The sequence below is a fragment of the Lissotriton vulgaris genome, chromosome 2_1, assembly GCF_964263255.1.
Source record: "Lissotriton vulgaris chromosome 2_1, aLisVul1.2, whole genome shotgun sequence".
Lineage (NCBI taxonomy): Eukaryota > Metazoa > Chordata > Amphibia > Caudata > Salamandridae > Lissotriton > Lissotriton vulgaris.
In genome coordinates, this window is record NC_141687.1 from 19,190,654 (window position 1) to 19,262,742 (window position 72,089).

At 51.2% G+C, this 72,089-nt stretch overlaps 1 protein-coding gene across 1 annotated transcript; it reads left to right on the plus strand.

Annotated features, from left to right (window-relative positions):
• Nucleotides 1-786: 786 nt before the first annotated feature.
• On the plus strand, nucleotides 787-38,447 carry LOC147729477 (gap junction gamma-1 protein-like). The gene is made up of 3 exons (XM_086954341.1): nucleotides 787-905; nucleotides 22,849-24,000; nucleotides 35,677-38,447. Exons 2-3 carry the CDS (start codon nucleotides 22,872-22,874, stop codon nucleotides 35,682-35,684), a joined length of 1,137 nt encoding a protein of 378 aa, XP_086810467.1. The 5' UTR covers nucleotides 787-905; nucleotides 22,849-22,871; the 3' UTR covers nucleotides 35,685-38,447.
• The last annotated feature ends 33,642 nt before the right edge of the window (nucleotides 38,448-72,089 follow it).

The window sequence follows — 72,089 nt, forward strand, 5'->3', positions numbered from 1 at the left end:
GTAGCAAACGGTGCATTGCAGGAGGAAAAAGTGACGTGTGCCGGTTACAAAAGCGTACAAAGTACAAGTAGAGGTAAAATACTGCAAGAAATGGCGAACACTCCAGCACAAGAACAAATGTTACGTGGGCAATGGTGGCACGGGTGCAAGTATCGAAAGCAAACAAAATATAAGAGGTAGCAAACAGTGTGTTACAAGAGAACAGTGACGGGTGCATGTTACAAAAGAGAACCAAACACAGGTAAAGTTGGAGCAGCAGAGGCCGGGTGTCGGGTATTGTATGTCTTGGGTGTCTGTCTGTCTGTCTTGGGGTCCACCTCTCTCTGTTATTGTACCCGTCTCTCTCTGCCTCCCTGAACCCTGAGATGAGCTGTGTTTTATTAGTTTCCAAACTCCGAGAGTTGGAGAAAGTTGGAGCAGCGGACGCCGGGTGTCTGATATTGCATCTTTGGGTGTCTGTCTGTCTTGGGGTCCACCTCTCTCTGTTATTGTACCCGTCTTTCTCTGCCTCCCTGAACCCTGAGATGAGCTGTATTTTATTAGTTTCCAAACTCCGAGAGTTGGAGAAAGTTGGAGCAGCAGGCGCCGAGACCGGGGTGTCTGATTTCAGGGAGCTCCGTCCGTCCGGGGAGGGGCTAGGAGGCAGGGTGGGGGAGGGACACGCGGCAGCAGAGGAGGGAAATTTCGGATGTTCCGCTGGCTTCCCATTGGCTGTCAGCCTTGCCCCAGCTGGGGCTGGTCACGTGGGCGCCCCTCGCCCTCCCCCAGCCCTCACATGCTGGCACGGGTCTTTGTTTGCGCCAGACAGCCCGAACTCTCAGAGGACACAGAGCGCCGCACGCACAGCACCCGCCGGACTATCGTGAAGAGGAGCGACCATCAGTTAGCAGAGGAGCCGGGCTCTGGTGAGTACAGCAGCGCCGGGACTGCGGGCCTCACATCTCTGTGGATCCCGGGGCCCCTCATCCGTCCGGGTCTGCGGGCCCGCGGGCCCCTCATCTACCCGGATCTACGAGCCCCACATCTCTGTGGATCCCCGGGCCCCTCATCTACCCAGGTCTGCGGGCCCCTCATCTGTCCGGGTCTGTGGGCCCCACATCTCTGTGGATCCCCGGGCCCCTCATCCGTCCGGGTCTGTGGGCCCCACATCTCTGTGGATCCACGGGCCCCTCATCCGTCCGGGTCTGTGGGCCCCACATCTCTGTGGATCCCCGGGCTCCTCATCTACCCAGGTCTGCGGGCCCCTCATCCGTCCGGGTCTGTGGGCCCCACATCTCTGTGGATCCCCGGGCCCCTCATCTGTCCGGGCCCCTCATCTGTCATCGGGCCTCTCATAAGTCTCTGGGCTCTTCACATCTTCCTTGCGGGCCCCTCGCACTTCTTGTGTCTCTGGCCCCAGCCGTGAGTGTGTGCTGGGCTGCCCCGACGGACCAGGGGCCTCTCGAGGGCCTGAAGGGCCTACAGTCTCTTCGAGGGGCTGTGGTTTGGTATTGTGGGTTGTCCCGGAATGAGGCTTTTTAGGTGGGTCTCGGGTGGTGGTACTTCTGGCGGGGGCGCCTTTTGGGTGGGCCGGGGTCTCTTTGGGCCCCCTCTCGGCAGGACAGGCCTCCTGTGGTGGTCGCTGAAGGCTCTCTGGCAGTACAGGCCTCTTGTGGAGGTCGGTGATGGCTCTTGGGGTGGTCGGTGAGGGCTCTTGGGGCGGTCGGTGAGGGCTCCCTTGGCAGGACTCTGCCCTCCGGTTTGGGCGCCACGTTGGCTGCTGAAGCGCTCCCTGGAGGTTCAGCAGCGAAGAACAGGCCTCACTTCACAGGTTCAAGTGTGGCCCCACCCCCCAGGGAGGGGAGGGGGCACAGACCACCCCCCCACCCCAGGTAAGGGTGGGGGCACAGACCTTTTGTTTGGGGAGGTGGAAGTGAGGCGTATGAGCTGCGTTGAGTTTAGGTGTCTGTAGGGTTGGCATGTTTGGGTCATTCGAGGAATGTCCTGCCTGTGATGGATTCTGGTGCCTGTGGCTGGACCGGGAGTGTTGCCTGTGATGGATTCTGGTGCCTGTGGCTGGGCGGTGTTGCCTGTGATGGATTCTGGTGCCTGTGGCTGGACCGGGAGTGTTGCCTGTGATGGATTCTGGTGCCTGTGGCTGGACCGGGAGTGTTGCCTGTGATAGATTCTGGTGCCTGTGGCTGGACCGGGAGTGTTGCCTGTGATGGATTCTGGTGCCTGTGGCTGGACCGGGAGTGTTGCCTGTGATGGATTCTGGTGCCTGTGACTGGACCGGGAGTGCTGCCTGTGATGGATTCTGGTGCCTGTGGCTGGACCGGGAGTGCTGCCTGTGATGGATTCTGGTGCCTGTGGCTGGACCGGGAGTGTTGCCTGTGATGGATTCTGGTGCCTGTGGCTGGACCGGGAGTGTTGCCTGTGATGGATTCTGGTGTCTGTGGCTGGACCGGGAGTGTTGCCTGTGATGGATTCTGGTGCCTGTGGCTGGACCGGGAGTGTTGCCTGTGATGGATTCTGGTGCCTGTGGCTGGACCGGGAGTGTTGCCTGTGATGGATTCTGGTGCCTGTGGCTGGACCGGGAGTGTTGCCTGTGATGGATTCTGGTGCCTGTGGCTGGACCGGGAGTGTTGCCTGTGATGGATTCTGGTGCCTGTGGCTGGGCGGTGTTGCCTGTGATGGATTCTGGTGCCTGTGGCTGGACCGGGAGTGTTGCCTGTGATGGATTCTGGTGCCTGTGGCTGGACCGGGAGTGTTGCCTGTGATAGATTCTGGTGCCTGTGGCTGGACCGGGAGTGTTGCCTGTGATGGATTCTGGTGCCTGTGGCTGGACCGGGAGTGTTGCCTGTGATGGATTCTGGTGCCTGTGACTGGACCGGGAGTGCTGCCTGTGATGGATTCTGGTGCCTGTGGCTGGACCGGGAGTGCTGCCTGTGATGGATTCTGGTGCCTGTGGCTGGACCGGGAGTGTTGCCTGTGATGGATTCTGGTGCCTGTGGCTGGACCGGGAGTGTTGCCTGTGATGGATTCTGGTGTCTGTGGCTGGACCGGGAGTGTTGCCTGTGATGGATTCTGGTGCCTGTGGCTGGACCGGGAGTGTTGCCTGTGATGGATTCTGGTGCCTGTGGCTGGACCGGGAGTGTTGCCTGTGATGGATTCTGGTGCCTGTGGCTGGACCGGGAGTGTTGCCTGTGATGGATTCTGGTGCCTGTGGCTGGACCGGGAGTGTTGCCTGTGATGGATTCTGGTGCCTGTGGCTGGACCGGGAGTGTTGCCTGTGATGGATTCTGGTGCCTGTGGCTGGACCGGGAGTGTTGCCTGTGATGGATTCTGGTGCCTGTGGCTGGACCGGGAGTGTTGCCTGTGATGGATTCTGGTGCCTGTGGCTGGACCGGGAGTGTTGCCTGTGATGGATTCTGGTGCCTGTGGCTGGGCCGGGAGTGTTGCCTGTGATGGATTTTGGTACCTGTGGCTGGGCCGGGAGTGTTGCCTGTGATGGATTCTGGTACCTGTGGCTGGGCCGGGAGTGTCGCCTGTGTGGTGACTGGACAGGGGGGTGTTGCATCAGGGTTTTGTAAGCGCACTCCTCACCCATGTCGGTCGTTGAGGTTTTGGTGTTGCGGGGGGTTTTGTAGGCGCGTGCGACCAGCTTGAAGGTGGTTCTTTCTGTTGAGACGGAGGTGCTGGGGATGTGGTCGTGTCACAGGTCATAGAGGGTGAGCCTGGCTGCTGCGTTCTGGCGCTCTGGGCCTTGTTGATTCCATTGGCCCATCGATTGGTGATGCGTGTGTGGAACTTTTCCTGGAGTTGGGGGGGATTCACTTGAATGTCTTGTCATGTATGTGGAGGGCGTCGAAGCATGCAGAGGAGTCGGCATTATATGGTGAGTGACGTCACGTTTGATTAGGGTGACCTGGGTTATTCTGGAGATAGAACTCTCGTTTTGCGTCAAGCGCTGGGCGCACAGAATGACAGCGCTCCTCAGAAGAGAATTACAAAACGGGCAGTGAGAGCATGCGATGCAATCACAGCCAGGAGCTGGCCTGTGAATTCAATTGCTTTCTTTGAACAACTGCTAACTATCCCCGCTGTGTAAAACATAACCTTCCCCCCCCCCCCCCCCCTGTTTTAGTTCACCCTCTCCAAAAACGGGGACATGAGCGAAATGTCTCAATCTGCCCGGACAGCGGGTGAAAAACTGGGTCCTCCTGGCCAATCCAGACGGACCCTATGATGCTGAAGTTGCATGCATGGTCCGGTGGAGTGGGTGGGATTCCAAAGGGGGGGGGGGCACCAGGTGTCTTCCCATGGAGCTGACGGGACTTGAGTTCTGAGTTGAGCGGCTGCTCCTCCGGTCCCGGGGCTTTCATGCCTTCTTGCCTTCTTGGGGGTTGTGCCTGCTGATGCCGGGTTCCTTGGCGATTCAGAAAAGGGGGTGGTGATGAACAGAGTGTCTGAATTAAACAGACCACTCTTACCCTGTCCAAAGATCAGGGCTAGATCCATCACCGTTATTTATCTCACTGCCCCATCCCAGCTCAGAACCTGGGTTCCTTGGCGAGGGAGAGGGTGAGCGAAGTGTCTCGGACGTAGGATATGACGTTGAGCCCGTAGTGTCTGAGGATGGTTGTGAGGGGCGATGAAGAGTGTGGGGGGTCTGGTGGCTTCTGCTCAACTGATCTCTGTCCGTCCTGAGGGGCGGGAGTCTTGTGTTGTGACTGCTTGGTGCCTGTGGCTGGACCGGGAGTGTTGACTGCTCGGTGGGTCTGTTGGTGTATATGGTTTCTTGTGATGTTGGGGTAGCGCATGGCTTGCTCAGCTCTGCCTGCCTTTGGTCCCTCCGTGGTGCGCTGTATGTTGTGTTGCGGCCTGTCTCTGTGCTCCGTGGGTGCGCACTGGCCTGTCTCTGTCTCTGTGCTCCGCGGGTGCGCACTGGCCTCTCTGCGCTCCGGCCTGTCTCTGCTCCAGCCTGTCTCTGTGCTCCGTGGGTGCGCACTGGCCTCTGCGCTGCATGTTGTGGGTTTCGCTTCCTGTTGGGGGGGGGTTCTGTTGTGATTGGAGATGGGATATATGTTTTTGGCTCTTTTGCGTCTAGTGGGTGTCACTGGGCGCTCCGAGTGGGGCCTTTTATGATGCTCTGGTGCGAGCGTTGCTGTGCTGGTGGTAGGGGGGTGTCTGGGGTGTTTGGCGGGTGTCTGGGGGTGCTGGTGACGGAGTTTACCACCCTCATGTTGGGGGCGCCGTCCTTTGTCTCGATGTCTACATTTTGGCGGGAGCGGTGGCACCGAGGGTGGTTTGAAGTCCGTGACGAGGCCTCCGCAGGGTTGTGGGTCGCCCACCTGCTGCCCGCCCGGGGCGGATGCCTCGTGACCCCCTCCCCGCACTTGTGCTCTGTTTTATTGCTCCAATAAGCTTCTGTGGAGATAAACCTTATCTCAAGAGCCCCTCCCTGTGTGTGGGGGGCACACACGGGCGCGAGGGGCCGCTGCCTTTGTTTACCAGATCAGTAGCGGCCACGCTCCCGGTGATAGGCGCCCCTCGCAGCGCTTGATGGCTTTATGGCGACTCCACGCTGGAGACGAAGTGAAATAACCCAGCGAGGTGGACAGGGGTGGAAGTCTTCTGTGCACCGTGTGTGTGCGTGCTGTTCACGAGGGCCTGTGCCAGGTGTGTCTGTGTGTGTGTGTCTGTGTGCGTGCCGTTCACGAGGCCATGTGCGTGCTTTTTACGAGGCCCTGTGCCACTTGTGTGTGCGTGCCGTTCACGAGGCCCTGTGCCCGGTGCGTGCTGTTCACGAGGGCCTGTGCCTGGTGCGTGCTGTTCACGAGGCCCTGTGCCTGGTGCGTGCTGTTCACGAGGCCCTGTGCCTGGTGCGTGCTGTTCACGAGGCCCTGTGCCTGGTGCGTGCCGTTCACGAGGCCCTGTGCCTGGTGCGTGCTGTTCACGAGGGTCCTGTACTGTAAACAGCCGCCGAGTCCAGCTCCTGGGTTCGTTTATCTAATACAGCCCTATGGATATCCTCCTTGTGCTCCGATTGTTTGGAATGGTTTTAATTAACTGCACAATAAACTTTACCTTCCCTCGTGCTCTAAGAATACACCTGGTTTTGCTGGTGAACCTGCAGATGGTGTTGGAGATTATGGGAAGTGAGACCGTGGCTTGCACCCATGACATTTTGTACGCCCGCCCGTGCACCTACGCCTCTGCGCTCCTACGCACAGCCCTGCGCTCCTTGGTGCGTGCACGCACAGCCCTGCGCTCCTACGCACAGCCCTGCGCTCCTTGGTGCGTGCACGCACAGCCCTGCGCTCCTACGCACAGCCCTGCGCTCCTTGATGCGTGCACGCCTCTGCCTCCCTGGTGCGTGCACGCACAGACTGGGCTCAGGGGTTGTGCAGTGGGTGGGATCCGTGGCGCCGGGTGAAGGGTCATCGGGTCTATGTCGCTCTTGGGGGTCCTGTCCTTCAGGGTTGGGGTGAAAGGGGTGCTCCCTTCAAACAGATCTATTTCCCCTCACAGGTGTGAGCCACGTGGGACTGCGAAGGTGGGGGCCTGACCAGCAGACCGCGCCTCTGTGCCAGGGCTTAGAAAGGGTCTGTGTACAGGACTGCTGAGTCCCTGGGGCGGGTGCCCAGTGCCAGGGGGTTAGGAGCAGTGGCCTGATCAGGACACCGTGCCTCTTCAGGCTGTGCCAGGGGTTGGTACCCACCACCCGTAGCGGTGCTTCCCTTGGTTACACTGAGGCCCGGGCTGTTGTCTATGGTGTGATTAGATCATATAAATCCCTGGTTGCAGCAGCATCAGGCGGGGCTCTGGCTTGGACCTGGTTGCAGCAGCATCAGGTGGGGGTCTGGCTTGGACCTGGTTGCATCAGGCGGGGCTCTGGCTTGGTTTCAGCAGCATCAGGCGGGGCTCTGGCTTGGACCTGGTTGCAGCAGCATCAGGCGGGGCTCTGGCTTGGACCTGGTTGCAGCAGCATCAGGCGGGGCTCTGGCTTGGACCTGGTTGCAGCAGCATCAGGCGGGGGTCTGGCTTGGACCTGGTTGCAGCAGCATCGGGCGGGGGTCTGGCTTGGTTGCAGCAGCATCAGGCGGGGCTCTGGCTTGGACCTGGTTGCATCAGGCGGGGCTCTGGCTTGGACCTGGTTGCATCAGGCGGGGCTCTGGCTTGGACCTGGTTGCATCAGGCGGGGCTCTGGCTTGGTTGCATCAGGCGGGGCTCTGGCTTGGTTGCAGCAGCATCAGGCGGGGCTCTGGCTTGGTTGCAGCTGCATCAGGCGGGGCTCTGGCTTGGTTGCAGCAGCATCAGGCGGGGCTCTGTCTTGGTTGCAGCAGCATCAGGCGGGGCTCTGGCTTGGTTGCAGCAGCATCAGGCGGGGCTCTGGCTTGGACCTGGTTGCATCAGGCGGGGCTCTGGCTTGGACCTGGTTGCATCAGGCGGGGCTCTGGCTTGGACCTGGTTGCATCAGGCGGGGCTCTGGCTTGGTTGCATCAGGCGGGGCTCTGGCTTGGTTGCAGCTGCATCAGGCGGGGCTCTGGCTTGGTTGCAGCAGCATCAGGCGGGGCTCTGGCTTGGTTGCAGCAGCATCAGGCGGGGCTCTGGCTTGGTTGCAGCAGCATCAGGCGGGGCTCTGGCTTGGTTGCAGCAGCATCAGGCGGGGCTCTGGCTTGGTTGCAGCTGCATCAGGCGGGGCTCTGGCTTGGTTGCAGCTGCATCAGGCGGGGCTCTGGCTTGGTTGCAGCTGCATCAGGCGGGGCTCTGGCTTGGTTGCAGCTGCATCAGGCGGGGCTCTGGCTTGATTGCAGCTGCATCAGGCGGGACTCTGGCTTGGTTGCAGCAGCATCAGGCGGGGCTCTGGCTTGGTTGCAGCAGCATCAGGCGAAGCTCCAGAAGCGCCGTGAGGCCCTGGACTCGTGGCGGGGGCGCTCGAGAGCAGGACCGAGGCAAGTGTCCAGGCTTCCAGCCAAGGCGTGTTGAATATTTCACTGACAGGACTACATGTTTCACAAGAAAAATGTCTTTGACCCACTCAGGGTGCAACAGATTGCAACACTCGCCCCTCGCTGCCAGGCACCGAAGTGCCAGGCTGCTAATCCCACCCTCGGCGCTTGGCACGCTGCCACCCCCTCTAGGCACCCTGCTCCCTTAAACACCTCGGCCAGCCTCCTCGGAGGAGCAGCACCCTGTTTTACTCTGTACCCCTTGTGAAAAGGTGGCCTGGCATATGCTGTCCACTAATGAAAGCGGGCACCTGGCACCAGTCCAAACGACCCTTATTGATGACTAGGTCAAAGACAAACTTTATAGAAAGCTATCCTAGTGGGTATCTGTGGAGAGCAGCCTTCAGGCTAAGTCTTGAAGGAGTGTAAAGCAGCTTGTTTTACCAGATCAGAACCTCCTGATTCACTAAATGAACGGAGAGCCACACAAGTGTTATAAATATGGTATTTATTACTAAACACTCTACAAACTTCTTTGAGATTAGAGAACAACGCACACAATATGAAATCACTAGAAGAGTAAATAGCGCAAACCACAGCGGGCTCTGGGGGGCGACCGAACCGTATACTAAGAGTGGTATAACAATCACGACTTGACGAGACACAGTACCTAGTGCATGTAGATTCGCTGGGACCCCAAGGTAGTGACACGGGACCCACAGGGATGCTTGGAGTGTGAGAACACAGGCGCAAACTCCCTACAACTCTATGCGAACGTAACGTTGGAATTTTAAAGATCAAGGACACTTAGGAGAGGACTTTAAGCAAACCCTTTCAAACGGAGAAGGTTCTAAGTGCAGCACCCGTGTGAGCACCGGAGTACTCGTATTACCTAACCCAGAGAAACCAGGTACATAGCTGTCAAATGGTGTCAGGAATCTTTGTCGTTTCCAATTGGGAGATGCTGCAAAGTGCTGCTGCCATGAAGAAGAAAAGTGTCCGCTGCGATCCAAGCCTGGATGGAAGCTGAGGAGAACCTGAATACAGAGGGCACAGTCTGGGTCACTTGCCAGTGACCAGGAGCTTGGTAGACGAATGTCCACAGATGGCGGGTGCTTCAGGTAAGAAGAGGTGAAGCTTGACTCTGCAGCCACGGGGACCAGGAGACGTCAAGGACTACTAAAGTCCGCAGGCAAGATGTGGCAACTGCAACCCACGCGGTCAGAGGAAAGATGCTTCTGTGTGGACCACCAAGGTCCTGGTGACTCCCCAAGCGATGGAGAGTTAGGACATGTCTGGAGCAACCAGTAAAGTACTTTGGAAATTAAAGTTGCCGTCACAGGGATCCACGGGTCGACAGACCAGGTATCGCGAAGGGACCTCGAGGGGAATCACAAATTACTAGCCCATGCAACACTTGTGGAGTGTAGGCCGGTGATCTTCGGTGGAATCACTGCTCGGGGTCTGGACTACAAGTAGCCCAAAGCACAGCTTATGGGGTCGCCGGAAAGCATATGCTGCTGCAAAAGTACACGGTGCCTGGGGGTATGGGTTGCACGGTCCCCAGGAGAGATACAGGTCTTGGGATTGCTGAGAGCACTATTCAACCTCAGGGACACTTGGAAACCCACCTCCTGTGTTGCGGTCAGATGCGTCTTTGGTGCCTGCTTAGCAGAGGAGTAACTCAAGGGAGATTCTTCAGTCATCTAGCGATGTGTAGATCGTCAACGTACTTGGTTTCTGTTGCAGAGTTTTGTCCAGATAGATCTAAAGTCCTGTAGTCGGGGGGGGGGGGGGGGGGTCCTACTTTATACCCAAGGAAGGGGTGGGACAAACTCTGGGGACCCATGCATGGGAGGTTCAGGACGGAGGGGTGGCTACACCCATGTCCTTTGTCCAGTTTTGCGCCAGAGCAGGAGAAATTGGCTCCTGCAACCGGTTTGAGCTGGACTAGCGCAGGATCAAACGTGCCCCCAGTGCAGACATCAAAGCACTCTGAGTGTACCCACCGAGCCCCAACACACTAAACCCTGTCTGGGAGGTGATTACACCTCCCTGTGACAGGAAGCCTATTGTCAAGCCTCCGTCTGCTCGAGCTTGGCTCAGCAGCAGGAGGGCAGAAGCACGAGTCTAGCTGGTAGCGTCCATTTTGTGATGCCAGGTTCTGTTAAGCTGGGATCGGGTGTACCGGTGTAGTCATATTTCTCCCTCTAGGAGGGTGGAATCATACCTCCCACACCAGTTACTGGTGTGGAGGTATGATTTCAAGGTGTTTGACATCAAACACGATATGTTTCTGTGCATCCGTTTTAAAGTTGGCATTTACCGCAATGTTATAATGCACTTCAGCGTATACGGTCGGCTGCATCACTGAACAACCCCGGAGAATAGATTCCGAAGTCTGCAGAGGGGCTCTGCTCATGCAGGGGCACCCTCTCACATAAAACCCAGCACCCTGCCTTCAGGATTGATAAGGCCTGCCATAGGGGTGAATGTATGCAGCACCTTACACAGGTTGCAGTAGCAGACCTGTCAGACTTGTGGTGTCAATCTGAGTGGTCTCTCAGGGGGTCGTACAATACACGCTGCAGCCCCTAGGAGGCCTCTTGTACACCATATACTAGGGATTTATAAGGGTACCCCAGAATCCAATCTGCAGTGTGCCTACAGTACATGCAAATAATTTAGGGAGAAAGCAGATAGTCTGACTGGGATCCTGCTAATCCGGACCCCAGTCAAAGTCGAAAACCAGCAAAACAGCAGGAAAAAAGTGGGGTAACGTGCTGTCAGTTTCCACCTTCCTACACCCCTAACTTGTTTCAATGCCCGGCACCAGTCTCCCCTTTGCCGGGCCAGCCTCTTGCCATGGTCTAGATACTAGCCCCCTCCTCCCGATGTTTCTTGTACCCTCCAGCCAGAAGGCACCCCCAGCTGATGGGGGTATTTGGAAGGATGGATGTGGCGAGTGTTGTCAATGCGTTGTTTAATCAGCCACCCTGGCATTAGCCCTAGAGCGCCAGCCCGGAGAGGGTGTACGGCCGGGCCTTCAAGGGCTTGCTGTTACCCCCACCGGGTCCAGTTTGTGGTCATTCCTTACCGGCACCTCGTGTTTCTTGGAGTCACCACCTCCGTGCTTCAACACCCCTCTCCCCCTTTCTATGCAGGGTCTCTGCTGGAAGACGTTGCTGGTCAGCGAATGTGCCGTGGGCAGAATCTGCGTGACCTGCAGTAAGAACATAGCGCCTTCTGACTGATTTCACGTTTACCCGCTATGGCACGGTTAATAGGTGGCGCTTCTGGGCAGCTTCCTAGGCCGAGGTATGTCCTAGGGCACTGGGTAATCATGGGTGTCAGCCCCTTGGGTGGTAGTCATTGGAGGGGAGAGGGTGGTCCACCCGACAGGAGTCTTTGGGGTGGTAACCATGGGTGTCTTGCCTTGAGGTGGTGGTCCCTGGAAGTGAGGACTAGATGATGTAGAGGGGGGCCCTGGCTACCGCCTGTGACGTGTTGCATGGTGATCATGAATATGTGATGGTTGGTGGTTGGTGGTTGGAGGGGAAGAGCTGATATGAAGTCTGACGTCACATGGTAACCATGTGTGTCTGATCTTCAGGTGGTGGTCGCTGGAGGGGAGGGGCTGACCACACAGACAGTTGTCCACCCTTCAGGATCTTTGGGGTGGTAACCATGGGTTGTGGTCCCTGGAGTGAAGGGCTGGTCTGAAGTATGTGCTGTCACACGGTAACCATGTGTGTCTGATCTTCATGTGGTGGTCACTGGAGGGGAGGGGCTGACCACACAGACAGTTGTCCACCCTTCAGGATCTTTGGGGTGGTAACCATGTGTGTCTGATCTTCAGGTGGTGGTCGCTGGAGGGGAGGGGCTGATGACAGAGTGGTCCACCCGTCAGGATCTTTGGGGTGGTAACCATGGGTGGTGGTCCCTGGAGTGAAGGGCTGGTCTGAAGTATGTGCTGTCACATGGTGACGCATGTGTGTCTGATCTTCACGTGGTGGTCGGTGGAGGGGAGGGGCTGACCACACAGACAGTGGTCCACCCTTCAGGATCTTTGGGGTGGTAACCATGGGTGGTGGTCCCTGGAGTGAAGGGCTGGTCTGAAGTATGTGCTGTCACATGGTAACCATGGGTGTTTGACCTTCAGGTGGTGGTCGTTGGAAGTGAGGTGTTGGTGAGGCAGTGGTCCTGGCTGTGGTATGTCTGGTTGAATGGTTTGGTTGCTTGGCCCAGTTGCTGGAGGCGTTGCCGTTCCCTGTGGCGGTGTCCTGTATCGTCCTTCGAGGCACTGTGCGCCTCTGGGCTAAGTTTGCACTTTATAAAGCTTTTATTCATTGATGAGGGCGCCCGGCTTCGAGGCGCTATGCCTTCAGAGCCCCCGTACCGTGAGGGTGTCACAGGCCCTGCATAGTGCCTCCCAGGGAGATGCTGTGCCCTCAGGTCACCTCTCGGTGACCCCTAGTTCCAGGAGTGCCTGTAGGTGAGTTGAGCCTGTTGGGAACTGGTCTTGGATCACAGGTGGTGTGTCTTAGAGCGCCGCACGGGCCTGTAACCTTTGCAGCCTTCCAGCATTTGTTGTGAAGCTATTTTTACAACAGTTGGGAGCTGCTAATATCCTGTCGGTGCAGGATTCAGATGTGTATTAAATGAGGTCTGAGCGCGCATGTAATAAGCAAGTCATGCCACCAGTCACCTGGTAACACCATATTACAAGCGTATGAATAGTTATGTTGTCGCGGGAAGGCGTGCACTCTGGGTAAGCCATGGCTGTCCTCCGACCCGGTCTCGTCCGTTGCTGCTGGGGGTTGCTAGTCCCTACCTGGGGTCATGTCTTGTCCGTTGCTGCTGGGGGTTGCTAGTCCCTACCTGGGGTCATGTCTTGTCCGTTGCTGCTGGGGGTTGCTAGTCCCTACCTGGGGTCATGTCTTGTCCGTTGCTGCTGAGTTGCTAGTCTCTACCTGGGGCCATGTCTTGTCCGTTGCTGCTGGGGGTTGCTAGTCCCTACCTGGGGTCATGTCTTGTCCGTTGCTGCTGGGGGTCGCTAGTCTCTACCTGGGGCCATGTCTTGTCCGTTGCTGCCGGGGGTTGCTGGTCCCTGCGTGGGGCCATGTCTTGTCCGTTGCTGCTGAGTTGCTAGTCTCTACCTGGGGCCATGTCTTGTCCGTTGCTGCTGGGGTTTGCTAGTCCCTGCGTGGGGCCAGGTCTTGTCTGTTGCGGCTGAGGGCTGATAGTCCCTGAAAAACATACAGGAGCCAAGGGGGAATAGAAAGGTACCACTGGGATCGCCCTCCACTCAATCGAATTAAATATCAAAAGATCCCTGTACCTTGGACAATGGTTAGCATACGTCTAATAGACATGAGTACACGATTTGTCTGGAAACTACACTATTTAATTCCAGACACACCCACTACCTATTTAGGTTAGGGTGTTTAAACTCTAATGCCTTTCTGTCCACAACAAACCACTGTTTGTCACTTAAAAAGGGGAGATTCCGGGCAAGGTTCAACTCGACGCGTCCAATGATGTCCGCCCACTGAGCCATGTCTTGTCAGTTGCTGCCGGGGGTTGCTAGTCCCTGCGTGGCGCCGTGTCTTGTCCGTTGCTGCTGAGGGTTGCTAGTCCCTGCGCGGGGCCGTGTCTTGTCCGTTGCTGCTGGAAGTTGCTGGTCCCTGTGTGGGGCCCTGTCTCGTCCATTGCTGCTGGGGCTTGCTAGTCTCTTCTTAGGACCATGTCCCATTCGTTGCTGCTGGGGTTTGCTAGTCTCTGTGTGAGGTCATGTCTTGTCCATAGCTGCCGGGGGTTGCTGGTCCCTGCATGGGGCCATGTCTTGTCCGCTGCGGCTGAGGGTTGCTAGTCCCTGCGCGGGGCCATGTCTTGTCCGTTGCTGCTGGAAGTTGCTGGTCCCTGTGTGGGGCCCTGTCTCGTTTGTTGCTGCTGGGGGTTGCTAGTCCCTTCTTAGGACCATGTCTCATTCGTTGCTGCTGGGGTTTGCTAGTCTCTGCGAGGGGCCATGTCTTGTCCATTGCTGCCGGGGGTTGCTGGTCCCTGCGCGGGGTCATGTCTTGTCCATTGCTGCCGGGGGTTGCTAGTCCCTGCGTGGCGCCGTGTCTTGTCCGTTGCTGCTGAGGGTTGCTAGTCCCTGCGCAGGGCCGTGTCTTGTCCGTTGCTGCTGGAAGTTGCTGGTCCCTGTGTGGGGCCCTGTCTCGTCCATTGCTGCTGGGGCTTGCTAGTCTCTTCTTAGGACCATGTCCCATTCGTTGCTGCTGGGGTTTGCTAGTCTCTGTGTGAGGTCATGTCTTGTCCATAGCTGCCGGGGGTTGCTGGTCCCTGCATGGGGCCATGTCTTGTCCGCTGCGGCTGAGGGTTGCTAGTCCCTGCGCGGGGCCATGTCTTGTCCGTTGCTGCTGGAAGTTGCTGGTCCCTGTGTGGGGCCCTGTCTCGTTTGTTGCTGCTGGGGGTTGCTAGTCCCTTCTTAGGACCATGTCTCATTCGTTGCTGCTGGGGTTTGCTAGTCTCTGCGAGGGGCCATGTCTTGTCCATTGCTGCCGGGGGTTGCTGGTCCCTGCGCGGGGTCATGTCTTGTCCATTGCTGCCGGGGGTTGCTAGTCCCTGCGTGGGCCATTGCTGCCGGGTGTTGCTAGTCCCTGCTTGGGACCATGTCTCGTACGTTGCTGCTGGTGATGCAAGTCCCTGCATGGGGCCATGTGTCGTCTGTTGCTCCTGGGGCCGCTAGTCCCTCTGTGAGACCCTGTGCACTGGGCCCTATGGTCTCAGGCGGGCCTCGTGCCTTTGGGTGGGATGCGTGGTGCCTTTGGGTGGGGATGCGCAGTGTCCTGCGGGTGGGATGCGCGTCCTTTGTGTGGGATGTGCGGTGTCCTGCGGGTGGGATGCGCGTCCTTTGTGTGGGATGCGCGGTGTCCTGCGGGTGGGATGCACGTCCCTTGTGTGGGATGCGCGGTGGCCTGCTAGTGAGATGAGCGGTGCCCCACCTTTGGGTTAGATGTGCTAACCCTGCGCACGGGCTGCCCTGTGCAGAGGGAGCCTGGATAGGCCATGGCTAGGGTTGTGGTTTGGTGATACCCCGGCTTCTCTTCCCCCCCCCCCCCCCCCCCACCCTGCGGGGGCGGCTCGCCCCACACTGCGGGGAGCTCCTGCATGCAGAACAAAAGGCCCCTGTGCGCTCCGGACAAAGAGGTGACATTGGATCCCACAGGAAGGGCCCCCGGGGGCTGGAGGGGGTGCGGATGAAGACTGCCTGGATGAGTTGTAAGCTGTGCTTTGGGTGGGGGCTGTGATGCTGTCCTGGGGGTGGAGGGGGGCTCTGAGCTCAGATGGAGAGCTCTGCAGTGGGGGCCCTTTGTAAGGTGTGCGCAGAGTTCAGCTGATCCAGCCAAAGCCTCGTGACTTTGTGGGAAGATTCACTGACAGGGCCTTCTCCGTTTTACCCACTCGAAGTTTGTATTCACTTCACCCACCGTTGAAGGATGAAGGGCAAACGCGACCCTAATGGGATGAGCAAGTTCGAGACCCGCCAAGTGTAAATCACCCTTTCATCCTTCCCGTGCAGCTTTCCTGTGCTCCCCAGACATAGTCCTGCCCGGTGGGTGTCCTGTGGTGCCCGCCCTCACTCTGGTGATGCCCTGCGCCTGTGGTGCCCGCTCTCACTCTGGTGATGCCCTGCCTGTGGTGGCCGCTCTCACTCTGGTGATGCCCTGTGGTGCCCGCCCTCACTCTGGTGATGCCCTGTGGTGCCCGCCCTCACTCTGGTGATGCCCTGCGCTGTGCCTGTGGTGCCCGCCCTCACTCTGGTGATGCCCTGCGCTGCGCCTGTGGTGCCCGCCCTCACTCTGGTGATGCCCTGCGCTGCGCCTGTGGTGCCCGCCCTCACGTTGGTGATGCCCTGCGTTGCGCCTGTGGTGCCCGCCTTCACTCTGGTGATGCGCTGCGACTGTGGTGCCCGCCCTCACACTGGTCAGCTGGCCCCCACCCTGGTTCTCTGCCCGATGTTAATCCTGATGCCCCGTCCTCCGTGCAGTCCACTCTCCTCACTTGGCAGCCTCCCTGCATCCTGTAAGTGCAGCTCCAGCCCTCGCCACATCCTGGAACACACACCCCGGTGCCAGGAATCTCTGCTACTGATGTCACTTCGACTCTGCTTGGCAGCGCCTCGCCTGCTGGGTGTGCCTCAAGCCGCACCTCACAGGCCCTGCCAGGCTGGTTTCTGAGCCGCTGACGTGGGGGTGCTCTGGTACTGGGTGCTGTGAAACGGGGGGTGTCGGACATGAGAGCTGACATGGGATACAGGGTGGGCTGGGATTTTATATATTTATTTTAAAAGTTTTATATAGCGCTAGCTCGATCCGTAGGTATCGGAGCGCTTTACATAAACACAGAGAAACAGAAGGACATTACATGACCTAGTAGGCCGGCAGTAAGAAAACAAACCAAAGAGAAAAAATACAGCATGGGAATAAATCTACAGTGCAGCGGAGGGGGAGAGGGCAATAAAAAAAGGTCAATCGACATAGTCCAGTCACCAACTATCCGTGAATGTCCAGAGAGAGAGGAGTCAGCTCAGGTATGGAAGTCTAGGTTCGTTGACGTTGGTCATGAAAGTATTTATTAAGGAGATGGAGTTTCAGGTCCCTTTTGAAACAGGAGCAGGGGTGGGTTGCATCTGAGGACTCCAGGGACAGCGTTCCACTTCCTGAGAGCGTTGCCAGAAAACGATCGGTACTGGGTGTTTTTCTTTTTCAGTTTCGGACGAATAAGGAGTGAGTTGGAGCTTCTCAGAATTCTGGATTGACCTGCTCGTACCAGTTTGTTGTTCAGGTAGTTGGGGCGGAGAGTGGAGGGTTTTGTGTGTGATGCAGGCCAGCTTGTAAATACACCTCCCTTCCATGGGAAGCCAGTTGAGGCCGTTGAGAGCTGGAGTGATGTGTTCAAATCTTTTTACTCCAGATAAGAGTCGAGCGGACATGTTCAGCACTGCTCTTAGAGGGGCTAGGTGAGCTTTTGGAGTCCCTGTAAGGATGGCGTTCCCATAGTCGATTTTAGAGAGAACTAGGGATTGGACCACTGTCTTGAGGTCCTCATGGGGAAGAAAAGGTTTCAGTTTCTTCAGGTGTTTTAGAGAGAAGAGCGCACTTTTTGCAGCATCTTTGATGTGGGCCTCCATTGATAAGTCTCTAGGCATCACCCTTGACAAGAACCTAACTGAGTCGGATAGGGTAAGGGGGCAGTTTAGGGCAACCAGATTCTTGAGCCACTCCTTGATTGGACGATGGTTGCTTTTTAGAGAGAATAGGATCAGTTCCGTTTTATCTGGGTTGAGCTTTAAGTGGTTAACTTTGAACCAAGTTTGGATCTCGGTTAGGGCGGCATTGAGGTGTCGGATGTCACTGGGAGACTTGATTCTGAAATAGATTTGCATGTCATCAACGTAAAGGTGATAACTCACTCCAGCTTTTTTCGAGATGATTGTGAGGGGCTCCATGAAGAGATTGAAGCGGGACGGGGAGATGATCGAGCCTTGTGGGACCCCAAGTGTGACCTTTGTAGGCTTCGAGAGAGAGAAGTTGATTTTAATTTGTTGTTGTGAACCATTTAGGTACTGTGCCATTGATGCCAGAGCGCTTCGTCAGGGTCTCCCGAAGAGCTGGATGATTTACTGTGTTCAATGCCGCAGATCGGTCAATCAGGATGAGTAGGCAGGCATCACCTTCGTCTAGGGCCTTCTGAATGTCGTTCGAGACGTTGAGTATGACTGTTTCCGTGCTACAGCCTTTCCTGAATTCTGATTGAAAGGGGTCGAGGGGGTTGAACTCATCAATGTGCTTGAGTTGGAGGAGAACACATTTCTCCAATGTTTTTGCAAGGGACGGGAGGTTGGAGATGGGTCTGAGGTTGTTAAGATCATTAGGGTCGGCCCCTGGTTTCTTGAGAATGGGTGTGATTTGTCCTAGTTGAAGGGAGTCTGGGACACAGCCTGAGGTGAGAGGCTTTGATGATTTTTGTCCAGAATGGGGAAATGTTGTGGTAGAGTTTTTTTATGATTGTGGAAGGGAGGGGGTCCATGGTGTGGGAGGAAGGTTTTAGATTAGAAATTATATTCTAGACCTCGTTGACCGACATTAGCTCAAAGTCGGACCAGAGCACATTGTTTTTTAGCTGGAGGCAGGTCTGATTGTCCTTGTTAAGAACTCTTTTTGAGTGGTCCAGGGTGGTTGAAGGGGGGCCTGTTAAGGGGGAAGGAGGGTTAGCGGTTTGTATGCAGGATTGATCAATTTTAGAGACTTTATTAGCAAAGAAGGTGGCAATTTCTTCACATCGCTCATTGGTGGCTTGATTTTCTTGTGAGGGGGTGCAGATAGTTTGGCTTTTAACAATGTTGAAGAGTTATCTCGGTCTGTTTTTTGCCCGATCTAGTTGGTTGCGGAAAAAGAGGCCTTTTCACTGAAAATGGGTTGTTTGTGTGACCGCCGAGCAGATCTAAGTTGTGTAAGGTCGAGGGGTTTTGTCTCCAAGACCTTTCCGTTTGTCTGAGTTGGCGCCGTTCATCATTCAGATCCACGTTAAACCAGGGTTTTGATTTGGTTCTCCTAATTTGTTTGAGTTTGAGAGGAGCTACTTAGTCTAAAACCTCTGTAATTCTTGAGTTAAAGTGTGAAATAAGGTCATCAGCCATCCATGATGAGGGGTGGAGTTGAAGATGGGGATGAATCTTGGCTTCAAGTTCGGATAAAGGGACTTCTTTGATTCTGGTCAAGAATTTAGGTTTGACATCACAAATAGGTTGGAGGCTGACAGGTGTGTCAATCCTGAACAGAATGAGGTGGGAGAAATCGCTCTCAGAGACCAACTTGTTGTTGGGAGCTGACATGGTTGTGGGGGGGGCGGGGGGGTCTGTCTTGGGTGGTCTCGGGGGTCTGTACTAGGGCAGCATGAATGAGGGGGTGTCCGAATTGGTTGGGCAGGGCTTCTCTGTCCCTGTAAGGGCACTTCTGGTGAGGCTGGGACACCCTCCCCCTCCCTGTAAGTGTGCTCCTGATGGGATGTATAGCAGAGGCCCATATGGCTGAACCAGGCGTGCCTCTTCAAAACCGTCCTAACCATGAATGCGTCTAAACCGCGCATTCCTTTACCACGCAATTTTGAGGTGAAAGCATGATGAGTAAAGGGCTATGCACGGTAAATACTACCTCTGCCCCCGCCCTAAGATCCTATTCTCTTATTCTCCCCACCCCCAGCTGCGAGGCCTAAAACCTGCCCTGCCAATAAAACTTCCCCTTCCCCATGACCCTAAACCCCTGCTCCCTACCAAAAACTACCCCGCCGCCCCCCCATAAAAATAACAACCCCTCCCCCCCCCTAAACCTGGCCCCAGTTACCTGTCCTCGTCCGGAGCTTCCTGCTCTGACGCCGCCACCTCTTCTCCCCGCCCATCTGAACACTAGACCGCTAAGGCAGATGCGTAGTTCAGGCAAGCTTGTTACACTGCGGGGAAACCGCAACCGTGGCTCGTGTGGTAAAGGCCTTTACCCCCTCCTTGTCAGGGAGGGGCACAAACCCCTGTCCCTGTAGGAGCGCTCCTGAGGGGGCATGGCCACCTGTCACTGTCAGGGTGAGGCCGGGGGACACGTCCGCCTGTCCCTGGCTGGTGGGGTCACGTCCGCCTGTCCCTGTCAAGGTGAGGCTTGGGGGGGGGGGGGGGGGGGACGTCCGCCTGGGTGATGCCGGGCGTCCACGTCCGCCTGTCCCTGTCTGGGTGAGGCTGGGGGGGGGGGCGCATGCCCACCTGTCCGTCTGGGTGAGGCTGGGGGGGGGGGCGCATGTCCACCTGTCCCTGTCTGGGTGAGGCTGGGGTGGGCTCGTCCACCTGTCCCTGTAAGACATCTCCTACTGAGCTGTTGCTTCTCCTGCAGGTGCAGTGGGTGATGCTGGCACCACCAGGATGTCCTGCTCTGTGGTATTGTTTGCTGCGGGCCTTGGCACAGACTGTTCTGCACCACACACATACACACCTCTTTGACTCACCTGGCGCTCCCTTGCCCGCTGCCCCGGCTCCTGCTGCCAGGTCACGAGCTCAGAGGACCCTTGCCCCAGATCACAGGGTGGGAGAGGACTGGGGTGGGCATCCGTGGTGGTAAGAATGGGTCCTGTGTGAGGAAGACGTGAGCCGACTAGCAGGTCCTCTTCCGTGGGCGGAGGGGGCTGTGGTTTGGGGCCTGTACGTTTTTCCAGGTATTGCTTGGAGGGGTTTGTGTGGTTCAACATTTGCGCCAATGGACACCTTATGGTACCACCAGTAGTAACTCTCTCACAGCTTTCCCGCCAGAAAAGGTTGAAGCGCGTGAATGTCCATTGCAGTAGTATTCCCCCCCCCCCCCCGAAACGTTAAACCATCTCGTGATTGACGCACGTGCACTGTTTACAGGAAATAAGGTTGTTGCACATTTTTCCCTGTACTGCGCTCTAATGAACGACCTCGCGCTGCAGTGCGCATGCCCATGCCGCGCCGCGCTGCGCACTTGCATCTATCCCTTTCCGTGCTGCTTTTGCACTCCTAATAGCACCAATCTTTTCCCACTCTCATTCAACCTCCATGCACACTTGCTCCTATTGCCTTGTGTACTCCTTTTGCACTCCTTTTCACACTAGTCTGTCCCCCCCCACCCCCCTATCTATGCACACTTGTGCCTCTTACTGAATGTGCTCACCTGTGCGCCCCTTCGCATACTGGTCTGTTGCTGCCCCCACTAGCCACACTTGTGCCTCCTACTTCATCTTGCGTGTGTTCTTCTACTAGTCGCACCCTCTGTGTAAACTTGTGCTTGTTACGTTAGTTACCTGTTCACACCTGTCTTTGCCTATTCTTCGCACGCTTGCACCTCTTCCTCACCTATGCACACCTGTCTTTGCCTATTCTTCGCACGCTTGCACCTCTTCCTCACCTATGCACACCTGTCCTTGCCTATTCTACGCACGCTTGCACCTCTTCCTCACCTATGCACACCTGTCCTTGCCTATTCTACGCACGCTTGCACCTCTTCCTCACCTATGCACACCTGTCCGTGCCTATTCTACGCATGCTTGCGTCTCTTCCTCACCGATGCACACCTGTCTTTGTCCTTGCCTATTCTACGCACGCTTGCGCCTCTTCCCTCACCTGTGCACCTGTCTTTACGTATTCTACGCATGCTTGCACCTCTTCCTCACCTATGCACACCTGTCCTTGCCTATTCTACGCACGCTTGCACCTCTTCCTCACCTATGCACACCTGTCCTTGCCTATTCTATGCATGCTTGCGTCTCTTCCTCACCGATGCACAGCTGTTCACACCTGTCTTTGTCCTTGCCTATTCTACGCACGCTTGCGCCTCTTCCCTCACCTGTGCACACCTGTCTTTGCCTATTCTACGCATGCTTGCACCTCTTCCCTCACCTATGCACACCTGTTAACACCTATACTTGTCCTCACCACCTATACGCACACTTGCGCTTGTTACTGTATGTGCTCGCCTGTGTGTGCCCTGATCACACCTGTTTTTGTCCTCCCATCTCTAGGTACACTTGTGCTTGTTCCTTTACATGCAGACTTGTGCTCCCCTGTCTTTGTCCTTGCCTATTCTACGCATGCTTGCACCCATTCCTCACCTGTGCACACCTGTCTGTCCTTGCCTATTCTACGCATGCTTGCACCCATTCCTCACCTGTGCACACCTGTCTGTCCTTGCCTATTCTATGCATGCTTGGGCCTCTGCCTCACCTGTGCACACCTGTCTGTCCTTGCCTATTCTACGCACGCTTGCGCCTCTTCCTCACCTGTGACACCTGTCTTTGCCTATTCTACGCACGCTTGCGCTTCTTCCCACACCCGTCCTTGCCTATTCTACGCATGCTTGCGCTTCTTCTTCACCTGTGCATACCTGTCTTTGCCTATTCTATGCATGCTTGCACCTCTTCCCTCACCTATGCACACCTGTTAACACCTATACTTGTCCTCCCCACCTATACGCACACTTGCGCTTGTTACTGTATGTGAGGCAGTGTGCTCCCAACCCTCATTTTGTTACTGTATGTGCTCGCCTGTGCGTGCCCTGATCACACCTGTTTTTGTCCTCCCATCTCTAGGTACACTTCTCCTTGTTCCTTTGCGTGCAGACTTGTGCACCCGTCTTTGTCCTTGCCTATTCTTTGCATGCTTGCACCTCTTCCTCACCTGTTCAAACCTATACTTGTCCTCACTACCTATACGCACACTTGCGCTTGTTACTTTATGTGCTCACCTGTGCGTACTCTGATAACACTGATCTTTGTCCTGGTCTCCTCTTCACGCCTTTTCAGTCACTTGCTCATCGGTGCGGTCCTATTCTCACCGGTCTTTGTCCTCTCTGCCTCTATGCACACTTGCGCCTTTTCATTCAACTGTGTATGCCTGCTCATACCTGTACCTGTCCTCACCTATGCACACTTGCGCTTGTTACTTAATGCACTTACCTGTGCACACCTGTCTTTGTCCTTCCCTCCTCTACGTGCGCTTGTCTCTTCCTACACCTGCTCACACATGTCTGTCCTCACCTCTAGGCACACATGTGCCTATACCTTCGTTTCTGAGTGCCTGCTCACACCGGTCTGTCCTCACCTCCTCTACGCACACCTGCTCACCTATATGCACACCAGCGCCTGCTCACACCGGTCTGTCCTCACCTCTATGCACACCTGCGCCTGCTCACACCTGCCTGTCCTCACCTCCTCTATGCACACCTGCTCACACCTGCCTGTCCTCACCTCCTCTATGCACACCTGCGCCTGCTCACACCTGCCTGTCCTCCCCTCCTCTACGCACACCTGCGCCTCTTCCTGCGCCTTCTCACACCTGTGTCTGTTCCTCTAGGTTGAGAACACTCCCGGTCCACCATGAGTTGGAGCTTCCTCACCCGCCTCTTGGAGGAGATCAACAATCATTCGACTTTCGTGGGCAAGGTGTGGCTGACCGTCCTGATCATCTTCCGCATCGTGCTGACAGCTGTGGGTGGAGAGTCCATCTACTATGATGAACAGAGTAAATTTGTGTGTAACACGCACCAACCTGGGTGCGAGAACGTGTGCTACGACGCCTTTGCGCCCCTCTCGCATGTGCGTTTCTGGGTCTTTCAGATCATCATGATCACCACCCCCTCCATCATGTACTTGGGCTTCGCCATGCACCGCATAGCTCGAGTGCCCGAAGGCGCTATGCGCTCCAAGAAGCCCCAGCGCATGCCTGTGGTGCATCGCGGCGCAGGGCGTGACTACGAGGAGGCCGAGGATAATGGCGAGGAGGACCCCATGATCTTTGAGGAGATCGAGGTTGAGAAGGAGAAGGCACCCGAGGAGAAGGGCAAGAAGCACGACGGGCGCCGGCGCATCAAGCAGGATGGCCTGATGAAGGTGTACGTGCTGCAGCTGCTGTTCCGCTCTGCCCTGGAGGTGGGCTTCCTCTTCGGCCAGTACATCCTGTATGGATTCGAGGTCATCCCCTCCTACGTCTGCACGCGCAGCCCTTGCCCACACACAGTGGACTGCTTCGTCTCCCGCCCCACCGAGAAGACCATCTTCCTTATCATCATGTATGTGGTGAGCAGCCTGTGCTTGCTGCTCAACCTTTGCGAGCTCTTCCACCTGGGGGTGGGAGGCATTCGCGACTCACTTGGGCGCCGAAAGCAGCAGTACCGTGACAACGTGCCTAGTGCCCCCCCTCAATACCAGTCTGTGCTGAAGAAGGGGAAGGTGCCCAACGGGAAGCTGGTCTTCGGTGAGAATATGGGCAGCAGGCCCGGTGAGCACTTTGCCATGCAGGAGCTCCCCGCGCACAGTGAACTGCAGCGACTGCGCAAGCACCTGAAGATGGCGCAGGAGCAGCTGGACCTGGCTTTCCAGCTCAACCAGTCTGCGGACAACGCGCAGCTGACGCGCAGCAGCAGCCCGGAATCCAACGGCATGGCGGCGGAGCAGAACCGGCTGAACTTCGCCCAGGAGAAGGAAGGCGCACCCTGTGAAAAATCTGGTGAGTATTAGGCCAGGGTAGAGTTTGTAGAACACTCTGCCATGCTATGTGGAGTTCTGCAAGCGACAGAGCGTTACATCGTGCCGTTCGAGCTGATTTTTAGCGCCGGGTGTTTGTCCCGCTTTGTAAAATCAGCGTGAACAGCACCACGTGCAGTGCAAGGGTGCTGCTTCTTGCTGCTGTCAAGTAAATGACCTACTTGAGCGGCAGTGTCCTCAACAAGGTTCCTCAACGTGAGCGGTAGCGACAACCTGCGTTGAGAAATCTTGCGGGGAGGTGGTCTGGAGTAAGATTTACCTGCTTGCGCTGCGCAGAGAGGGAAAAACTCACACCCAGCAGGCCTAGTGAGGATGGGACTGGGGGATGAAGTGGGCCTATAGGGTGGGCACAGCCACAGTCCTAATGTTTCCTCACAAACACCTTAATCCCCTATGGGTCCTGTAGATCAGTGGTCTTCCAACTTGTTAATGCCGCACCCCTCCAGTGGAAAAAAATAATCATGGCCCCACTCACTTTTTTTTTTCTCACAATTATTCTATTTAATTGACAGTTCTTAAATATGTCTAGACTTATTTAAACATTGCAGTGAAGTTCTATTACTGTTTTAAAAAGGAAATAAAATACATGATTGCCATACAAACGGTTTTGATCAGGCAGGCTTTACTAATGCGTACAAGGAACCACAGTGTGACCATTCGAAGAGGAGGGCAGTTCTAGCATTTTTTGGGTCCCTCCCCTTTGACACACGCCCAGCTAGGATGCAAATGACAAAAGATGCTCGTGGTGGCCCATTACCGAACGGCTTGCACCGCTCGCGTTTCCGCTTGAAAGAAAGCACTGTTGTCGGCGTAATGCTTCTTTTGACCAGAGCCCCCCCACCCGCCATCACTTGAGAGCTGCCCTCCAATTTGAAGACTCCTGCTCGAGATGCAGGCTGTTGCGATCTACTGCTAGTTTACAATATTTTAAATAAAGCGCCCATGAGAAGTCTCGCTGGGACCTCCCGAAATCCCTGAACTTATTCGGATTGAACACGTCTTTGCGTTGTTTTTGTGTTGGAACAACACTTGTTAAGTCGTCAGAAGCTTTGAATATGAGTTTTGCCCTAAACCAGAGGTCTCCAAACCGGTCCTGGAGGGCCGGATCCATGCCAGATTTTTTGGATATTCCCATTGAGATGCATGTAGTAATTTTAAAAATCTGGCATAGATCCGGCCCTCCAGGACCGGTTTGGAGACCCCTGCCCTAAACTGAGTGGTCGAGTGTCCTCCATAAAGAGAATGGTAGGCAGTAGTCTGTGACCCCATCACAAACTATTTTTGTGTAGCTTGCTCTGCCTTTCTGTCCGGGCCTTTGGACGTTAGCAATTATATATATTTGTTTGGGGGAGGGGGCAGGGGCGGTGCTCAAAACTGCAGCTAAAAGCCAATGGGGGTTTGTCTGCGCCTGGTTTTCATTGTGACGTGTGAGCAGTCTTCTGTGAACTACTCACTGATCGTACAAGTCTAAAGCGACTTGGAGACCTCGAGGCGCTCCAATGAGACATTGAAGCTGCAGGGTCCCAGTTCCACACCAGTTATGTCCAGGCCTTCCGAGGTGCAATCTAGAGCTTGATTTGGCCCCGTGCGGGTCCATAAGACTGGCAATCTCTGGGTGGCCATTAAATCAATGGGGTTCACCCACATAATCAAAGGACCTGGGTATGAATTGTATAAAGAAAACTGGTCCTTGACTGTAGTTTAAGTAAGCACTTGAATGAGATTCATTTGTTTTTCATTTATGCAGTTCAATTCGCATATATTGATTCAATCAAAAACAACGGGAGAGATATATTCAGTTATAAACCAAAGCAAAAAGGTTTGACACACAAGATTAATGAAAACCCAAGAATTGCAATTGCAATCAAAGTATAACCACACAATGTATATTCGTTATATCAAAAATGTATTTACAGTTATATAAAACAGTTGTCTAAACGGCGCAATAGACTATCAAGTATATAGTCAGTGAGGAAGGGAAAGGGGTGCTTAAGTGAAAAGGAAACTTGAAGGAAAAGAGACAAAGTAGATACACAGTTGTATTATTTACACAGAACAAAGCGGGATAGCCTCCACTGTCTTATATTATATGCCAGTCCCCTATGGTTGTTAATTGGGGGATATGGGGGAATGGACACTGGGAGGGATACAGGCAGGTCAATGGGTGGGCGTCGACGTTCCGACCCTGATGCTCTTGGGGTATTGGGGACCTCAGCTGCGGGTCTTCTTCAGGACACAAGAGGGTGGGGGGTTGAGCAGCGAACTTGCTGGGCCGTTATCCAACAGATCGTCTGGATAGAACACCAATGAAGTGGCAGGAATATAGACCTCCGTCTATGCTTCTGAAGAAATGAATCACCTAGTGTCTGTTGGTGGTCAAAGGATGTAAAAGCTTTAAGTCAGGCAGGTGTTCTGAGTAGAGCCGCTATGAGCAGTGATAGCGCGGTCCTACCGGTGCCCCCTCGGGCGTTCCGGCGTTTGTCCGAAAGTGAGCTCACTTTCGGAGAAACGCCGATCGAGACCACTACGGAAGACTGGCTCTCCAGTGATCTTCTGAATTGCTTGGCGGAACCCAGCCTAATCTTAGGATTTCCTTGGCGGTACCAGGCTTAATCTACACGAATGCTCGAGGTGAAAATCGGACTTGAAAAAAGCACAAAACCGGAGCAATACCACCGGAACGCCCGAGGGGGCACCGGTAGGACCGCGCTATCACTGCTCATAGCGGCTCTACTCAGAACACCTGCCTGACTTGAAGCTTTCATTTCTACAGAAGCATAGACGGAGGTCTATATTCCTGCCACTTCATTGGTGTTCTATCCAGACGATCTGTTGGATAACGGCCCAGCAAGTTCGCTGCTCAACCCCCTTGTGTCCTGAAGACCCGCAGCTGAGGTCCCCAATACCCCAAGAGCATCAGTGTCGGAACATCGACGCCCACCCATTGACCTGCCTGTATCCCTCCCAGTGTCCATTCCCCCATATCCCCCAATTAACAACTATAGGGGACTGGCATATAAGACAGCGGAGGCTATCCCGCTTTGTTCTGTGTAAATAATACAACTGTGTATCTACTTTGTCTCTTTTCCTTCAAGTTTCCTTTTCACTTAAGCACCCCTTTCCCTTCCTCACTGACTATACTCTTGATAGTCTATTGCGCCGTTTAGACAACTGTTTTATATAACTGTAAATACATTTTTGATATAACGAATATACATTGTGTGGTTATACTTTGATTTGCAATTCTTGGGTTTTCATTAATCTTGTGTGTCAAACCTTTTTGCTTTGGTTTATAACTGAATATATCTCTCCCGTTGTTTTTGATTGAATCAATATATGCGAATTGAACTGCATAAATGAAAAACAAATGAATCTCATTCAAGTGCTTACTTAAACTATAGTCAAGGACCAGTTTTCTTTATACGATCTCTGGGTGGCGCCAGGATTAACAAAGGTCCATGCTCTGCCCCCACCAGACCGGCACGCTCTGGGTGGCACCGGGTTCAACACAAGTCCCATGTGGCCTATTGGCTAGGGCGGTCGACCCTCGAGCTGGGGAACCAGGTTCGAGTCTCAACAGGGACTCTCCATATTCTGTGATTCTGGACAGGTCACTTAACCTCCACGTGCCTACCACAAAATGAATGTGTCAGTCTGTAATGCAGCTTGTGCTCATGTAAAGCGCTTTGAAACCTTCGGGTCTAGTTGCACTCCAATAATAATGTTCAATACCCTAAAGGCTGGCACGTTCTGGGTGGTGCTGTGGTCAACAACGGTCCATGTTTGGCCGATCAGACTGGCATGCTAATCCTGTTGGTGACAACAGGCTCAAAAGTCCAGTCTTGGCACCTGAGACTAATCCTCTGACAACAGGCTCAACGCAAGTCCATGCTTAAGACTTATCAAACTGGCACGCAGTTAATGGCGCCGGGCCCAACAAATGTCCATGCCTACTGCTCCCTAAGATTGGCACACCCTTCATGTGTGAGGCTCAACAAAGAGCCATGCTAGTCAGAGGTGGCCAATGCCACCTCTGATACCCCATCATTGTGGTGAGTATCCGCTTCCTGTTGGTGCCTTTGTGGCAGTGCCCGGCGTCCACGGCCAGGAGCAGGCGACGCCTACAGCTTCAGGAAGTGTTCCGCTTTGAGCAGCATCGACAGCCGGAGCGGCTCCTCGATTGGCCAAAGAACCTCCTGCTGCAGTTCACCACAAGCAATTGAAGGGAGAACCCCCACCCCCTTGCAAATGTATGGTTTCTATTTAGGTAGCTTTCCTTACCCTCCCCCACCCCCAGAGCTCTAGTTGTACCCCCTGTAATGCACTGAGCTGCACACTGACTGAGCTTAGCATTGTCAGTTTGTGACCCATCTGTATGCCCCCCTTCTCCAAGGTTTGTTAGCAGTGAGGGATGCTTCATCCTGTGAAGTAAGCCTAACCTGCTGGCCTTGTCTCTGCGCCCAGACTTCAGAGCTCGAATATACTGACTACATGTCGGACACCCCCCCCCCCGACCCCCACCCCGCGCACCACGTCACCATCTTTTGGGTACATTTAGCTCCATCGCTCAGGGTGAAGGCCACCACCTAAGGCGGTGGAGTGTCAAATGGGGGCTGCAAGGGATCCCAGGGGTGCCGGCTCTGGCCTTAAGAAGCACTATGCTGATAAGTGCTTTGTTTTAAGGGAGCTGCAAGAAGCCGCTCTGATGGGCACGCAGCAGCATCTTTGTCATTTATATCCTGGCTGGGGGAAGGTGTCAAAAGGGGACGGACCCCAAACATTCTTCAAACCTCCACCCCCACTTCTAGTCCCACTGTGGATACTAGTACACCTTAGTAAGGCCTGCCTGACCAGCATAGTATGTTTGGCAATCATGTATTTCAATGCATTTTTAAACAGTAATAGAACGTAACTGCGATGTTTTAAATAAGTCTAAACATATTTAAACATTCCTAATTTAAAAGAATAATTGTGGGAAATGTGAGCCCCTCCCTACCTATGATATGTGTGTGTATATGTTTGAGGCATATGAGCTGCAGATCACACACTATGCATAGATCGCCATCTGGTATGGACCCGGATGTTTGCACTTGTTTTTGTCTTGGAGACATTTTTGGAAGTTACGAGATAGGTGACTCCTCCTTTGGATGACCGTGCGCATGGGCATCAGCTCAATCTTCAGATTGCTTTTTCCACCATCTGGCTCAGATGATTATTGCGCTCCAGTTCGGTGCCATTACCGAAACCACTTTCTACAGTATTGTTTTCGATCGTGAACCCCAGTCGTCTCGCATCTCTCCAACGTCGAAGTCCTCTATTCTGATCACCGACGAGGGCCTTCGGGCCTACCTTAGCATCTGGCTCATAGAGGACACTTCTTGAATGTCCTTTCCATGTGGGTTGAAGTTTCGCCCACACCGATCTGCATGAGGTGTGTAACCTCTGCCTTTCACCGGAGCACGAGGCCAGAGACTGTAAAGCTTGTGCCTCTTTCCTCTCCAAGAAGACCATTCGGGATAGTCTAGCTCGCAGGACAATGTCTCGCTCGTCGACATCCATTCCCGACGACATCTTCCAAGAGCGTCAATGTACCAGAACGAGCGGGTCGAAGAACACAGCGCCTCCAAAGCTGAGGACGTCGACATCGAAAACCTCACTCCAGCGCAGCGGGTCGTAAGTGGAGACGTCGACCCCCTCCATGCACCATCCAAAAGGCTTTGGTCACACCTTCACCTTCGGGCCCAGGTGTACACACCGAGAGACTGCTTCCCATGCCCCGCGCTCTGGCTCGGCAAACAAGCCTATTAAGCCTTCAGGCTGCCACTCCGGCTTGAGTCAGCCTGCCGTCGGTACCAAAACACATCTCCACTATTCCTTCTCAGTCACACCTCCTCCCAACACACCACTCTCCTAAACCAGCCCCTCCACCGAGGGACGATGATGATGATGTTAGTTCTGACAACAAAGGGGAGGGTTCAGGTGAACAGCCACTTGGGGACCTTAGTCCACCTTCTACCCCTGACCCCTGGGACGATTACCACACTCCAGATGTCCCTAATGTTCCACAAGAGGATGTATACCCCTCTTACCCCTCTCGACTTTCCCCTCCAGAGGAGAGGACATAACCGGATTTAAACAATACCATGGGGTTAACTTCCATTTAGACCCAGTGGAAGAGGATTTTCTAATGGACACTTTTGACACATCACAAAGGACCACCTCTATCTTGCCTATGCTAAAAGGAGTCCTCGCGCATCCCCCCCGACGCTTTTAAAGATCCTGTCAGGGCTAGAGTTCTCAACCCCAGGATCGAGGAAAAAATACAAAGCTACCCCTGCCGACACAGCTTACATTAAAGGCTTGTATCCTTAGATTCACTAGTAGTCTCCAATGCCAGGAAAGAGCCAATTCTCAAACATCAGGTGATGCTCCACCCCCTGATAGAGTCCAAACTCTTGGACACCTCTGACAAAGAACACGGCCACAGGCAGCTAACATATGGCGTATTGCCAACACTCAAGCTTTTTTAGCCAGGTACAATACGATGAGTTGGAGACCTTATTACAGCACCTTCCAGACAAATATAAACTCGGGCCAATGACCTTATAGAAAAAGGAAAAATCATCACTTACACTTCCATTCGATGTGTCCTGGACGCAGCAGACACCACTTAAAGAGCAGTCAACACAAGTGTCGTTCAGCGTAGACCTGCTTGGCTACGCATTTCTGGTTTTAAACCAGAAGTACAAACTCCTATTTTAAACCAACCATTCGATCAGGAACACTTAGTTGGGCCTAATGTGGATTCTTCACTAGAAAAAATGAAAAAGGACACAGGCACAGCCAAATCCATGGGTGCATTGCAGTCGCAAGCTCCCAGATGATCCTGTCTTCGCTCCTTCTACAAAGGCACCTCCGGAGGCTACTCCTCTGACAACCCCTCCACCTCTTACAAGGCTCCCACCATTCACCAGAGGTTACCAGAGAGGCGGTTACAGAGGCAACAATAACCAATGTAGAGGCAGGACTAATCATACCAGATCTGCCTCCACACCTACCCAATGACTTCCCGACGCTCCCCCAGACCATTCTACTCCAGTTGGGGGACGAATACAACATTTCCCTCCTGTCTGGAACAACGTTACCACAGACAGGTGGGTGAGGCAAATCGTTCAGATTACTGTCTAGAACTTACTTCTATTCCTTTCCCCCCCCCACCATACCACCCAGACCCCAGACAGCGTCCGATGCCGTTAGAACATCTATTGCTACTCGAGCAGAAAGTCCTCTCCCTCCTACAGTAAGGTGCAATAGGACCTGTTCCCCTGCACCATCAAAACACAGGAGTTTACTTTCTGTATTTTCTCATTCCAAAAAAGGACAGCTCTCTGACCTATTCTAAACCTGAGACCCCTAAACCCGTACATACTCAGACCATTTCCACATGGTCACACTTCAACAGGTTCTTCCTCTCCTTTCCAAAAGGCGACCGTTCCTAGAGCCAGTTCCACAGAAAGTCATGACAGCAGACTCATCGCGCTCCGGCTGGGGAGCTCATCTATTGCATCACACCATGCCGGGCACGTGGACTCCTCAACAACAATCACTCCACATCAACCATCTGGAGTTATTTGTTTTGTTCCAAAAACAAGTATCAGGCAAAGCTGTCCTAGTCGGATCAGACAACGTGACTGCAATGTACTACATACAGAAGCAAAGTGGGACACACTCCCTACAACTCTCCCAACTAGCACAAAATATATGGAGTTGGGCTATTACCCAGAACATCTTTCTCCTAGCCCAACATGTTCCAGGAGTCCAGAACAATATAGCAGACCTGTTAAGTCGTCAAACGGAACAGATTCATGAGTGGGCACTTCATCCGCAAGTTCTTCAACCGTTTGTCCACATGTGGGGACAACCAGATATAGACCTCTTCGTCACACACACGAAAATGCCCATGCTTCGCCGCCAGATATCCACACCCATTGTCCAAAGGCAATGCGATATGGATGTATTTGTATGTCAGATTTGCGTACGCTTTCCTCCTCTCCCACTCATTCCACTGGTGGTGCGCAAACTGCATCAACACTCACTGACACTTATCCTAGTTGCTCCAACATGTGCTAGACAACCGTGGTACACAATATTGCTAGAACTATCAGTACTCCCACACCAAAACGTACAACTCTCCCCACGCCTCTTAACCCAGAACCCTGGAGAGATCAGACACCCGGACCCAGCACAGCTCAGCCTAGCGATCTGGCGCCTGAGGTCTTAGTTTGGTTACCTTAACCTTCCCCTGATTGTATGAACGTTATCAAAGAAGCTAGACGCCCCACCACTAGAGCCTGCAACGCAGCCAAGTGGAAAAGATTTATTATATACTTTAATATCAGTCCATTAGATGTGTCTACTCAACACATCATATGTTCTCTATTACATCTTCAAAGGTCGAGCCTAGCATACACCTTTTAGGTTGCACCTCGCTGCCATTGCAGCCTACTTACAGAATAGGCAACATTTATCGCTATTCAGAGTACCTGCCAACAAAGCCTTTATGGAAGGCCTCAAGAATGACTCCTCCCAGGGTACCACCCTCATCTGTGTGCAATTTGAATCTTGTTCTCACAAGACTAATGGGCCCTCCATTCGAACCTCTGCATAAACGCGAGTTACAATTTCTTACATGGAGAGTCTCTTTCCTAGTGGCCATTACTTCCCTTGGAGTTTGTGAGATACAAGCACTCCCTATTCAAGAACCATTATTACAACCCCATCATAACAAAGTGGTCCTTAAAACCAATCCAAAATTCCTTCCTAAGGTTATTTCTCCCTTTCACCTCAGTCAGTCTGTGGAGTTGCCAGTTTTCTTCTCGCAACCACAAACCGTCGCAGAAAGAGCTCCACATACTCTGGATGTAAAAAAAAACACTCCTTTATAACATTGAAAGAACAAAACCTTTTCGTAAAATAAAACCACTTTTTGTGTCTTTCTCCCCGCCACATAAAGGCAATCCCATATCAGAATCTGGAATTGCAAGGTGGATTGTCAAATGCATAAAATTTGCTATCACAGAGCAAAACGTACATTATCTGTTCCTCCTTAATCCCACTCTACCCACAAAATAGGGGCTTCAATGGCCTTCTTAGGGCACATTCCCTTACATGATATCTGCAAAGCAGCTACGTGGTCTACACCACACACATTCACAAACCACTGTTGTGTAGATGTGCGAACAAGACAACAAGCTAGTGTGGGCCAAGCTGTACTTAAAACACTATTTCAAACTACTGCAATAGATACAGGTAGTCGCAGCCAAGGATGGGTACTGCTATACAATCTCTGCATAGTGTGTGATCTGCAGTTCCTATGCCTCGAAAGGAAACTGCTACTTCCCAGTATGCATCTGTTCTTGGCATGTAGAGCTGCCGATTCACACACTCCCACCCGCCTCCCCGGCTGCCATTATCTGTTTCAGTATTATATTTAGATAGAGCATACATGGGCATCTTTTCTGTTTCTTACAAAACTCCATCTCCCTGCTGGTAAAAACCAATCTGAAGATGGAGCCGATGCCCAAGCGCAGTATCATCCAAAGGAGGAGTCACCGATCTCGTGACTTCCAAAGACTTCTCTAAGACAAAAACAAGTGCAAACATCCGGGCCCAACACCAGATGGAGATCTATGCATAGTGTGTGGATCTGCAGCTCTACATGCCGAGAACAGGTGCATACTGGTAAATAGCATTTTTCTTTTTGTTCATGGGGTTCGGCAACATTGAAAAGTTTGAAGCCGACGGCCTGAGGAGAGCTTTACTCCTGTCCTGTTATCACCTGAGACTCTCGGGTGATAACAGGTCCTCAGTGCACCCCTGTGACCACCACTTATTGTCTGGACTCTGGAGGAAGGCGAGCTGCTGCTCCAGGCTGAGCAGGGTTTAAATCTCTCCGGAGCGGGTCCCAACGCAGACTCACCGCGTGCCCCTGGCCCCCGCGACTCTGTTCAGTGCTCATGCGGCTACAACTGTTCGCGGGTTGGTTTGTTATTAACTACAAACCCCCGCCTAACCTCCAACAGCTAAGATGTAAAGCAACGTACAGCAATGCAGAGCAAATTTGTACCGCCCCTACAAAACGAGCATTGGCAAAGCCAGCGGGCCTGTTTATAATTGAAGATGCCTCTTCAGTTATTGGCGAGGTTAGATAAATACATCATTTAATAATGCATTATTTACAAAACCATCATGAGCAGCACCCTAAATCCTCTTTCAGACACACACCATCTCTGGTTCCGGCACACCCACAGCCGGGACCACCTCAGACAGCAGACTCAGAAGTGTGAAAAGAAAACAACACCATCTATGCATCCGCATAATATAAATAACGTATACATAGATCTATTCATACATGCACTTGGAGTCCTTCCTTCACCTATGCATCGATTCAACCTCCCACTGACCCATCCATGCATTTACGCACTTAACCTGGGTACAATTCTACACCAAACCCAAACCGCAAGCGCATACAAGAGGAGTCAAAAATGCTAGTAAAAAAATGTCACTGTACAAACCTTTCTGTCATATGCTTGCAAAAAATGAAATGTAGCAGGTGTCGGCCATCTTGGAATGGTACTTGGAACAATGTTTATAGTGTAACCATCTACCCGTAAACGCCTATTGGTTTTAATGTGTGCTTTTCAGTCGGCCTGCGGTCTTTGGCTTCTGACATTACCAATCAGGCCAGTAACCTTGATCGTTGGCTTGCCACGAAAACCAACTTTGGCCCCCTGCGCATATGTTTCAATAAAATTAGAAATCGGTACAAATTACAAAATTACATCTGACAAAACACTAAACTACCCCTCCTGAGGATTATCACAGGGCGATCCCGCTTGTTTTTTTTAAATCAGACTGGGTGTCCAGCAACAACACCTTTGCCAACCGCAGTGCTCTGAAGCCCACCTAACAAAATACTTGTCTGCTGCCTTTGACACAGAGGACAATCGGCCCGGGCGCGGAGGCTTTTTGGCTTGAATGTAGGCTGTTCATGATGTCAGGTTGCGAAGTTTAAAAATGATGAAATAATGAAGTAATACGATTAAAAAGTGTTGCCTTATGCTGCATAATTGACTCTACTGTGCCACATAATTTGGCTCCATCCCGCCGCATAATTGCAGTGGCCCTGCAACCTATGTGGCAGCTCCAGATAAGTAGCCATCTAGACGGCCCGTGGTCTTTCGGGAGAGACCCTTCAAGGGCTCCTGCTCCTGGCACCACTTCTGGCCTTGGCATTTTGTCAGAACTCCCACCAGCTTTGCAGCCATGGTCCTCCATTTCTTGCTGTTTTTCAGGGATCCTCTAGTTGGCTGGTGGTCACAACTGGGAGTGTATGGGGACCCCCTGGGCCCTCTGGTTGTGGTGGGACAGGGGGGGGGGGTGGTCCATTCAAACCCTGGTTTCTTCTAGGAGAGCCAATCCTTGTGCTCATCCCATCATGGGCCTGTCTGCTGGGACGGTTAAGAGGACTCTTGGTGCTATCCAATGCATGTCTTCTTCCAAGGCGGGCTGCAGGGTTGGATAATTTTTTCAACAATATATTTAAACTTGATTTTTTTTCTTTTTTTTGCCCACTCAGGCTTCTGACCCGGCCCATAGCGGCGAAGACCACTCATCTGACTGGAAGATTCCTTACGTTTCATTCCTGAACCAGCTGGAATATTTATCGTGGCGAGAACCACTGGAAAGCGCAGACAAGGGACCGCCTTCTGCAGAGGGCGGCGCAGAAAGACTCTCTGTAGCATTTGGATTTTTTTTTATATTTAGAAGTAATTTTGTAATAGTTTCTATTTTTATCTTTTTTAATTTTGTGATACTGAGGTAGTGAAAGCAGAGATTCCATTGGAATATTCAGGGCTCTCTTGCTGAAAAAGGGACCAGGTGATGCTATTTAAAAAAGGGATTTTTTTAAATGTTATTTTGTCGCTATGAACTGTAACGAGAGTAGTGCTTAGAGCGCCCCCTGGGGGCGGGGAGGATCTGGCTGTTTTCTAGCAGGTCTGATTACGTGATGGTACAATTGTTCACTGCCTTAAACGTGCTTGGGGGTGCGGGGCGCCGTGCACAAAATAGTTTACAGTCCGGAGAAAACACTAGTGCAAAGTACACATCCGTCAAGGATGAAAGTGTGAACTTGCCCTTCCAACGGTGGGCGCCTGCAGGCGCTGTTGACTGACCACGGCCTCTACTGGCCTTAGACTGAAATTGCCCATCGTGGAAGGGCCACTTAAGGTCCTATAGAATGAAATGCCTGCCCACTGCTGGGGCAAAACAGGGGCCATGAACTGCTAACCCTCCCCTGTGTGCCCTGCCGGGGCTAGTACTGCACTTGGTAACCCAGCAAGGGTGAAAAATTAATAATACCCCTCTTCCCAACCCCCTCCCCCCCAACCCCCATCACATTTCACTCCATCAGACCCTTCAGGGCCCAAACACTGAACATGCCACCCTTCTGTGAACCCATTGTCCCTTGCGACGAGCCATGGATGAACACCCCCCCCCCCCCCCCCCACACACACACACCCACACACACATCTCCCAATACTACCCCTTGAGGGGCCATGGACTGCAGGTCCCTCATCTACTTCCATCACTCCCTCCTTGGAACTCGTCTCCCCCTCCCATCTCCCCCGCCCCTCCCCCTGCATCATCCAGTCACCCGTTGCAATGTCCCATTCAGTGGACCCCAGATTGGGTAGCGGCAGCAGAGCTCAGCTTGCAGTTGACTCCGCTACCTTCCACACAAACTAGACATTCCCAGTTTGATGCAAGTCCAGGGACTGCCCTTCTAGCTCCCTTCCTGAGCTTTCAGGACCAATACAGGGGTTTGTAGTGTGCATGGCCCCCCTTGATAACCAGAAACCCACACACTGGTGTGGAGGTCCCGCCCTCACACCGAAAGCCTCTCTTGGGGCATGGTTGGGCACCCTACCTTTGAGCAGACCAAAACTTACACATTCCTCAGGCATTCTGAACTGTTTCAACCGGTGCATTTTTTTTTCTCTTCTAAATGCAGTTTAAGCCAAAGCGCCCCAGGCCGGTGGCTGCAATAGTACTTTTTAGGGAGCTGGGATTGGCTGCCAGGCTGCTGTTCTGTTTAGGGGGGTAGTGACATGGATATTGTCCATTTTTTCCCCCCATGATCTTCCCTCTTGCATTATCAGACTAACACAAGGAGGCTTTGCCTCTGGAGAACCCGTGCCTGGTCTGTGAGGTTTCAGAACATGCCGCACTCGGACGGCGGTGTCCTGAAGGCTCTTACCCAGGGATCAATCCGGGCAGCACTTTTACTATTCGAAGGCCTGGATCAAGACTTGGGTCTTATTGAGGTGTGCTTAGAGCCGATAGATGTCCCCCTTTCACCCAATGAAGAGTCCTGGAGCTGCGCTCTGATAGGTCTCTTGTACCAAATAAAGGGTCCTGGTGCTGCTCTCCGATAGGTCGGCCCCTTATACCCAATAAAGGGTCCCAGAGATGCATTCTGATGGGTCTCCTCTTGACCCAATAAAGGGTCATGGAGCTGCGCTCTGATAGGTCTTCCCTTCAACCCAATAAAGGGTCATGGAGCTGCGCTCCGATAGGTCGTCCCTTGCACCCAATGATGAGTCCTTTTACTTCATTCCTATTTTGCAAAGGGGGAGGGGGGGCGGGGGGGTTCTGAACAGGCTCACTCCTTACCTCTGTAACCGATGTAAGTTCAGTTACCTATTCTTTGTGCTTTTTTATCCCTACGCTCCAGGAACTTGATGTACCCCCAGGGCTAAGACACCCCTGAAGCAGCAAAGGTACTTCTAACTGTATGCTTCAAACTGTATAATACAGGTCACAAGGCATTGGGGGGCTCTGCTCCCCCCACACATCTGGCTGCAAACTGCACAGTATAGGTCCCACAGCAGAGGGGCGTGGGCTCTGACCCTCCCATCTGACTATGCTGCAAACCCTATAGTACAGGTCACACAGCAGTGTGGGGGGGATCTCTGCTTCCCCTGCCCCCCCAACCCTGACTGCATGCTGCAAATCGCACAATACAGGGGTGCGGGATCTGCCCCCCACACGAGTCTCAGGGATTATGCCAGCAAGGGAGTGTGGGTTTGGAGGGGTATAATAGACCACAATATGGGGCGGTTAGGATTACACTAGCAAAGGGGGGCGGATCACCTCAAAACCCTCGTGCCTTATCCTGCATTAAGAAGCCAAACAATAATATGTTGATCTATCCATGCTGGAAAAGCTTGAAGTTTTGTGATCATCTCAACTGTTTGTACACTTTTCTACCTGTTTTGTAATCCAAATATTTTGTATGGACTTTTTTTATATTATCAGTAAAAACTGGTTCATTTTGTAAAAATGCATTGTCTTGTGGTTCTTGGACTTTGAGTTGGATTCCAAAAGTCTTCTGGGCGGTGGGATGGGATTGATCTCTCCCAACACTTGGGCACAACATTTGAATTGTCCTCGAAGTAGGGTGCAACGGAGCCCACGCCGATGTGCCATCAAGCTTGTCTCCTCCACCACGCCCTGCCCTCCCCTGGCTCTTGCCATCTTGCAGCTATGCCCGGGACTTCCTTGCTTTGCTACGTATTCGTCACTGAAGAAGGGAGCCGGCTTGTGATTGTGTGAAGGTTCACCTTGAGCCGATATATGTGCGGCGATGTCCAAGCAGCACACCTTGCTTCATTTCTCCTTTTGCGCTCCTCGTACCAAACCCCTCCTTGTGTGACGTCACACATAAGCCCTGGACTCAAGTCCGCATCTTCAGATACTACTTTTAGCCGTTGTGCATGGAAGCGTTGGGGAGAGCTTCAGGAAGGAAACTGTTTTGGTGTTTTTTCATAATTGATAGAGGAAAGTGGATTGGTGATTACCAATAGCATGAAGAGAGAATCAAAAATACCCCGAAGCCGCTGAGGAACACAGCTGAGCAGATCAATGTAGCAAGGTCACATGGTCGGTCGGAGAAAGGACCATGCAGCATCCCCCCATTAGATCCTGCCAAGTGCCACCAAGTATGCACAGGACACATGGTCCGCAACCTCCTCCCTAAAGACCACGGTGCAGAGGGCTGCATAGCGTGCAGAGTTCTTGCCCAAGACCATATGGGGAAGCCGGAAGCAGGTACACTACACTAGGCATTGCCGCAATGGCAGCGAGAGTCCCTATCAGACCAGGACTTGTCAAGCTATGACAGACATTCTAGAAATTGTAGGTTTGAGGCATATGAGCTGTGCTGTGCATAGATCGCCATCTACTGTTGGGTTTGGATGTTTGCACTTTGTTTTTCTTCAAGGAAGTATTTCAAGTCACGGGGTAGGTGGCTCCTCCTTTCAGTTATAGTGCGCATCAGCATCAACTCCAATGTTAAGTTGTTTGAGGCATATGAGCTGCAGATACTACACTTAGCATTAGATCGCCACCTGGTGTTGGGCTCAGATTGCAAGTTGTTGTCGTCTTTCAAAAAGTCTTTGTAGTCACAAGATAGGTGACTCCTCCCTTGGACAATAGTGCGCATGGTCATCGGCTCCATCCTTAGATTGTTTTTTTTTTTTTGCCACTGGGTTCGGATGAGCTTTTTCCGCTCAGTCTAGAAATAGACTTCAAGCACTTCGAAGCGCAAAAAAACTTACCAAAACTTTCTAAACTAACTTCGATATGGACTAATAGTTTCGAATCCATCAGCTCGATTCCGGTCGTCGATGCGGGCCGTTGAGCCTATCCACGCCGTGAGGCCTACACCTCATGGAAAGGATGCCATTCAAGAGATGCCCCGGATGTGGAGCAAAGTTTCCACGCAGTGACCAACATGAGCTATGCAACCTGTGCTTATCGCCAGAACACGACGAATCCAGCTGTACAGCCTGCACGTCCTTTCGATTCAAGAAAATAATCCGAGATCGGAGGGCCCGTCGACCGGACCCGCAGAGATCAGCTCCGGAAGTGGTGGATATCTTCGAGGGGGTTCTGCTTGTTCCCGAAGAAGATTCAGATTATCTCCGGATCGTATCAGAGGCAGATGACTCCATACCATAGGGTCACCATGTGAGTACTACTGCTGCTGCACCACACACAGCACCCAGATCGAAGGCAAAGGTCAACACTCTGCCTCTGGGGCCCAGTCGCGACCGAAAAACCACTTCGACAGCCCTCCATCGAGCCCGGCTCCGAAGGAAGTAACTAAGCCTTCCGGTAGCTCGGTACCGAGCAAACCGCATGTGCCGATCCCACCAGCTCCCTCTGCAACGAAACCGAAAGAAGTCTCGGCGTCTAAACCGTCGACTTCTAAAGACAAGGGTATGAAGCTAGCGTCCGACGCCTCACAGCTGACTAGACCAGCTTCCACTCTGTAGACACCATCTTCGGTGCCGAAACTGACAAGGCCTGATTCAGACGCGTCCAAGACCTCGAAACAGCCTAAGACACCGAAAACAACACCTTCGGTGTCAAACTACGCCAAAGGACACTGTAACACCTCCTAAGGCTGAAGACCAGCAACAACCTCGTCTGGTACCGAAGAAATCGGTGCTGACAAAGGTTCCACAAGGAGAAGAACTTTTCCAGCCAGATCCTCTGCATAAGAAGATCTATATTGACCCAAAAACAGGTTAGGTGTCCACTACACCTCACAAGAAAAGGAAGACCGATGAAACATCCACACCTGTGGTTCCTGCCAAGGAGAAGGACTTTGCCACATCCCCTATGCAGCCTTCTTCACCTGTACTTCCTTCTCCTTCATTTCCTGCTCCTCTTAACAATTCACCACAGAGGTCTCCTTCACATTCTCCTCTCTTATCACCACACTCAGCTCAAAATGATGAGTATAGTTTAGGAGGAGGGATAGACACAGATGAGCCTTTCCCATACTCTACAGGTGACACGGTCTGGGAGTACCCAAACCCACAGGATACACCAGATATTCCTGACCCACAGTCATACCCATCACAACCTTCTCCCCCAGAAGATAACATTGTATTTGGGCACCTATTGAACAGAGCTGCCATTTACCATGGGGGCACTACGCATTCTGATGAGGCAGAGGAAGACTTTCTCTTAGATACATTTGACCAATCGCAAAGATCTGTCCAAATTCTTCCTATGATAAAAGGGGTCACCAAACATGCACCTGGAATTTTTAAAGACCCTGTACGTACTAGAATTTTAAATCCTAGAATTGAGAAAAAATATAGGCCTGCACCTGCAGATCCAATCTACATTAAAGGACAACTACCATTAGATTCACTAGTTGTGTCAAATGCTATGAATAGAGCAAACTTCAGGTGAGGCACCCCTACCTGATAAAGAATCCAAGGTAATAGATGCCTCAGGCAAAAGAATAGCTGCACAAGCTACCAACATATGGCGTATAGCTAATACACAAGCCCTCCTATCATGATATGATAGGGCTCATTATGATCAATTAGAGAAACTGCTAGAACATCTACCTGACCAATATAAGGCGCAGGGAACTAACCTCATACAGGAAGGCAAGCTTATTTCTAATGCCTCAGTCAAGTGCGCACCAGATGTAGCGGATACTGTGTCTAGAGCTGTAAATACCAGTGTCTTACTTAGAAGACCTGCGTGGCTACGCATTTCAGGATTTAAACAGGAAGTTCAAACTACCATTTTAAATCAACCCTTTAATCAAAACCAATTGTTTGGTCTAGAAGTAGACACAGCACTTGAGAAGATGAAAAAGTATACAGACACTGCCAAATCTATGGGAGCTTTACAGTCCACACAAACTAGAGGTTCCTTTTGTCGCTCCTTCTATAGAGGGGGCTCCAAACAAACTGGAGCAGATAACACAACATCCATCAAATCTAACACACAAACATCCTCTAGCATGGGATATTTTAGAGGAGGATATAGAGGTAACAACAATAAAGGAAGAGGTCGGGGTAACAACAGTAATCGAACCTCTTCCACCTCAAAACAGTGACTCTCCTCTGCCCCCCCAACAGCATGCCACTCCTGTGGGGGGCCGATTAACGCAATTCCTGCCTGGAACTCCATCACAACAGACAGGTGGGTACGACAGATTATCCAGTATGGTTACTGCCTAGAACTTACAGCAACCCCTCCACACATACCACCCAGGCAGCGTCCAATGGCTACAGAACACCTTAGTCTGCTCAAACAAGAAGTTCTGGCACTTGTACAAAAGGACGCAATACAAATAGTTTGTTTACAAGAACAAGGAACCGAGGTTTACTCGCTGTACTTTCTAATTCCCAAGAAGGACGGGACGCTAAGACCAATTCTCGACCTCAGGCCCCTCAATCATTACATACAATCAGATCATTTTCATATGATCACTTTACAACAAGTGCTCCCACTGCTGCAACAGGGCGACTTCCTTACAGCACTAGACCCAAGGACGCCTACTTCCATATCCCCATACATCCTGCTCATAGGAACTATCTATGGTTTGTACTAGGACAACATTATCACTTCAAAGTCCTTCCATTTGGAGTGACAACGGTACCATGAGTATTCACAAAGTGCCTAGCAGTGGTAGCAGCACACCTCAGAAGACAACAAATACATGTCTTCCCTTATCCAGATTACTGGCTCATAAAAGCCAAGTCATTCAATCAGTGTGTTCAACACAAACATCAGACAATTCAAACATTGCACGACTTAGGGTTCACAATCAACGACACCAAGTCGCACCTGCAACCCTCTCACATACATCAGTATCTAGGGGCTACAATAAACACGTCTACAGCTCTAGCGTATCCCAGTTCAGCAAGGATACAGAGCATTCAATCCATAGTCAGTCTTTCAACACTAGCACTCTGTGCAAGCCAGTGTTCATGAGGCTAATAGGCATGATGGCATCTTGCATCTTCATAGTACCATATGCAAGACTGCAAATGCATCCGTTACAGGAATGTCTAGCACAACAGTGGAACCAGGCTCAAGGTCAACTAACAGACCTGGTGTTGGTAGACAGCCGCACACATCGCTCTCTGCAGTGGTGGAGCACCAAAAACTTGACATAAGGGTGGCCGTTCCTCGAACCTGTTCCACAACTAGTACTCACAGCAGACGCATCCCTCACAGGATGGGGGGCCCTTCTCCTACATCATACAACTCAAGGGCAATGGAACAGTCAACAAAAATTGTTCCATATCAACCATCTAGAGCTGCTAGCAATATTCTTAGCACTCAAAACATTCCAAGTACAGAACAACGCTGTATTGATCCAGTCGGAAAAAATGACAGCCATGTATTACATACAAAAACGGGGGGGAGGGGGGGGGGGGTGACTCACTATCTACAACTGTCCCAGCTCTCGCAGAACATTTGGAGATGGGCCATTCCTCAAAATATAAATCTGTTGGCAGAGCACCTTCCAGGAGTTCACAATCAGATAGCAGATCTGTTAAGTTGGCAGACACAACAAATTCACGAATGGGAACTACATCCGCAGGTTCTTCAACCATTCTTTCACAAGTGGGGTCATCCAGACATAGATCTGTTCGCCACACAAACGCAAAATTCCCAACCTTCGCCGCCAGGTTTCCACACCCGTTGTCCCTGGCAATGCGATATGGATGAACTGGTCAGGCAGGTTTGCGCACGTTTTTCTGCCACGAATACCATTAGTGCGCAAGCTCGGACAACAGTCTCTCAAACAAATCCTAGTAGCGTCCACATGGGCACGCCAACCGGGGTTCACCACACTGCTAGAACTATCTCTAGTTCCACACCAAAAGCTACAACCATGGAGACATCTGACATCCAGACCCAAATCAACTGAATCTGGCGATCTGGCTTCTGAGGTCTTTTGGTTATCTTAACCTACCACCAGACTGTATGAACATTATTGAAGAGGCCAGGAGACCTACTACCAGAGCTTGTTATGCTGCTAAATGGAAGAGATTGCCATTTATTGCAACAATAACCAAATTGACCCCCTAGATGCTTCCATCCAGAATATGATTTGTTACCTTTTACATTTGCCAAGGTGTAACTTGGCATATTCATCCATACGCTTGCAGCATATTTACAAAACAGACAACATCTGTCTCTTTTCAGAGTACCTGCAATTAAAGCTTTTATGGAAGGATTAAAAAATCAAACTACCCAGGTTGCCACCTTCTCCAGTATGGAACCTAAACGTTGTTCTTACCAGGCTCATGGGACCCCCTTTTGAGCCTTTACACAAATGTGAACTGCAATTCCTCACGTGGAAAACAGCTTTCCTTATTGCTATTACTTCTCTTAGGAGCGTAAGTTTGAGACAAGCTTTCACAATACAAGAACCATTTTTACAAGTACACCTTAAGTGGTTTTAAGAACTAATCCAAAATTCCTTCTAAAAGTCATTAGTCCTTTTCATTTAAACCATTCTGTAGAGTTACCTGTGTTTTTCCAAGACCCAGACTCTGTGGCAGAAAGAGCTCTACACACACTAGATGTTAAAAGAGCTCTTCTCTACTATATAGATAGGACTAAAACTTTTAGAAAAACAAAACCACTGTTCTGTCTTTCTCTCCACCTCACAAAGGCAACCCCATCTCTAAAAGTGGAATTGCAAGGTGGATTGTAAAATGTATACAAATATGCTATCAAAAAGCAAAACTTACAATAACAGTTCCTCCTAGAGCTCACTCAATAAGCAAACTAGGAGCCTCTATGGCTTTCTTAGGAAACATCCCCCTAGAGGACATATGCAAGGCAGCAACATGGTCTACAACACACACCTTCACTAAACACTACTGTGTTGATGTACAAGCCAAGCACCAAGCTGTCCTTTCAAACTACTGCAACGGATACAGGTGACCACCGCTAGGGGAGACACTGCTGCACAATCGATGCTAAGTGTAGTATCTGCAGCTCATATGCCTCGAACGGAAAATACTACTTACCAGTATGCATCTGTTCTTGGCACGTAGAGCTGCAGATCACTAAATGCCCTCCCTCCTCGCCGGGACTTGTATCCGTTCCAGTACTCATCTTACTTAGATGCACACGCATAGACATCTTTTTTCTTTACTTCTACTAACTCCCTCATTCCCATCATGGCGAAAGGATGGAGCCGATGCCCATGCGCACTATTGTCCAAGGGAGGAGTCGCCTATCTCGTGACTACAAAGACTTCTTCCAAGAAGACAACATGCATTCATCCGAGCCCAACACTAGGTGGCGATCTAATGCCAAGTGTAGTGATCTGCAGCTCTACATGACAAGAACAGATGCATACTTGTAAGTAGCATTTTCCTTTTCTGCCATCTGGTTCGGATGTGAATTGTTGTGCTTCAGTTCGGCACCATTCTACGGGCCCCCCTTCACACAATCCACTACCCTCTACGGTATTGGTTATGCATCACGTTTCCAATTCTCTGCATATCGTTTACACTCAAACCTTCGATCGGAAGATTCGTGGAAGGCCGATGGGCTTATCCGCGCCGTGGTCGGTAGCAGCCGATGGAACGGGCTCCATTCAAGTTCTGTCCAGGGTGTTGCTCTAAGTTTCTGTGCACTGACTTGCACAAAGTGTGCAACCTTTGCCTATCCCCTAAACATGACGAGAAGGACCACCATGCTAGTCGGCTGTTTCGATCGAAGAAGATGCTCCGTGACCGCCATGCTCGATGTTACAATGTACCAGCAAAGTGGCTCTGTGCAGTATCCCCTCAGAGGCTAGTCCATACACGAAGAATCATATGTGCAGTAAGCCAAAATGGAGGAGGAACACATCTCCGTGTCTGAAGCAGACTCCGAAGACCTCACACCAGGGTTACGGAAATTGAGTAAAGAGCGTTCCTTCACCTACAATCTTCCCCCACCATATAAAGGCTCCAGTCCCTCCTCTGCCTTCGGGCCAAGGCCGGCACAGAGAAAAGGTTTCGAGCGCCCGCCTTCGAGTTCGGTGCCAAAACATAAACAGCGTTCTGGCTCTACTAATCCCCACTTCGGTGCCGACCCTAAACTCTTGACGTCTAAATCCAAAACAGAAGGAGATTGTGATTAATCCAGAAACTGGGAAGATTCATGCGAAACTTCCTGAGAAGAGGAAAATGGGTATACAAGAAGACTACCACATTCCTCTAAAAAAGAAAAATATAGGTACCAACCTGTCTCCACCATACATTCCACCTTCTAATCTAAAAGTACTCATTACACCTACACATTCTCCACCATCACCTGACCCACAGGATACAGGGGATGGGGATATAGTTGACCACACCACAGGATACTGACCCATGGGATAATTATAATGCGGACTCTCAGCCAGATAATGACCCGACTTGTATCCATCCAGACCTTCTCCTCCAAGTGATAACATTGGATATACTGAGCTTGTTAACAGCTGAACCATATCGCGGAGCAGAGCTTCATAAAGAGACTTGAGGATGATTTTTTGTTTGACACCCTAAGTTTATTTTAAAGGACTACATAAACCTTACCAATGTTAAAGGGTATGCTTAAACATACTGACATCTTTAAAGACCCTGTAAGAGCGAGAATCATCGCGCCCCGGGTAGAGAAAAAGTAAAAATCTGCACCTAATTACCCTGTATATATCAAAGGCCAGTTACCCTTGGGCTCTCTGGTAGTTTCCAACACTCGTAAAAGACCTAATTCACAAACGGGTGAAGCCTCTCCTCCTGATTAAAGAGTCCAAATTGATTGACACTTCGGGCAAAAGGGTAGCGTCGCAAGCAGACACTGCAGCTCGGGCAGTAAACACTAGTGTATTGCTCCGAAGACCTGCTTGGTTAAGAACACATCTGTGGTCCAGCTGTCGATACATCACTAGAAAAGATGAAAAAGGATACTGAAGTTGCTAAGTCCATGGGGGCCTTACCCTTCCAACAGAGGATCCTTTTGTCGCTCATTTTACAGGGGCGGCTCCAAAAATGTGTCTACAGATAATCCCTCCTCCTCTTACAAGGGCAACAATCAGTCACCCTCTTCAAGAGGTTATTTTAAATGTGGAAATAGAGGAAACAACTGATGGGGAAGAGGCAGAGGTAACTCAACACACACTTCCCCTGCAAAAACCATACATTGACTTACTTTCCATACCCCCCAACCACTCCACTCCTGTTGGGAGACGTCTTTTCCAATTTCTACCCATTTGGAGTATATGCGACAAATGGGTTCTACGTATTATCCAATCTGATTATTGCCTGGAGCTTTCAAGCCCTCCACCAAACATTCCTCCAAGGTCACACCTCATGTCACAAGAACATCTCACCCTTCTAAAGCAAGAGGTTCTCTCTTTTTTGCTGAAAGGTGCAATAGAACCAGTCCCTTTACCATGCTAGGGAGCAGGGGTTTACTTCCTCAACTTTGTAATTCCCAAAAAAGATGGCTCTCTTGCCCATATTAGACCTCAGAGGAATACATCTATACATTCAGTCGGACCATTTTCATATGGTAACACTACAACAAGTGCTTTCCCTTCTTCACCAAGGCGACTTTCTCTCCACACTGGATTTAAAGGGTGCTACTTTCATATTCCAATACACCCTGCGCACCGCAAATACCACAGGTTTGTGGTAGCGGGTCAGCACTATCAAGTCAAAGTCCTCTCATTTTGAGTAACTGCACCCAAGGTTTTCACAAAATGCCTGGCCGTAGTCGCAGCCCACCTGAGAGAACATTTTCATGTCTTCTTATCAGTCCGGTCGCACAACAGCTGTCTACGCCACACAAATTGCAATTGCTCCACGAGCGGGGATTCACAGTAAATCTGTCCAAATCCCATCTCCAACCATCCACGTCTCAAGCATATCTAGGAGCTACTATAGACTCAAAAGCTCTAGCATACCCAACTCCAGCCAGAGTCCGGAATATACAAACCCTGATGTCTCAGTTTCAACCTCAACACTCCTTACTGGCTCGAGTGTTCATGCAGTTACTGGGAATGATGGTGTCTTGCATTTCTATAGTCCCCTACTCTAGACTTCAGATGCGTCCCCTACAGGAATACTTCACACGTCCGTGGAACCAAGCTCAGGGTCTTATCAGACCTAGTGCTGGTAGACGGCAGCATCCATCACTCTCTGCAGTGGTGGAACACACAACACCTTCAGTGACCCAGGTCCACAGATAGTACTGACAGCATACGCATCACTGACCGGTATAACTAATGTTAACAGTTTCCCCTAGAGCACACTACACGCAAACTGGGAACTATTATGGGATTCTTAGGAAATATACCCCTAGATGTCATCTGCAAAGCTGCAACATGGTCTACACCTCACAAAACACTATTGTGTAGATGTGTTAGCAAGACATCATGGTAGAGTGGGCCAGGCAGTTTTACGTACACTATTTCAGACCACTGCAACAGATGCAGGTTAGCCACCGCTTTGGGAGAGAACTGCTGAAAATGCTTCTTACCCAGTATGCGTCTGTTCTTGGCATATAGAGCTGTTGATATCTAACTGGTAGTTTCTAAATCTGCAGCAGGTGGTGGGGTGCGCTGGGTATCGTCGAGTAATTGCTCAATTATCTAAGCGATGCGTTAGGTGAGGGAAAACCACAAAAGCCCCCAAGCTAGTGGACCTAAGTCCCAAAAGTAAACACAGGGCCTATGCACACGCTAAAGTATTACATGACATTACATTGAGTATACATGAGAAAGCACGTCAACGTTTGATGTGATGATTCTTCTTGATTTATTAGAACACGGTCATGCCAACAAGTGTTTCGTCCTAAGGGGAGTACCCTAGACTTCTTCAGGGCTGAATTAGGCTTCAAATGAACTTGGACCTCAAAGCCGGTGATAACTCCAACCCGGCTGGTCGCGGGTGATGCCAGTAGCAGTATGGTGGGTGGACGAAATAGATTCTATAAGCCGGTATAAGGTCCATACTGGTAGGTCTTTAGTGTGATTATTTATTTACCTAGATCTTACTGAGTTGGCGAGTATGCTAAGAGCGTGGCAGGAATCCTCTTGGCAACGCGTTTGGTCTTAAAGTTCCCGGACCAAACGTGTTGCTGAGAGGATTCCTGTGGTGCTCAGCCAGGTTGGAATTATCACTGGATTTGAGGTACAAGTTAATTTGATCAATAAATCGAGAAGAATCGTCACACCAAACGTTGATGTGCTTTCTCATGTATGCTCTAAATGCAATGTCATTGAAAACTTTAGCGTGTGCAGAGGCCCTGTGTTTACATATACAGCTGTTGAGTCATACTCCCCCACCCGGGTTCCTATACCTGTTGCAGTAACATCTTACTTGGATACATACATTCATGGACATCTCCTTTTACTACTCTTACTAACCCCATTATCACTCTCTGTGGGAAAACATTCTAACATTTGAGTCTGTGCTCTTGCGCACTATCAGCGAAAGTAGGAGTCCCCTACCTCGTGACTGGAAAGACTTCAAAGAAAAACATAGTGCAAACATCTGGACCCAACACTAGATGGCGATCAGTGCACAGGTTACGACTCTACAGCTCTATATGCCAAGAACAGATGCATACTGGGTAAGTAGCATTTTCCTTCCAAGAGGAACAGCCGGAGCTCGAGAAGATAGTCTAGAGCCAGACTGGCAAGAGCCACAGGAAACTGGCAAGGGAGGAACATAGACCAAAGATAACCCCTCAGCCAAGAATAGAGCCGAAGACCTTAGCTTGAAGAAACAGGCAATGATGCCGCAATCGTTTATGCCAAAGGAAAGAGTGAATCCAGAGGACACCAATAGAGGGTAACCCTTACAACAGGTCTCAACTTTGTGACTGGATCAAAGGCATGGGAGGGAAAAGGCAAAAGTCGCTTGTCACTGTCTGCAAAGACGGAAGCTGTGACTGTCAGAGCCACTCTACATTGGTACTGAAGCACAAGACACTCAATGTAGACATTGAAAGGTTCGTCGGCATCAGCATCGAAAACAAACCGTTGAAGCAGAGCTCGATTAAACAACACAAATTGCTCGTGGTAGAGGGGGTGGGTCTCTGTGCAGCACTCAAAGCCATATTTGAAGAGAAGAGGGATTCTTCGACTTGCTGCAGGGTTAGAGAATCCCACTGAAAAGGCAGGTGGAAATGGAAAAGCAGGAACAGCTCGCTACCCCAGGGGTGCGGGAAGAGTTAGAAGAGGAGTTTCTCAACCTGGAGGAAGAACAAGAACTCCCCCAGCATATAGAAGAAACCCATGACTGGCAAGACATCTATGCAGGTTTGAAGTCTTAGCCATCAACACCATCACCACCCGGCAATAGTACTGCATACAACAGAGTAGTAAATAGGGCTGCAGGCACCTACGGAGTGCAACCGGAGGCGGAACTATTTGAAGCATGTTTGCTTCTGAAGACACTTGTTCCCAGACCAAATAGAAATATTTCTGCCAATGCTTCCAAGAATGCTAGAGCAGGGCAGAGAGGGTGTAAAGAACCAGCCGTGGCTAGGGCAATAACGCTCGGGGTAGAGAAGTAGAGCTTCTCATCAAGATACCCACCGTATACCAGGAAAATGTTCCACCAGACTCCTTTATCATGGCTTCAGCACTGTAAAGAGCTGCAGCTACAGGACCACCTTCAGACATGGAGACCAAGAGGATTGACCTGGTGGGGAGAAAGGTGGAAGGATTAGCAGCAGCACTGTGGTGGCTAACCAACCCAAACGCCTGACTAAAGAGGTATGCTCAACCGTGGAACACAAGGTAGGAGCTAATAGAACATCTCCCAGAGGGACTCGAAAAGAGAGCAAACAGAGCTGCAGGAGGCAAGGCTTTTGCCAAACCCTGCCTGGAATCCACCATAGATGCGCAGGCCACTGCAGGTAGACAGCGCCGAACAGCCACAAGATTGTGCAGACAAGCTTGGCTGAGGATCTCAGGATTTAGGCAAAATGTCCAGTCTATCTTCAATCTGCCTTTCAGGAGACCGCCTATTTGGTGAAGTGATGGACTAAGCGCTTCAGCTCATGAAAAGGGACAAGACCGCCAAGGCATTGGGGGCCCACCAATACAAGGGAATGTTTGGGGAAGTGTGGCCCTGAAAGAGAGCAACATCAACGGAAGGGACCATATCATCTCACACATCCTTCACTGGCTTCAGCAGGCAGCGAAGGGAACCCTCCAAAGCCTCACGATGGCTGTACCGCTCAAGAGCCAGCCAGCCCTTTAGTGGTTGAGGAAGAGCCTGAACCCCAAAAGAGGAACCACACCACCAAGTGACGGCCCACAGGGAACCCCCTACACAAGTCACTGTATGTAGGAGGAAGAATGTGAGGATTCTTGCAAGAATGGGAGAGAGTTCGCTCCAACAAGTGGATACTAAATATCATAAAATGGGACCATTACACGGAGTTACCAAAGTCCCCTCCAACGACACAACTAAGGCTAAAGAAGATAAAGATAGATGAACAACTATTCCAGGATGTGGAAGAGTTATTAAGCAAAGAAACGACCAAATTAGTTCCCCAGAAACAAAGACTCAAATGGGTAACTCAAATCTGTAAAGACTGCAACAAGAGGACAAAGAAGAGGGTGAGTCTTTGACAACAGAGTCTGCACCTATGGCAATGCTCCTGGAACTGCTTGACTGTGACTCGTCCTGAACCGAAGACTGGCTCCCCCTGTCCAGGACATCTTTGTAAGCCAAATGCAACTTAAGACTCCCTTGGACTAGTGGCATTAGCCCATTTCACACTACAATGAAAAAATGACCATCGGGAACAAAAGAATTGCTGCCCATTGGGCCTGCCGAGTGATCACCCAAAAGTAGATAGTCCAGTGTATTGTGAGAAACCTAGCCCTGCCCTTCAGCAAGTCTCGGGCAGCAGCCATGTTCCTCTGGACATTGAAGTACTGATTTGCTGAACTTGTCACTACCAAGGCTTGCTAGTGACAAGTGCAGTTACTATTCCCTTTGACTGACGCTGCGTTAAGCGGGAGCTCTGCAACACCTTCAATCGACCACAGCGGTGGCCTCGTTGAGGTTTTGCATTCGTTTTTACCCCAGCACCTTCTAAGCAGTAAATTTAGCATCACTGCGGGTCTCATGTTAGCACCAAGGACAGCCAGGACAACTCTGCACCCGGGCCTCACAGGCCAGGTTAAACAGAACTGAATGTTGTAGCATTGTCCTGGGACCTGCTACACCTCCGTAACTTGACCTGCAAGTGACCAATTGTCACATGTACCTTTTTCGCATCCACAGCAATAGTAAACTTTCATCATTGAAGTGCATGATTTTATGATTTGTTCTAAAATCCACAACTGGTTATATATCCAATCTTGTTCATTTTATGTAAAATTTATATATAAATCTTTTTTTTTTTTTTTTAAATAGATGTCGGATATCTTGTGAACTGTGACACTTATCATCCATGTTTGAACTCTGAAATGCAAAAACCACAGTTGATAGACAGAATGCAGAGCAATGTTATACATTCACCCCAGTATAGAGATCTGGGCCTAAATCCATCGTTTTTTGCACTCCACACCACCCCAGTTCAGACATGGCCATATGCAAATCAGTGGTACAAAAGAGGGTGGTGATGGACGGAGCATCTGAATCAATCAAACACTCACACCAAGTCAAAAGATCTGGGTTTAATCCATCACCGTTCTTTAGCCCACTTTGCCACCCCAGTTCAGACATGGCTATGTGCAAATCATTCTGACCCTGTGCCTCATGGGAACAGTCCAGCCCGAACTGCCAAGCCATGTCTTCCCTGGACTGGAAGACCACAGTTGATGGACAGAATGCAGAACAATGTCATACATTCACCCCAGTACAGAGATCTGGGTTCTAAATCCATCATTTTTTTGCACTCCACACCACCCCAGTTCAGAAAAGGCCATATGCAAATCAGTCTGACCCTGTGCCTCATGGGAACAGTCCAGCCCGAACTGCCAAGCCATTCCTTCCCTGGACCAGAAACAAGCTTCCGAGGACCGGTTTCTGGTATTTCAGCCGTCTTCAGCCCGGCTTGCTTGAATCCAGTGGTGTGGAGAGCATAGGACTCACGTCTGAACATACACATCCCACTTGGGCTGACAAATGCAAAAACCACAGTTGATGGACAGAATGCAGAACAATGTCATACATTCACCCCAGTACAGAGATCTGGGCCCAAATCCATCGTTTTTTTGCACTCCACACCACCCCAGTTCAGACAAGGCAATATGCAAATCAGTCTGACCCTGTGCCTCATGGGAACAGTCCAGCCCGAACTGCCAAGCCATGCCTTCCCTGGACCGGAATCAAGCATCCCAGGACCGGTTTCTGGCTATCTGCCGTCTTCAGCCAGGATAGCTTGACTCCAGTGATGTGGAGAGCATGGGACTCACGTCTGAGCATACCCATCCCACTCGGGGTGACAAATGCAAAAACCATTTGATGGACAGAATGCAGAACAATGTCATACATTCACCCCAGTACAGAGATCTGGGCCTAAATCCATCGTTTTTTTTGCACTCCACACCACCTCAGTTCAGACATGGCCATATGCAAATCCGCCTTGACCCTGTGCCTCAGGGGAACAGTCCAGCCCGAACTGCCAAGCCATGTCTTTCCTGGAACTCTGAAATGCACATGTTCCTCTTTGCCGCTCTACTAGGACTGAGCTAAGGATCTATTATTGTGAATCCCAGGACCATCTTTGCGGTATTGTGATAGTATAACATGGTGAGGGCAACACAGCAGCACCACATAATAATGAACTTGTGTTTCACAGTATCACCTGGTTATAAGTGAAATTTGGATGAGGGATTCTCTATTGACTTAGGATCAAAAATGTATTTTTGAAATTATTTATAAAATGTTTAATTGGAATTTCAGGGTCCTGTGAGACCCCCCACCCACCATCCCATTCCAAAAGGTAAAGTAACAAAGTCAGTAAGTTATGACAAAAGGTTTTTTCAATTTTTCTAAAAAGATCCCAATTGTAACTTAAAAGGTTAGGCACAATGGAGGCTACACAGAATCTCAACTTGTCAGTCATTCCAGGTCTGAAGATCAATGGTCTGAGATCTGTGCAAGATCAGAGGCATTTCCTATAGGCAAACTACTAAAAATGAGTAACTTGAAACTGCTCCCTTGAACAGGAGTTAAAGGTAGGTCTATTCTTCAGCAGAAGATCCTAAATGGGGTGAGAATGCCCTAACCCAAATTGATGATGGGGAAGAAGGTGAAGACCTAACATCTCCAACCTCCCCCTTCCCCCCCTCCCCACCAGTGGGAAGTGACAAAAGTCACTCTAGTAGATCCCCTACTGGAAAGGTGGGCGGACCGTTAGAGGAAGAGCTTGACCTGTTCTTCATGGAGGAAAGAAAGCTGAACTTAAGGAAAGGAGACTCGCCCTTGAGGAATGAAGGATCACGTTAGGCTGAAGGCCTGTAAGTGGTGGCGGCAACAGTAATCGGGAAAAGATGTAGACCGTTGCCCTTAAGATTCCCAAAGGGATTGTCCCAAAGATTATTGATGGTGATAACATCGACAAATGGTTTGCAGCCTTTGAGAGGGCCTGCAAAATGAGGAGAATGGCCCGCCAGCACGGGGGCTCTCTGCTGTGGGAGTAATTCTCAGTGAAGGGCAGAGATGGACTTCTAACCGTTAAGGAGGAAGTGATTTGAGTCCTACAAGCATACGAAGGAGAAAGTCCTAAAAGGGTTTGGAGAGGTTTAGGGACACACATAAAGGTCAAAAACGGTCATGGGTGGTCTTTTTGGGCTCTTCAGTCCAAGCACTGAATGTTGGATAAAAGGCAACGAGGTGGAGACTTACGATGGGCAATATAGATTGATTATGAAGGAACACTTTCTGTAGAACTGTACCACAGACAAATTGCATCAGCATCTGTTGGATTCCAAGTTGTCTTTCCCCAGAGTGCTGGTGAGGATAGCAGACAAACTGGTCAGAACCAGGATGACAATGAGGGCCCATGTGGGAGGGACCACAAGAAGGGTGCTCAGACTTCCCAGCAGGGGCAGGAAGTGAGCAACAGCCAGGATACAAATTTCTCTAAAGCCCTGACAGTTCTTCTCAGGAGTGTGGGCCCCAAGACACTTCCCAGTCCAAGGATAAGGGGTTACAGGGTAAGAGTTGGGATCCTACCAAGGCATCTGGAACATGCTTTGACTATCACCAGCCAGGCCATAAGAAAGGAAATCTGTCATGCTCCAAAAGTCCCCCAGTGGTGGAAATCCAGAGTTGACTAGCATAAGAGTGGGATAGAAGTGTACTCTGGGGAGGCCAGAGGATACACTAAGGCTTATTTAGTTTCCCTGGGTGGGGTGGATATTGAAGCCCTTGCTATCTTACCTCCAAGAATGTAGAAGGGCTGACAAGGGTCTATCATCAATGGGACTGAACTTGAGGCTCTGAGGAGGTACAGGTTCCAGTGTCACTATGGTGGCTGCTAGACTGGTTTCTCCTGACCAAATGATACCTAGTGTTAGTGACCAATGCTGACAATAAGACTAAGTTCCCTCATTTGGCCTTGGTAAGCTTAGAGTGGGGAGGGGTTTCAGCCCAAATAAGATGGTTGTGTCCCCTGCTATCCCAGTGAGGCGTTTGTCTGGAAAATGATCTTGAGACTGCTGCATGGGCAGAGTTGGAGAGCAGCCTTAGTGGGTGGTCAAGAGCACAAGCACCACGACAGGGATGTCATTGGAACTTGGATCCTGAAATTATGGACCAGGCCTCCCAAAGCAACAAAGGTCAAGAGGCCTGCTAAGGCTGCCTCAAAGAAGTAACAAGACCAGGGGGAGGGTTGTCTAAATGGAAATGCCCTGGTGCTGAGGAGGGAATTTCAGGGGAAGCAGCCTGGCCTGACCCAGCAGAACTCCTGAGGGCAGGGGTGTTCTTCAGAGAGGATCTATGCAAAGGACAAAAGTTGTACCTTACTCTTGAAGGCATAAGGCGAAAAGCTGCAAGGCAAGCGGAGGGTGCCCACAGTGTCTACTGGGAAGATGAGCTTCTGTACACTGAGGCTTGGGACCTCAAACCAGGGGCAGCCAGGAGAATGGTGGTCTCCCAAATGTACAGGGTTCATTTTGACCTTGGCTCATGACATTCCCGTTGCTGACATATGGGACGAACCAACACCTAGGACAGGTTGGTTACCCATTTCTATTGGCCCCAGATGTCGGAGAAAGTGAAGTTCTCTCACTCCTGTGTCATCTGTCAAGCCAGTGGCAAGACAGTAGGACAACTAAAGACCCCCTTCATTATACTTCCGTGGTTGGCACTCTCCTTGAGAGGGTAGGGATTGCCAATGGTGGTCCTCTTGACCTTTGGCTGCATCTGGGAACAGGTTTCTGTTAGTGGACCATGCCATGGGTACCAAGAGGCAATTCCAACCGATACTGCAACTGCTTCTTACTTAGTATTTTTGCCAGGATAGGTATTCCTAAGGAGGTGGTCTCTGATAGAGAAACACATTTCATATCTACATATCTATAAGCAATGTGTGATAAATGTGGTGTGAGCTACAGGTTCACCACCCCCTTTCAACCCCAGAAAAATTGATTACTTGAAAGGTTCAACAAAACCATGAATGGCATAATAATGGGCCTCTCTGACAAATTCAGAAGGACAAAGGATGTCCTACTACCTTGTTTGCCTACAGAGTGGTTCCACAGAAGAGGGTTGGTGTTAGCACCTTTGTAATTCTGTGTAGCCATTCTGTAAGGGGCCATTGAGTCTAGTGAGGGAAAGCCCTCTCAAAGAAGCCAAGCAAGAGATGTAATTGGCCTATGTTCATGCATGGCTGAGTACAAGAAGAGTGAAAACAAGCAGCTAGAGTCCAACCAGGAGCTTATCAAGTATTGGTATGAGCAGGAGTCCGCACTTGTTTAGGACCAACCAGGTCAGTTGGTATCTGTATTGGAGTCTGTGACTCCCAGGGCCGCAGGACAAATAGACTGGGCCCTTTCCCATTTTGGAGAAGAAAAAAGGTGTTGCATACTTGGTAGACTTAAACACCCTCACAGGGTAATCCATGGAAATGATTGGAAACCAGGACAGTGCTGACACAACCATACTGATTACTGAGGGAGGTCAAGAGCAGGAAAGTGAGCCCCTTCCTGACTTAATGTCAACTAACCCAAAGGATGGTCCAGTAGAGTGTATGTCTGGTCAGGCTCCCTTAATAGCCAACAGCAGTTTCTCTGCAGGCAAGTCCCGAATCAGTTTGATGAGCTCTTTTCTTTGCTCCCCCCCCCCCCCCCCCCCCCCCGATCAGATACCATGGTGTATCCATGATGTGGATACTGGTGACTGCCTCCCTGTCAAGAATAAAACAGACGGTCTGACCAAGTCAAAAGTTGCATCAAGGCTGAAGTAAGCAAGATGCTGGAGTGAAGCCTGATAGCACCTTCTGATAGTCCCTGCGCCAGACAAGTGGTACTGGCTCCCAAACCTCACTCAAGTGTGGAAAACCAGAGATGCAGTTCTATGTGGATTATAGTGGGTTGAATGAAGTCAGTAAAACTGATGCACATCCCATACCAAGAGAATATTGAAAAGCTGGGTGCTGCCAAGTTGCTCAGTACTTTTGATTTAATCCCAGGGTACTGGCAAATTGGGCTCATCCATGGAGAAAGGGACAGATCTGCAATTTCGACCCCTGAAGGTGACTTTCAGTTTAAGGGGATGGCTTTTAGTCTGAAAAATGTACCTGCCACTTTTCAGAGGTTGGTGAATAGAGTACTCTCTGGCCTGGACAACTTTAGTGCAGCATATCTGGATGATATAGCTGTATCTAGTCCCCCCTGGTATTTTCACCTGGTCCACCTGTAGGACGTTTTACTGGTTCAGCAGCAGGCAGGCCTAACTATCAAAGCCAGGGAGTGCCAGATATGGCAGAGTTCTGTAGTCTACTTGTTCCGCATTGTAGGTGGAGGCACAGTACAACCTCTGCCACTCAAGATTGAGAGTATTCTGGACTAGGAAGCGCCCAAAACCCAGACTTAATTCAGGGGCTTCCTTGGATTGACTGGGTACCACATGAGGTCTGTGGAGGGGTTTGGGACCATTGTGGCCCAACTCACCGAGCTTACCTCCAAGAAGCACCTGGACCACAGGATGCCAAAAGGCCTTTGACCCTGTAAAAGAGGCTGTGTGCTGAGCACCTGTCCTGAAGGCACCGACTATGGAAAGTCGTTCATTGTACAAACAGAAGCTACTGAACATGGGAAGGGGGCCCTGTTGTCAAATTCAAATGATGAGGGCCTGGATCAACCAGCTCCCTATATCAGCAGGAGACGCCTCCCTAGAGAGCAGCATTGGGAGTTCCATTGAGAGGGAAGCCTTTGCTAGCCTTGGTCCCTGAAGAAGCTGCGACCCTACATGAAAGGTAAAACCAACCACAGCCCTCTGAAATGGCTGATGCAGGTGAGAGGAGATAACCCAAATTATTGAGGTGGTCCATTTCCATACAGGGTACGGACTTTACAGTGGAACACAGACCATAGACCGATCATGCCGATGCAGATATTCTTTCCAGGTTTTTCCACTTAGACTATGAGAACTACCAGGGGGATGGATTATTTGTTCATCACCCGTCATCATCGGGTGGGTATGTAAAAAGGTGCACTTTTTGTATGGTAACCCGCACTTTTTGTCTCAATGCTGATGGGTATGACTCTGACGATGTACTGAATTCCGATGCCCAGACCTTCAGTGCCAACGCTCTCTCCATAAAACAAAATGTAGCAAATTTGTACTCCAGATTGGCATTGACTTTTACCTCCTTATAAGTCGATAGTAAAGTGGTAGCAAGGGTATCCAGGGCATGGGTGTTAAAGAGGTCACCAGGGCCCGAAGCACTATTTGTGCCACACAATGACCCAAGTAAACAGATGACCGCAGTCCTGCCATTGCAGACTGCTCAAGCTCAACTTTACCCTCACAATGTGCCTCATGGACAAAGCACTACCTTTCATAGGTCAGTCACCACTAGTGTAGGCCTCCTGATCTCTGGAGGTTGGGTGCAGTATATTAAAGGTGTGAACATATAAATGCACGTTTACATGTCTTTATGGCAGCCCTTTCATTAAGAACTGCTATAAATGTCAACGGTCCAGAGGATGACATGGGCTGGCATCTGTGCATACAGAAGGTTCCGAGCTCCATTATGGTACACAGAATATGATCATGTTGGTCATCAAACAAGGTCCCTCCTCACCCCTGATTCCCTTGTTGAGGGGGCTGTAGCATGCACCTAGGTGGCTACTTTAGAGGTTGCCCACCTGGTTGCCCCAGCCTTTCCTGTGCTCTGGCTGGCAGTCAGCACTTGCTGCAGCCAAGACTGGAATCTGACATCCTGCCAGGCAGTGTGAACACTCCCAGTAGTCAGAGACAACAAAGACCTGGCCAAGAAGAAGTAACACCTCCTCCCTGAGCAGGATCGCTAGTGAAGTGGCACATCAAGTCGGTGAGCTTCAAAGCATTCACCGCCCCTGATATGCAAGTAGGCTGACTCCCAAAGGAGGAAGCTGCCCTCCCCCCAAGCACATGTGGACACTGGCATGTGGGAAAAATAGTAAGAGGGCATATAACCCCAGAAAGCTAGTCACACCTCTAGGGTGGGTACGGCCAAGGAATTTTCTGTCATTTTTAGAAGTGGCAAAATAGAGGGTTCTGGGTACTAAAGGTGGCACACTTACTTGCTGATTAGCTGCTGGGGAAAGTAGCCTATTGGCCACTTGCACCCACACCCCTACATCTAGGATTTAAGGGGTACCCTTGACACCAGCACTCAGGTCTATGAAGACTGCAACAAGGGGACAAAGAAGAGACAGAGTCTGCGACAACAGGAGTTGTACAAACCAAAGGTGGTATACTCTGCACCGGTGGCTACGCTCCTGCAATTACACAACTGCGACTTGGCCTGGTCCACGTGGCAGCGGAGACAAGCTTCACAACATCACCTGATCGCAACCCGACATCGCCTGGTTCCTTTCCGGTTCCTTCCTGGTCACTGGCTAGTGACTCAGACTCTGTCCCCTCTGCTTTCAGGTACTCTACATCTTCGATCCACCCTTGGATCCAACCGGACTCTTCTCTCCTAGTCGCCTGCAGCATCTTTTCACCAAGGCTCCATAGAACTCAGCGACGAAACCCGACGCACTTTGACACCTATGCACCCGCTTCCTGTGGGTGAGGTAACGAGAGTACTACGGTGCTCCTGTAGAGATTTACATCCCTAGTGTCCTAGTTTTAAGTGGTTAAGTTTTAGTCCAGTCGGAAGACTTCCAAATCTGCAACTTTCTAACTTTTACGCACCATTGACTTCTATTGGTGCACGAGTTTGCCTATAGACACTGCACCCGCATCCTGTGGGCCTCCCCCGTCCTAACTTCTGTTAGTCCAGTGTAGCCCCAGCGATTCTCATGGCCCTAGGCCTTACCATTGTTCGTGACGTGGTTCATATACCACTATTTTAGTATATGGTTTTAGGGGCCACCAGAGCCTATCCATATTTGTGCAATTTTTGTATGTTATATGAAGTTCTTTGTTTAACGCTTGTGCTTCTGCCCTCATAAAGAGTACAGAGGATTATTCTAGTAATAAATACATATATTTCATAATATATAACTTGTGTGGTGTCCTTTCATTTGGTATTAAAGGAATTGCATATGGCAAATCAGCTGGCTTCACATGCTCTCTTGAGTTTAGCCTAAGACTGCTTTTGTCCATGCTACCAATAGGATAGCTGGTCTATAAGGTTGACTTACAACCAATCACCATAAGGGTCGATTTGGACTGGTGCAAGGTGTTCACTAGAATAGTGAACATCACATACCAGGCCCACTTCTCACATGGGGGAGCGGCCCGCTGCCAACCGGGCCCGCTCTACCCTTCAAAATGCCCCGGTAATCGTTGGAGTCCCGCTCTGGGGACTCGGAATACAACTTTGTCCGGTTAAACAATGGGCCCACAAATCAACGTTGGAGCCTCGTGGGCTCTAAAACAAATGCCCCCGTGGAGCCTCGTGGGCTCTAGAACAGCAAGGACTGCGGGACACAGTGGGAGCGGCCCGCTGCCTCCGGGGCCGCTCTAACACAGAAAAATGCCCCAAAGGAAAGTTGCAGATGCTCACTGTGGGGGCCCTATTCGAAGGACCCCTGAAATCATGTGCCCCCAACGTCGGAGTCCCGCTCTGGGACTCTCACCAATACAAGGGGGCCCAATGCGACGACAGCACCCGCAGGAGGGGAGGGGCGGGCACCAGCAATGTTCCCCGACGCCCTCCTCTTCACAATTGAAAACTGGGGCCCCACTCACCGTGACCTGTGGCGGGGCTCCTCTTCCGGCGGCTTTTCTCCTGGGCTGCGAGGCTCTCCGTTGTCTTCCTCGCTCCCAGCGCAGAGTAGGCTCCCGCCTGGGGTCTCTTAGGGCGGCGCTTCCCAGGACACCGGCACAGCTCCGCTGGTGTCACGAACTGCACACCTCGCCCTTGGGCGCCGGAGGGCGGGTCTGCTCCCGGTGGCTTCAGGCTTCGTCTTTCCTCGTGTTTACAGGAGCACGGGTGGGCTCCCGGCGGCTTCCTGTTTCCCTGCAACCACTTCTGGGTCGCTGCAGGCAGCGCGGCGGCCCTCTGTGTTTCACGGGCTTCCTCTGGCAGCGGGCTGCAACACGGGGCAACACGAGGGGTAGGCTCCCTCTTAACTGGCTGATAAAGCAGGGTGGGCTCCTGCTAAAGTGAAAAGGAAGCGCTCCCAAGCGCTAGGGGGACAAATCCAGTGCTAATGTCCCCAAAGTCCAGCAAAAGTGTTTTTAGGAAGGCAAGGGGGGGGGCAAGGCTGGGCCCAGGGGCCAGCTCACATGGCCCTCCAGGCATGGAGGCAGTCCCCAGTGGCGGTCCTCCTGGCGCCCAGCAGCAACAGGCCCCCTCCAAGTTAGGATCAGCAAGAGAACCATTTCCAAGGAGTCACAGCCCCTTTTTATCCACTCATTTCCTTTGTCTGTGTCTGCAGGGTGGGGGGAAAACCAGTTGCAGCTGGTTTTGGAGCACTCTGTTGTGCTCAGCCCCTCTCACCATTCACTGGCCAGGCTAGGGTCATCAGTCGCACCACAGGGGGCAGAGCCAGCATTGTGTGGGGGAAAGCCCATCCCTATTCAGGTCCCAGGTGCACTCCTCCCTCACATCAATCATGCAGATCTCTCCACTCACCACCGGGGCAGACCCATCCTGACTCCTGGAGCCAGGCTCACCAGCCAGCTCCAACCAATCACAAACCAGACAGCCAATTCACATAAATTACACAGACATGCCAACTTCTAGAAGTGGCACTTTGACTCTAGACACAATTACGCCGCCCACATCATCGCGCAGCATTTAATCACACGAGTCCATACATACCAAACACAACTCTGCACTCCCTACACATCAGGAACTAACATGGACACATACATTCCCCATGCATTCGTATGGAAGGGCAGGCCAACCTCACCACACGCACTCAGAGTGCGTACGTACTTTACACTGGGACACAGTGAAAGTTCGCAGAAGCCAAAAAACACTAACACCAGGTCACAATTAAAAGCAAAAAGTTCAGGCGTGAACCTGCCAAAAGGGCCAAGTCCAACAATATCCATCCAAACCATCTCCTACTGAAGATAAAATTGGGTCACACTAGAAGGACCCCAGGGGCCCAGAGGCCGCCATCAGCCAGTCACACTGGCAGGACCCCAGGGGCCCAGAGGCCGCCATCAGCCAGTCACACAGGCCGGACCCCAGGGGCCCAGAGGCTGCCATCAGGCAGTCACACTGGCCGGATTCCAGGGGCCCAGAGGCCGCCATCAGCCAGTCACACTGGCCGGACTCCAGGGGCCCAGAGGCCGCCATCAGCCAGTCACACTGGCCGGACTCCAGGGGCCCAGAGGCCGCCATCAGCCAGTCACACTGGCCAGACCCCAGGGGCCCAGAGGCTGCCATCAGGCAGTCACACTAGAAGGACCCCAGGGGCCCAGAGGCCGCTATCAGCCAGTTATGCTGCTAAATGGAAGAGATTTGCCATTTACTGCAACAATAATCACATTGATCCACTGGATGCTTCCATCCAAAATATTATCTGTTACCTTCTCCATTTACAGCTTACTCATCTATACGCTTACATCTTGCAGCCATTGTGGCATACCTACAAAACAGACAACATATGTTGTTGTTTAGAGTACCAGCAATAAAAGCTTTTATGGAAGGACTAAAAAGAATTATTCCTCCTAGGTTACCACCCTCTCCAGCGTGGAACCTAAACATTGTTCTTACCAGGCTCATGGGACCCCCTTTTGATCCTCTACACAAATGTGAACTGCAATTTCTCACATGGAAATCAGCTTTCCTCGTTGCTATTACCTCTCTTCGAAGAGTTAGTGAGATTCAAGCTTTCACTGTAAGAGGAACCATTATTATAATACCACCATAACAAAGTGGTTCTAAGGACGAATCCTAAAATTCTTCCTAAAATATTTACTCATTTTCATCTAAACCAATCGGTAGAGTTACCAGTGTTTTTTTAAACCCCAGTCTCTGTAGCTGAGAGAGCTCTACACACACTAGATGTCAAAAGAGCTCTTCTCTATTACATCGATAGGAAGAAATCCTTTCGCAAAACAAAGCGACTATTTGTAGCTTTCGCTTCACCACATAAAGGCAACCCCACCTCTAAAGCAGGAATTTCAAGGTGGATTGTAAAATGTATACAAATATGCTATCACAAGGCAAAACGAACATTAACAGTTCCTCCTAGAGCGCACTCCACACGCAAACTAGGAGCCTCCATGGCTTTCTTAGGGAACATTCCCTAGAAGACATCTGCAAGGCGGCAACATGGTCTACAACACACACCTTCACTAAACACTATTGTGTTGATGTACAAGCCGAGCAGCAAGCTGCAGTAGGCCAAGCTGTCCTCAAAACTCTCTTTCAAACTACTGCAAGGGATACAGGTGACCACCGCTAGGGGAGACACTGCTGTATAATCGATGCTCAGTGTGAGATCTGCAGCTCGTATGCCTCGAACGGAAAATGCTACTTACCAGTATGCATCTGCTCTTGGCATGTAGAGCTGCAGATTTCTACACGCCCTCCCACCTCCCCGGGACCTGTATCTGTTCCAGTTCTATCTTAATTAGATACACACACATGGACATCCTTTCCTTCTTTCTACCAACTCCATCATTTCCCATCATGGAGAAAAACAATCTAAGGATGGAGCCGATGCCCATGTGCACTCGTCTGCCGCTTTTCCGCCCTGGTCGCCTTGCGGCCGGGGCGGAAAAGGTTTAATATGCCATATTACCATGGGCCTAGTTAGACGCCTTTCCGGGGCGGTGATGCTGCCACGGAAAGGCATGCAGTCTTCATTCTGGGGTGCCCCCTGTGGGCCCCCAGAGTGAAGGCGAGGTGGGGGGTGCACACCGGGGGTACCTGTGGTTCTCTCCTGCATTTGCATTAACAAAGCGGCAGGCACCGCGCGGTGCCTGCTGCTTTGTTAATGCAAATGCATTTGTGTATTGTTAGCATTGTGGCGGGCGGTGTTGAGAGCACCGCCCACCTTAATGCTAACAATGCAGGATGCGCCCGCCACAGTGGCTGGCACATCCTAATATCCCCCACGGGACCCCTGCCCTTATGGTGGGCGGTCCCGATAGGATGGTGGGCGGACTAAGTCTGCCCGCTATCCTAATGACCCCCCAGGTGTTCTCACAATATAAATGCCGAAGGATTGACATTCTTATATGAAGCTGCATTCCCACTAGATATTACTAGGTGTCTCTTCAGAAGCAAAATACAGAAGCATTGGCATCCTCATATGAGGGTGCACTGCCCCTTGTTAACAGAGGGCCAGCTCTAGTCAGATGCATCTGCTTCAAATGACCTCCAAGCTGGAGGGTGTGGCTTGAAGTAAAGAAAGTTGTATACACACTTTTGCTAAATTTATAAATGGTGCTTCTTTTCCAGAGCATAGGTTATTTGCTGGTTCCTAATAACCAATCAAAATTACAGATTTCAATACATTTCTTATTTTTGGGGGATTTGTGATAACACCCTAGTATTGATAGGAACTTTTATTCACTGGTAAGTACAAGTGCATTTAGATGGCTTATTTTTGGCTGTTTAATTTTGGGGGTTGTAAGCTCGGCCCTTGAGTTGTGGGCATGTTTTCTGCATACTGAGAGTGCTGGTACAGCATTGGAGTAGGGGTGTTGTGGCTCCACAAGTAGTTACCCTCTCAAGTGGTTGAAATGCCAATCACAAACCTGTGGTGGATGCAGCATAAAAAGCTGCATATACTCTTCAGCTACTCTAGCGACTTGAACTCATTTTCACTAGGATAAATAAATATACCAAGGTTTGTTAATAGTGAGGAATGAACATTGTACGTAGAATAAATGTCTTGAGAGTTATGAAAGTAGTCAATGTAACCCTTCTATGCGTGGGGCAGGTTAGACCTGCCAGCCTTAGGGCCCCCCCCCCCTCCCCTTAACATTTTACTGTATCTTTTTGTTGGCCTTGGGACTCTGAGCACTTTACCTCTGCTGATCAGTGCTAAAGTGCATGTATTTTTTCGCGAAACATGTTTGTGATTTGTGTACATCTGATTGGTATATTTAATTTGCTTGTAAGTCCCTTGTAAAGTGTTATCCCCTGTACCCAGGTCCTGTAACTTAAATGCTACTACTTTCTGCAGCACCGATTGTGCCACCCACACAAATAGCCTTTCAACCCTGTCACTGCAGTGCCTGTGTGCACAGTTTACTTCCACTTCGACTTGGCATTTAAACATAACTTTCAAGCCCTAAACTCCCCTTTCATTACAGGTAGGTCACCCCTCAGGTAGGTCCTAGGTAGCCCTATGGGCAGGGTGCTATGTAGGTAAAAGGTAGTAGATAGGAGCAAGACCACTGACTCATTGTCAGTGAAATAGCTCTCCCACCCTCGCAGCTCCACCATTAAGTGAGGTGCCCCTGCCCCTGCACTCTTGAGTGTTAGTGATCGAGGCCCTCCACCACCGCAGGTTTCCCTGCGCCTCATCCCTTTTGGTCCAGTAGAGCGCTGTCTCCTTTCTCTCCCTCTGCTCCTTCCCTCGTTTTTCTCCCCTTTCTATATTTCACCTTTCTGCACCTCTGCTCTTTTGTGCCTTATTTCCGCCCATTTCCCCTTTCTCTCCCTCTGCTCCTTCACTCGTTTTCACTCATTTTTCTACCCTTTCCATCTTTCACCTTTCTGCTCTTTTCTGCATTTCTGCTCTTTTGTGGCTTATTTCTGCGTATTTTCCCTTTTTTCTTTATCCCTTCTTTCCTCCCTTTACCTTTCCCCGCCGCCGCTGCTGCCCCCGCGGCCCCTCCCCCCCCCCCCAGCGCGACCGGCCCAATCCAGCTCCCCTCCCCGCTCCCGCCTCCCAGCTGTCCAGCCCTCCCCGAGCCCTACTTAATGGCGGCCGAAGGCACGTCAAAGGCAAGCACGTCTGCGCCCGTCTGCGAACCGTCCGCGACCAGCACCAGGAACCCTGGAGCTCCGCCCCGCCAACGCTACGACCCAGCAGCACTCCACGCACTCAACCCAGGCTGCAACAACAACTGCAAGCTAGCATCACCAGCCGACACCCATGGACCCTTCAGCTGTCACCGCTGCCGGCACACCTGCAGCACTTCCAAGAACACGGATCCAGCACAATCTGCCCACAAGAACACAACCGAACCGAAGACCCTGCAATGCATCCTCCTCAACGTCCGATCCCTCCACAAACACGCCACAGAAATCTGGGACCTCCTCGACAGCACCACCCCAGACGTAGCATTCTTCACCGAAACCTGGACCAACATCACCTCGGGACTGGACATCGCCATCGCCATCCCCCAAGGATACAAGATCTCCAGGAAGGACCGCCCCACCCACCCAGGAGGAGGAATCGCCATCGTCCACAAATCCAGCCTCCGCCTGAGCACACTCCCAGACGAGTCCACAAAACTGATGGAACACCTTCACTTCAAGATACTGGCCAGCTCCACCGCCACCCTCCGAGGAACCCTCATCTACCGACCCCCTGGACCCCGCAGACCCTTCGCCAACTCCATCAAGGACATTATCTCCCCGCAGGCCATCGCATCCACCAACTACACCCTGCTGGGAGACCTCAACTTCCACCTTGACAATTAACTGGACCCCAACACCACATGCCTCCTGGACAACCTCCACAACATTGGACTCCGCCAGATCGTGACCGAGCCCACGCACTCAGCAGGACACACCCTCGACCCCCTCTTCACTACAGGAAATTCCATCACCTTCAGCCACACCACCGAACTCCCATGGACCGACCATCGTTGCGTCCACTTCACCTTCAGAACACCCACCATCCACAGACACCAGCACCTGCTTCCACAAAGAAACTGGACCAAAATCACCGATGACCAGCTCACCTCCTCACTCAACAACTCCACCCCAACCATCGCGGAAAACGACAACCCCAACACCGCAGCCCGAACCCTGCATAGATGGATCTCGGACAGCACCAACACCATAGCCCCTCTCAAGAAAAACAACAATACCCGTGCCAAGAAAGCCAGATGGTTTACCACCGAACTTCGGGAGTCCAGGCACACATGCCGGTGCCTCGAAGAGGCCTGGAGAAACACCAAATCCACAGAAGCCCACAACAACTTCAGAGCCGCCACCAACGCCCACCATCAACTCATCGGAGAAACGAGGAAAAAAGCGATTGAAGACAGAATCTCCACCCACGCACACAACAGCAAGGAACTCTTCAGCATCATCAAGGAGTTCGCCCAACCCACCAGCGAGTCTACCGACATCCCTCCCTCACAAGACCTCTGCGACAAACTCAGCATCTTTTTCCACCACAAAATCAAGAGCATCTACGACAACTTCGACGAAGACAACCAACACCCTGAACCCTCACCAACCACCCCCGACACCCGGAAACCAGCGATTGATGACTGGACAGCCCTCACCACCGAAGACACACTGAAGACAATGAAGTCAATCCACTCAGGGTCCCCCACGGACCCCTGCCCCCACCACATCTTCAACAGAGCCGCCAACACCATCGCACCCATGCTCCGCCAAACCATCAACCGCTCTCTGGTGACCGCCTCGTTCCCCGACGACTGGAAACACGCAGAGGTCAACCCCCTCCTAAAGAAACCCTCAGCGGACCCCACCGACCTCAAAAACTACAGACCCATCTCCCTGCTCCCGTTCCTAGCGAAAGTCATCGAGAAAGCCATCAACAGCCAACTCGCCACATTCATTGAAGAACACAACATCCTCGACTCCTCCCAATCCGGCTTCAGAAAAAACCACAGTACGGAAACCGCCCTCCTTGCCGCAACAGACGACATCCGCACCTTACTGGACAAAGGAGAAACAGTAGCCCTCATCCTCCTCGACCTAGCAGCGGCGTTCGACACGGTCTCCCACAGCACCCTAATACGCAGACTCTATGATGCAGGAATCCAGGACAAGGCCCTCGACTGGATCTGCTCCTTCCTCTCCGGCAGGACGCTGCGGGTCAGACTCCCCCCTTTCCTCTCGGACCCCACACCTACCACCTGCGGAGTCCCGCAGGGCTCCTCCCTCAGCCCGACACTCTTCAACGTCTACATGGCTCCACTTGCTCCCATCGTCAGAACCTACGGACTGAACATTGTGTCATACGCAGACAATACCCAGCTCATCCTCTCCCTATCCAACGAGCCCAACACCGCCAGACGCAACTTTCGAGAAGGCATGGAAGCCGTCGCCAAATGGATGAAAAACAGCTGCCTACAACTAAACACCAACAAAACAGAAGTACTCATCATGGGCCCAAACCCCGACGCCTGGAGCGACACCTGGTAGCCCACCGCCCTCGGAAACCCGCCAACCCCCACAGACCACGCACGCAACCTGGGAATCATCCTGGACTCTGAGCTCAAAATGGACCGCCAGATCAACTCTGTCTCATCTTCCTGCTTCCACACCCTCCGCCTCCTTCGTAAGACCTTCAAATGGATCCCCCTCGAACACCGAAAGACAGTCACTCACGCCCTGGTCACCAGCAGACTCGACTACGGCAACGCACTCTACGCCGGAATAAACAAAAACCTCATCCGCAAGCTACAGAACATCCAGAACGCCGCCGCAAGACTGGTCCTCAACCTGCCAAAACACTGCCACATCTCCCAGCACCTGCGCACACTCCACTGGCTCCCCGTCGAGGCGAGAATCACCTTTAAGATGCTCACCCACGCACACAAGGCCCTCCACGGCACCGGACCAGCATACCTGAACAGCCGACTCAAATTCCACGCACCCCAATGGACCCTACGATCAGCCCAGCTTTCCTACGCCGTGGTCCCTCGCACCAGAAAGACCAGATCGGGAGGCTGCTCCTTTTCCTTCCTCGCGGCCAAAGCATGGAACGCCCTTCCGCTCCACCTCAAACAGACAACATCGCTCCCCATCTTTGCAAGAAACCTCAAAACCTGGCTCTTCGACAGACCCCCTCCTTGATGGAATGGAACCTGCACCCCTTCCCCCCCCACCCCTAGCGCCTTGAGACCCTTACGGGTGAGTAGTTGCGCTTTAACAAACTCCTGATTGATTGATTGATATGCCTTTGTTTTACATGTCCCGGTTGTGACAAACAGCCTATTTAGTTTTTCACTATTGTGGAGGCTTCTCCTCTCATAGGTTAGCATTGGGAATTCCTTAATGCATTTTAAAGCTGTAATTCCTGATCAGCGAGCAGTGGCTTTTATATGTTTCATACATTGGGAATGGTAATGATAAATCCTACTGACTGCTGAGGTTGGATTTAACTTTACTATTTTAGAAATGCCACTTACTGCTTTGTGTGCCATACAGCCTGTCTCCAATACACGCCTGAGTGACAGCTACATTTGTGCATTCCCACCTCTAGACAGTCACAACACAGAACACTCAACTGCATCTGCATACTGATGGGTCTTCCTGGGCAAGAGGGAGGGGAGGTGAAAAGGTAGTATCATGTCACCACACACAAAGGCCTGCTTACCCCTCCCCCCTCCCCTGCTAAGGCTGGCAGACAGAATTGGGCTAAAAGGGGAACCATCAAAGGCACTTTTGGGTATAAGTACTGGGTCTCTGAGCCCCTCAAAGTAGACACTTTGTTGGACATACAACCAGGCACTGCTGCTCTACATCTACCCATTGCCAGAAGGACTTGACTGCCACTATGCCAACTGCTCTGCTATGTTGGCCTGCTACTTGCGGAGCTGCAGGAGACACCGCCACTTTGCGACCTGCCTTGCTGCTCCAGCCTTTTACCTTTGTGCTGAACTACAAGTCGTCTCCAAGGGCTTGCCCCGTTCAGGTGGTCTCAGGATCCTCAGAGAACTCACTGCAGAGGGACTTCATAACTGGTGAGTCCGGCAAGTGGGTTTTTACATGGATCAGCTTGTGTGTCGATCGCTGCCTTGATCTAAGCACAAATACCAGCGCTTCCCCTTTGTAGCGGACTCTGCGCTCCACTTTCTACAAGCAGGGTTGTCAGCAAGGCTCAAGTCATTCTGGCTGTGCTTGTGCCAATCTAAGTCACCACTGCACTCCCAGCACCTGTGTCCCCTTCCAGCATGGCTCTACTGTGACCCTTTGCCTGGGTGACCAGGGGTGTGTCCAAGGGTGCGAGGTTTGTTAGCTGTCAATGCGCGCATTGTTGTGCCCAGATGAGCCAACGACGTGAGCCCTGCTGACGGGGCCTGCAGGAAACTAGATTGAAAGGTACTGTACTGTAAGGCGCCTTGACGCCCTATGGGCTAAGTAGCGCAATATAAGTCGGGTTTCATTCATACTGAGGAGTCAGACTCTTGAGGTTCCAGTCACCAACCCGCACGTTTGTGGTTTGTTCGCCTTTTGTTAAATTTCACTGGTCCCGAGGGGCCTCTAAAACAAGGACCCTCTGGTGCCATTGTGCACACTTCTCTGCCCTGCCGCGGCGAGGAAGTAATACTTTTCAGTAACCACAAGATTGTACGTGCTACTAGCACAGGGTTTACCTTAATGACTGTAAAACGTGTGTTGATTAGCACTGTAATTACCGTGAGTATTTCATGTTATAACTTGAGAAGTACACATTGCATTTTTGCGTTTTAGTCTTGTTTTGTTTATAATACACCAACCTATTTTTATAAGCCTGTGTGGAGTCTTTTTGTGATGATTTTATTGTGTTACAGCGTGCGTTGCACAAATACTTTATACATTGCCTCTTTAGATAAGCCTGACTGCTCTGTGCCAGGCTACCAGAGGGTGAGCGCGGGTTATCTTAGGTGTGTATCTAGCTTACCCTGACTTGTGTGGTGGTTCTGCCTGGCTGGGTGAGTACAATTTCTAACAGACTATCAATCATTGAGAAGTGCAAGTGCGTAACATTTTCTGTTTTGGTGGAACTATTTTTTAGGTGTATGTGTACATGTGCAAGGGTAAAATGCAGTCACTCGTGAAGGCATCCAGTGGTTGGAGTAGGCAGGTCTGTTGATCTATCCCTTCTGCTGGGGTGGGAGGGAACATAAATTCAGTGACATGTCAACAGACCAATTTTTAAATGACATTTTTTTGAGAAACGTGGTTGGCAATACAGCATAAGCTGTCTTTAGGCCAAGCCTAGAAAAATAGTGCTTCAAAAGTGAAGAGTGGAAGAACACAAATATTGCTCTGCGGTCTGGGTGAGGGACAAACACAAGAGAAAATAAAGCCTCCATAGGCAGATCAATAAACAGGAAGAAAATCGGGGTGATAATAGGGACAACCAATGGTACGCTGTGGGCAGGGTCTCAACCTGATATAAGGGCCCGATTCACAGAACTAACTTAAGACCAAATCCCCAAATTACTACTATTTTGGTATTCACAAAAGTTAGGAGTCCTAACTTTAGGACTCCTAAATGCCTTCTGTGAATACCGAAAGTCTTAAAGTTAGGATTTTTCTCAGTTTAGGAGTAGTAAAGTTAGGACTCCTAACTTCTGTGAATACCAAAATGAGTAAGTGCCTTCTGTGAATACCAAAATGGTAGTAAGTTTAGGA

Bases quoted from the DNA above. Each gene is read 5' to 3' on its own strand.
- LOC147729477 (XM_086954341.1), top strand. From the start codon at position 22,872: ATGAGTTGGAGCTTCCTCACCCGCCTCTTGGAGGAGATCAACAATCAT.